Genomic DNA, 71,793 nt, shown 5'->3' with positions numbered 1-71,793 from the left:
TTTGATGCGCTGCCTTTGTCAAAACCATTATTTTGTGCATTGTTGAACATCAGTAAAACACTGCACAAAAAAAGAATCATAGAAACTGTGCGTGCACAATCCAATTCTGGAAATAATTGTAGCAATAACCCCAATTAAAGCAGAGTTGATGAGGAATTGAAGGTAAGGTAGAGCTAATTCTATTAAAAATAAAGAAAAACTAAGGAAATTCACTAATTTCTAATGTAACTAGAACTAGAGTAAATTTTCTCCCCCTCAGCTTCAAATTTATCTTTCCATAGGAAAAACCCCCAGCAAGTTCCTTTGAAAGTTCAGCAGCCTCAATTCACAGCTATGTTTAGTTGACTGTATTCAATAGTTCACATGCAACAGCATTGATTATTTGACCGTATTTTGATAGTTGGATTGCAACAGTATTCTGTATTTGGCAATGGTTGATAGCTGGCACACAAATATATTTAATCCCGACATGCACTGATGAGATCCAGCATGCTGTCATGGTTAAAGTGTCAGACCAAAATCAGGGAAACGCGGGTTCGAGTCCCCTCTCAGTCATGGATGTTTGCTGGGTGACCTCGGGGCCATTGTACATTCATCCTCGACCCTGGCAAGTATTTGAATGGGAGCCCTCCAAGGAATACTGCGGGTATGATGATGGACAGCGCCGTATCTGCCTAGGGACAAGGAGTACCCCTTGTCCCCGGGTGCCACTCTTCTGGTCACGTGGGGGGCACAAAATCAGCCCCACACATGACCAGGAAGTCCTGTTTTCTCGTCGTTTTTGCGTGCCTCGACCCTATCGGAGGCACGACAAGACAGCAGGACTTCCTGCTGCCTCCAAGTGCCCTCAACCCTGCCCTGGACTCCCCCCTCCCTTCCTTCCTCCCCTGCCAGCTGGGCTCCCAGCTGGCACCCTGCAGTCTCTTGTGACCTTCCCTCCGGGCAGGCCAGAAGAGACTGCAGTTCCAGCCTCAGAGACTTTCTTTTATAAGCACTGAGGCTGGGGGTGGGGCTTGGGGAGCAGGAAGTCCCACCCGGAGCCCAGCCAGCAGGGGGAGTCTGGGCGGGAGGTGGCACCCTAGACCTTGCCCACGTCCATGGTGACATGGGCGGGGTTGAGGGCAGTGGGGGGGCAGAGCCTGGGGGTGGGGTGGGGGGCAGAGCCTGGGGGGCGTCCTGGAGACAATTTGTCTCTGGGCGCCATTTACCCCTGGTACGCCTCTGATGATGGAGGCAGGTAATGGCAAACCACCTCTGAATGTCTCTTGCCTTGAAAACCCTACAGGGTTGCCATAACTAAGCTGTGCCTTCACCTCACTTCATATGCACATGTAACCTCTGCTTGTGGGTTCTGTGGGGCTGAACTTGGAACGAGTTTGCAACAACTAAATTTTAAACAAATTGGTTTACTTTTCCTTAACATGTGACACTTATCAAACATTAACATTTAACATAACACTTCAAGGTCCAGTTTCATTCCAGGTCCTTCTAATTATAGTCTGATAATGCCACATCCATTTCTTCCTGCTGGTGGTTGGCTCATGAAGATTCCAGAGGCTTGGTGAACTGGATTAAAGATGTTGAAAGTCCCCAGAAAAACTCTCACCTTTTACATACACAAAAAGTCCTTGAACAAGGTGTTAAGAGCTTATAATAATATATCCAGGTCCCAGCCTGGTAGCCTTGCTTCCTCCAACCTCATGAGTTCCGCAGCCTTCTGCTTCTTTTCAGACTCCACCCCATTCTGGGTCATCCCATTCTTAGCATAGAGGTTACACACACATGCACTGATATTTAGGATTCAGCAGTATTCTACCAATTTTATTTTTATTTTTTATTTTATTTGTTTTATTTGTTTAGTTTTATATAACTGCCCTACCCCCAGAGAGCTCTGGGCGGTGCACAACACAGTTCATCATAAAATTAGGCCCCCAAGAATACATGTGCAAATAAATGTGACTGCAACACATGTTCAGATAGTCCTTGTTAAACCTTGTAAGTCTGTTCCATTTACTGAACTCTGGCACTCTGCAGTTTTTTCAAAAATGAAGGGGAAAGAAGCTTTGTCGCCAAGTTTTCATCTTTAGGCTGACCGATGCTTTTATTTTATGGACTGATGCAGGGCAGTGACTTTTTAAAACAGGGAGCTATCCTAAAAAGCTCCAAGCGCAAGGCCATCGTTTTTCAAGGCAAGAGAGTCCTATTTTCAGGACTTTTATCATAGCAAATTTGTCTTTTGTGCCTTCAGGGACCCTAAATGGAACAGGTGTGCATTTGCTGCCTAGAGAGTCGCCGACGCAAGCTGTCTCCATGGACAATGGATATCATTGTTGCCGACCATTAATATTGCTCCAAAGGACTTGGATGTCTAGCAGAGGGAAGACACTTAACAAAAGCTCTCTGAGAAGTGGATTCTAGATGATAGATGGGGGGGAAAGAATGTCTTTTAGATGACAAAATAAAAAACAGGTTTTACAGCGGCTAATTTGCATTGCCATTAAAGCGTGGCGCGTCCTGACCCAGTGGTGATGGTCAAGTGGAACGGGAATAAGTGTCCTGATGGATCTTTGAGTGCAAGCCAGCTTTCATGCTCCTTTCAAAAATTCAATCTCTTTTCCTCTGCTATTAGAGAGCATATCTTTTGGCTTAAAGAGTGTTCCTCAGTTGCGCGTGTGCCGCTGTGCGACTGGAGACTCTTTGTCTATGAGATTATTATTATTAAACAAAACTGAAATGCTGATCAACAGCTCCCTGGCGAATCTCCTGCCAGCTCATCCCTTTGGACTCTTAGCTGACACGGACAGCTCCCTTCTGGGAGTAACAGAATATCTTCTGTTAAACAGCGGCTCTACCAAGTACCTAGTGGTACGGTGAAAATAAACGGTCTGCGCAGGTATTTTTGTGGACCTTTGCCCCGAATCAAGTGGAGAAGGAACATTCACGGAGCGGTGCTGTGAAACTGTAAATATCCTGGGCATGTGCGTGTATGTCACCATCTTTCCACCAAAAGTTTTTCTTCGTTTTTTAAAATTCTGACAGGTTCCAAGCTTTGTTTCTCGGGGCTGTTCCTCTCATTAAACAGAGGCAGGCTATTATAACTTCCCAGCCAATGTGCCTGCATGTTGCACAGAGGTACAATACCTATGTTTCCCAAATGTCATAAAGGGGTTCATCAGGAAAAGTGGCCCTCACTTCCTGTGTGGCTGGAAGTCCACTCAGTCTGAATCTGGTCTGGCGTCCCTTTGCAACTACTGAGTGACCTTGGCAAGCTGGTGTCTCTAGAGAAAGCGTGTGTGGTGGTGTGTAGGGTTGTCAAGGCAAGAGACATTCAGAGGTGGTTTGCTATTGCCTGCCTCGGTGTCCTTCCCTGATATTCCCTGGAGGTCTCCCATGTAAATACTAGCCTGGGTCAACGGGAAAGCCCATAACTCAGTGATAAAGCAGAACATGCCTACAGAAGATTCCAGGTTGAGTCCCCAGCGTGGTGGTGTAGTGGTTAAGAGCAGCTGGATTCTAATGTGGAGAACCGGGTTTGACTCCCCACTCTTCCACCTGAGTGGTAGAGGCTTATCTGGTGGGCCAGATGTGTTTTCACACTCCTACATTCCTGCTAGGCAACCTTGGGCTAGTCACAGTTCTTCGAAATTCTCTCAGTCCCACCTACCTCACAAGGTATCTGTTGGGAGAGGATGGGAAAGGAGCTTGTAAGCCACCTTGAGTCTCCTTACAGGAGACAATCCAAACTCCTCCTCCTCCTCCTCCTCCTTCTTCTTCTGTTAAAAATTGTCTTCAGATGTAAGGCTTGGGAAGACCAATTTCAGCCCCAGACTCTGGAGAGTTGATGCCAGCCACAGTACAGAGTATTTGGCTAGATGGACCAATGACCTTCCTTGGTATAGAGCAGCTTCGTGTATCACTCAGCCGATCCAGTAAAACTGTTGATCATTATTAAATTGTCAATAATATATGAATTATTCTGTGGTAGCTTCCTTTTTTACCCCAGTCATTGACTCAGGATTTTAAACAACACTTCTAATGCATACTTAATTATTATTATTAAAGGACACATATAAAATATTTAAGGCACGCTTGGGTGATGTACCTTAATTAATGTACCTTAATTAATGAACTTATAAGGAGATAGGCATCTTGAACCTCACATCTTTTAACTGTCTCCCGTCCTATAAAATCTGGGTTCCCACGGTTTCTTTTGAAAGAACTCATAAAACACCTAAAGTTACTAGAGGACTGGTGATACTTATCTCCTTGGTCAATTCCGCACTTGCGTGATCGACCTAAGTTCGAGCTGCGTTTGACCTAAGTGCTCCGCACAACCACTGGGATCGACGTGGTTTTGTACCAGCTTCGCCCCGTGTTAACGGTCAAATTTCCGACTCCAGTTGGGAATTACTACTTTTTCAGGGAACCACGCTCGAACTCAGCTCAATTCCAGTAAAGTGTGGAATCTCTGGTGCCAGGAGTCCCTCATTAAGCCAATCACAGCTGAGTGTTTCGGGCATGCGTACAGCTGGCTAATCAAAGAACGCCACCTTCGTCCCTCCATTCCTGTGGCAGTTTTTTTATAACGTGTGTGGGGATAGACGGAACATGGTCGTAGAACAGCAGCCAATCAGAACGGAGCAGCGAAGAGGCACAGGATGATTCCGCCCTCCGAGCTGGGATCAAGCTGGTTACAGTGGGGAACAACAATGGCTTCGGCCTCGATTAGTACCCTTCTCAGGGAACTGGGTCGAACCTATTTTACTCGTGTGCGGAATCGCCCCTTGTGTGTAGGGGGTATCTGCTTAAATTCTCCACTTAAAATGAAGGAAATAAATAAATGACAACCCCACCACCACCCACCACCCCACAGCTCTGCTTCACCAGGGTACACTCTGTGGACAATCATGCTAGTCTGTTTGCAGGATTCTCCACCCTCCAAAGTAGTCACTTTCTCCAGGGGAATTGTTTTTTGTGATCTGGAGTGTCCGGGGCCCAGGCCTCTGGATTTCCCCCACCACCCTAGCAAGCCCGCCCCTTGTCTGATGCACAAATCTCCTAAAATATTTGTAAAACGTTTTTAATACCCCTTTTGTTCTCACTCATCCCCCTTGAAATGATTCCTGGCATCCGTTTTATGATTTTTCCTGGGGGGGGGGGGGGATTCTGTGTTGAATCAATACTTCAATGCTGCATTCTATATATTCTACTATACTATAAATATTAACTAATTTTCATTAACTGGTTGAGCACTACATATCCATGTCAATGAATTCATGGTTCGTGCCTTGCAGCTGCCAAAGTACGTTATGAATTCTGGATCGTGTGTTTTTCTGGTTTATCTTTCCTGATTGCACTCTCTTGCCTTTGAAACCAACAGAGGATAGACCAGCGGTTCTCAACCTGTGGGTCGCGACCCCTTTCCTGATGAACTTTGGGGTTGAACGACCCTTTCACAGGGGTTGCCTAAGACCATCGGAAAACACATATTTCCGATGGTCTTAGGAACCGAGACACAAATAATTTTATGGTTCGGAGTCATGACAACATGAGGAACTGTATTAAAGGGTCGCGGCATTAGGAAGGTTGAGAGCCACTGGGATATACCTTTGCAGATATTGCAGATACTGAAGACATAACAGAGTCTTCAGCAAGGCGTTACTGTGGGTGGGATAGGGGGGCTCCATGCATGGTTCTCGCTATGAAGATGGGGCGTTACAGACACACCTGGGAATCGGAAAAAGGGAAGGCGACAAAAAACAGCAGCTATCCCTTGTAAATACACTAGAGTACTGTCTGCTTCACTTTGGTGACTAAGGTAAACCATTGTCTTAGCAATCATCTTCCTGGCTCTTTATTTTTACTTTTCACTCGGATAACGTGCGTCAGTTTTCCTCTAAACAGATCGCAGCTCCTATAGTTATTGGGAAAGCGGTTCAGATTCGATCCCCCAAAGTGACAGACTACAATGTCTGAGGTTAGGTCATTTGGTTCTTTCTCTTTTCCTCTCTTCCCCCCTTTCCAACCAGCCCCAACTTGCATGGGTGGTGACACACATCTGCTGACTGGCTGGATCGACACATTAAGCTCCAGGCTGACTGGTGGGCCATGCTTGAAAGACTTCTGGCATGTGCTGGTGCCTGCATTTTTCACCCGTGACTGAAAGCATATGCTCCGTACAATCGAGACAGTGTTAGAGTGTGGGTCTCGGGCAGATTCCTACACATCTGGCAGGGGCTTGCCCTCTTTCCAGGTGAATCATCTCCCCCCCCCCCTCCGAGGGTGGCTTGCAGGCCTGTGGCATCTGCAGAGTGGCAGGAAGTGTCTGGATTCATCGGAGAGCGATTTTTATCTACGCGTGCTTTCCCAATTTCGTCAAGGCCCCTTGTTCTGCATTCCAAGTGACATGATTAAACCTGCCAGAGAAAGAAGGGAAGACTGACAGATTTCTTTCTTTTTTTCCAAAAAGCCACCGCTGCCTTGACCCTTCTTCGCAATCTGTCATCTTGAGAGATTGGCAGTAATCAATTAGAAGCAATTAGTGCAAAGCAACGGGAAGCCCCTGACATTAATTCAAGGATGTGACTCTGCTAACATGCACAACTTGTTCCTTGTCAAATTGACTCAGAAGTAAGCTCCGCCACTGGAAAAGTGGTGTATTTGTTTTCAGTTGATCTGTATTCGGTCGGTAGTATCCCGCCTCATTTTGAGCACTGTGCATAATTTTTAGTTTGCATTGTGAAAAGCTTTTATGGCTGGAATCAGCTCGCTGTTGTGGGTTTTCTGAGTTGTGTGACCACGGTCTGGTAGGTCTGTGAGAAATGCATCTCACTCAGTGGTGGGATCCAAAAATTTTAGTAACAGGTTCCCTCGCCAGCCCCCCCTCAGCAAAGGGGGCAGAGGCGTACCTAGGCAAACCTGAGCCCTGGGCAAAACCTGAGTTGGATGCCCCCCCATGGGCAGCCATCCCACCACAACCCAAAAAAACTTTTTTGCACCAGGTCATTTCTGAATCATTATCACATTATAGAAAATGCCCCAGCTCACAAATCTGAACACAGCAATGGTGAAACACACAGGTTCTTTGATAGAGACTGGTGAGATAAAAGGTATGAAAGGCTGAAAATCAATGAATTGCAGTACCTGAAAGGGATTAACCCAGTTCAGGGAGTTACATTATTAGTCGCAATTGCTATATGGAACCTTCACGTTCAAAGGCAGTATGCCTCTCGGGGAGGCGAGGGCATGGAGATGGAAAAGCGGACCCAATTAGTAACCCCCTCTTGGCACACACAAATAATGAGTAACGCCCTCTCAGGAACTGGTGAGAACCTGCTGGATCCCACCTCTGATCTCACTGTGACATGCCACTGAAGATGCCAACCATAGATGCGAGCAGAACATTAGGAGCAAAAGCTACCAGACCATGACAACACAGTTTGGAAAACCCACAACAGCCCATTTTTATTTATTGGTTTACCGGTACTTCTTTAATGCCCTGCTTTCTCTCCATGGGACACAGAAAAGCATAAATAATTATCCTGTATTCTAGAGCTGTAGCAAGGGGGAACTGAACCCGGGGCATATGTGTGCCCTGTGCCCCGCCCCGGAACGCCCCCGGAACGCCCCCGGAATGCCTCCACACTGATGCATGCCTGGGGCAAGACGCCCCAATCCCCTGGGCATTACGCCACTGCTGTATTCTATTTTTTCCTCAAGGTGACACTGTGAGGTAGGTTAGGTAGCAATTATGTGATTGGCTGAAGGTCACCCTACAAGCTTCCTTGGCACAGTGGGGATTCGATCTTAGGTCTCCCAGGTCCTAGTCTAACACATTAACCATTACCCCACATGGCCCCTTCCTTCCACACATGCAGAATAATGCTAATTCAATCCGCTTTCATAATTGTCTGGAAGTGGATTTTGCTATTCTGCACAGTAAAATCCAGCTTCAAAGTGCATTGAAAGTGGATTGAAAGTGCATTATTGTGCATGTGCGGAAGAGGACTATGTATTCCATTCCATGTTAGTAAAGCACAAGGTGTGATAGACGTAATCTGTTCTTGGCAGCCTGAATTGTGAAATACTGAATGTAGTTCATCCCAGTATCCCATTCTCAAGATTTTGTTTTTACGATACATTTTGCATTTTTCTTCCCCCATTTGAAAATGGAGAATTCAAGTGTAGAATTCTGTCCCGAACCTACATGCTGTGTTTCAATATGAACTCATAATTTTCAAGGTGATGGTGCATTTTCTTTTGACATCTTTGCCTGTCCCACTCTGCCAGGTTTGGAAAGGTTGGACCAACACCCTACCTACTATATACATATGGGATCAAATGTCCCCGGGCTGAGGCCATTTAGTCGTGTGGGGGGCGGAAAATTCCTCCCCCCATGTACCCCTCCTCCTTTCCCCAGAATCCATACACTGACTTCAAGACAAGAGATGACCTGGTGCCCAAAAAGTTGTTTGTCATGGTGGGGGAGGGTGGCCACCCGTACGGGGGGGGGGGGGTGCAGAAAACTCAGATTTTGCACTGATCTACATTTTCCCTAGCTACGCCTCTGTACCTAACCATCCAGTATTCAAGCATTTGCGCTGACTGAAATTTAATTAAACCATTGTTTAGTTAGTTTGAACTGTGAACCAAGCTGTATTGTGTGTGTGTGTATTCATGGCTATTAACTTTAGTGAGCTGAAAATGGAACCTCCATATTCCATGGCAGAATACCTCTGCATCTCAAATGCCAGGGGAATGGCCATCTCATTGCCTTTGTGCACTTTTTTGGGTGAGGTTTCCCAAGGCCTTTGGACGGTTCCTATTAGAAAGAGACGGAACCTTGCTTTGATTTTCGAATGCTGCCCTATTGTTCTTTTCGTAATATCTGCAGCCCATCTGGTGGGCCTTAAAGGAGCAGCAGAGAGTTGGGTGTGTGTGTGTGAAAGAGAGAGAAGGGATGTGTCTCTGCACAAACTGGAGCCATTTGTTCATGGCACCTCCCCCCCCCCCCCTTCATTAGAGAGCTGCTGATAGAAGTTGTCATTTCAGCAGCTGGGAAGCCCACTGCTCTCAGGCCGGCCACCTGGAAAGGCTGGGCAATAGCTCACGTCCACCAACTTGGAGAAGAGAGGCAGGAGGAGGAGGCGGTTGGAGGACTGTAGGCGGCTGTCCAGGGCAACAATCAAGACCCAGCAGCACTAATGACACACCGTGATGAACCTGAGGAGAAGGCTGTGTGACATACAGGCCCTTGCCCAAACACGCTCACGTCCCCACCCAGATTGATACAATTGTTTTTGATTGCTTGGAGCTGTGCTAATAGCTCAGCATGCACAATGGTCTATGTTACACTTCTGGGTATACTTTGGAGGCATATGATACCACATCTTTGTGGAAGCAAAGGGGTATGGTCCATAGCAGCAGTGGCGTAGGAGGTTAAGAGCTCGTGTATCTAATCTGGAGGAACCAGGTTTGATTCCCAGCTCTGCCGCCTGAGCTGTGGAGGCTTATCTGGGGAATTCAGATTAGCCTGTACGCTCCCACACACGCCAGCTGGGTGACCTTGGGCTAGTCACAGCTTCTCTGAGCTCTCTCAGCCCCACCCACCTCACAGGGTGTTTGTTGTGAGGGGGGAAGGGCAAGGAGATTGTAAGCCCCTTTGAGTCTCCTACAGGAGAGAAAGGGGGGATATAAATCCAAACTCTTCTTCTTCTTCTTCTTCTTCTTCTTCTTCTTCTTCTTCTTCTTCTTCTTCTTCTTCTTCTTCTTCTTCTTCTTCTTTTTCTTCTTCTTCTTCTTCACAGTTGGACTGGAGAGCTCTTGATTTTAGGAGTGGGAAAATTATATAGTGCGTGTGTGAGTGGGGGGGGGTTGGGCTTTTCATAGCTTGTTAATTTTAATGTTTTTTTAATGTTGTTAAGACATGAGCGGCGGACTCTTATCTGGAGAACCAGATTTGTTTCCCCTCTCCTACCTTCCTGCTGGGTGACTTTGGGCTAATCACAGCTCTCTGACAACTCTCTCAGTCCCATCTGCCTCACAAGGTGTGGAGGGAGAAAGAGAAGGAATTGTAAGCCACTTTGAGATTCCTTACGGGACAGAAAGGTGGGGTACAAATCCAAACTCTTCTTCTTCTTCTTCCAATAAACAGCAGCATGGACGGCGCATTCTCCAGGTCTGGCAAAGAGTCCCCCTTTGGGCTAAAATCCATTTTGGCACCTTTTCCCCTTTTTCTTGCCTTTAACAGATAGATAGGACACAAGAATCTAGGGCAAACAACAGATACTATTAGTAATTACCATTCTTAACTAGTCCCTCCAGGTAATATGAGATCGCCGGAGCACTTCTGTTCTTCCTTCGAAGTCTCTGAATTCCCAATTTCATTCTCTGTCTTGTTTTTTCCCCCTTGTGTGAGGGAACGCTAAGCTTGGTTAAACGCAGTTTCATTATCAGGTACATTCCATTTAACAAGGAGGGGCTCCTTACATGTACCAGCTCCCCCCCCCCATGTCATTGAAACAGATGTTGCCAATTGCAAGAAACAGTGCCAAAGCATGTGAGAGAAATGGGATGTGTTCCAATGGGGACCAAGAAATGCTGCTCATACCTACAACCGTAATCTTATGCTATTCATTCACTTGAGGTCTGTCCCGCAGTGAGCGTACATTTCCTTCGGGTCAGATCCTTGGTTGCGCACATGCTTTCCCCCCCTCCTGAACTCACTGATGTTTTATTGTTGTGTTTAATTTGGTAAACCGCCCTCAGATCTCTGTATAGGGTGGAGTCCAAGTTCCAAAAATAAATAATAAATAGATACTTCAGACTACTTGTGTGGAAGCTGGCTGAGAATCATCATGCTGAGTATATATATTTAATATATACATTAAATAGGCAGGTTTTAAAAGTAACATATACAGCAGTTGTAAGGGTAGCACCCACCTGTCACAACTCCACCAAAGACTGTCCTGATTACAGACTATTTCTTTTTTCAAGTCAATCAAAGCAAGGCTAATGGCATATGGCAGTGGTGGCGAACCTATGGCACGGGTGCCAGAGGTGGCACTCAGAGCCCTCTCTGTGGGCATGCACAAACAGAGCCCCCCCCCACACACACACACACATCTAGGCTGGCCTGGGCCGCTGGGCTCGATTATTAGCATTAAACCTAAGACCTAGTTTTGGGGAGGCAGTGTAGGTAACCCTGTTAAGCACTGTTAAACCCCACTGATTTTCATGTGAAGAACTAAAGCCTGGGAGTAAGCTCGGTTGCACAGCAGCGTGGGGCTTGCTTCTGAGTAAACCCTCCTAGGGTCGTGATTCACCTGTTGGAAGAGTTGCACGGTTGCTTCAAAGCAAAGCCATCGACTACCACCAAGCTTACTCCCGAGTAACGCGCACCTCTGAGCCAACCGTTTTTTCTAAACTAAAACCTCAGTATTCAGGTTAAATTGCCGTGTTGGCACTGTGCGATAAATAAGTGGGTTTGGGGGTTGCAATTTGGGCACTCGGTCTCGAAAAGGTTCGCCATCACTGGCATACGGGAATCTGTAACCAAATGCAACTCCTACATGCCCTGGGCTTCATATAGGGAGGGCGTGCCATTAAAAAGCAGCCTCCTCTCCCAAAAGCGCCAAGGAAGGGAAGACTGGCAGCCCTTCAAACTTCCGTGAATTTCTGTGGGCCTCTGTTTGTCAGTGTCAATGTTACGCTGTTCTATTATTCTATTTATAGGCATGAACAAGGAAGTCTGCTGTTAAGCTTTCTGGCTCGTCACAAACATTTTTAATGAGAAATGGGTAATAATTAATAGCTTCGCACTTCGAAGGCACCTCCGTACCCTCCAAACTCAAAACAATTTGGGATTAATGGTCGCAACGCCTCCCCCTCCCGATGGGATGGGTTGTGGTGTTACTGCTATTATTATAAACTATTACCCATCCCTTCTATGGGAAAGGACTAATTCGTAGGTGGGGACAGTATGCCCGAAGCCTCATAAGTAAGAAATCTCTACCAAAGAAAACGACCTGCGGATACACTCTCTCCCTGTCTGTCTTATGACGAAGAATCCAAACAAAACGAAAACACTTCATATTCTGGAATAAGGAAAAGTTTACCCAACAGCTTGAATATGTCAGTTTCAAATGACGTGTTGGTTTCGCCATAACAGCACAACAGATATGTACAAAGAGCCGGGTCAGAGAATTTATTTCTAGCTTGCCTTTCCCTGGAGCACTCTGGGCTTCAGCTCATGGGTCAGCATCTTTTTTCCCCCTTTCCTTAGCTGCTAATGGGTTGTGGAGCAGCACCTGTTGGGTCTTGAGTCTCAGCTGAGTTGGGGTTTTTTGCTTGCTTTTGGAAAGACTTGCTACTAGTGTGTGCAAATGGAGATAAAACAAGGGTGTTATGTGTCCTGTCCTCTGCACATGCAGCAACAGGAGATAAAGTCACTGCATAGGGAAAATTCCTCCATGGCTCTAACACTGGGATTATTCCTTACTATGATGCACTTTCTGGTGCTCAGTTTTCCCATCTCCTGGTCTTTTGGTGTCATGATGTCATAACCTGGTCCCTTCTTCCTGTCATGTGAACTAATGTCACATTGCTTCTTGTCATGAGCTCTCAGTTCCATTTACAGTGGAACCTCGGTTTTTGTTGCCTTCGGTTTTCATCGGCTTCGGTTTTCATCGACTTTTTCAGTGAAAAATTTGTCTCGGTTTTCATCAATTTGCAGTAAGATGCAGGGGTTTGTGTAGAAAAATCACCTGGACAAAGCTATTGCTGGCCATGTCTGCAACTTGTTTAATGACAATGTCTTGCCCCATTTCAGACAAATCTTAACGAGGCGTCAGAAACAGACCTCTTTGGACAGCTTTCTGGTGCGACATTGGTCCACTGGCTCTGAAGCTGGTCCGAGTCTTATTGTTTGTTACTGTTTTCAGCATTAAACACTATGTTTATTCACCCCCCAAAATGTGTTTTTGATATGTTTTTTGGAGTGCCTAGAACGGATTGATTGAATTTACATTGATTCCTATGGAAAAGTTTGTCTCGGTTTTCATCGGTTTCGGTTTTCATCGATTGTTTTCGGACAGATTACCAACGAAAACCAAGGTTCCACTGTATACCATTCCCAGTGAGTTCTGGGTCTTAGAAAGGTTGAAGATCACCACTTCAGACAGAGGTGAAATGAAGTGTATCAAATGCACACAAGAACATATAATCTGGTTACACAAAATGCAGCTGCTTTCTACAAGCATTGAAATATCCAATGCCAAAAAAGCCCCAGTCTCGTCCACCAGCATCCTTATGACCGATCACAAATGCAACTGAAACACTCAACAACAAAAAATATTACTTTTGGCCTCTAATCACATTAGGTTCCATAAAGTTTCATGGAAGTTTAACAGCCAACTAGTTAGTATTTATTTATTTATTTGCTTGTTTATTAGATTTTTTTAGTAGCTGCTCACTCAGAGGATCTCATGGTGAGTTGCAATATGGGCAGCCCAATCTAGAGTCCTCAGGGCCGGCCGCAGCACCATTTTGGCACTGCCCCATCACCTGTAGGAGGGCTTCTTGGCACGGCAGGGAGATAAAAACATAAAAAGTCTCCGCGCTGCCAAGCACCTGTCCATTGGATTCTACGGGCTCATGTCAAGAGGGTGGCATCAGCCCAAACTCCCGATGGTGGCATCCCAATGGGTGAAGGCTGGGTGGAAGCTGACTACTGTTGGCTCCACCTCCAGCTACGCCAACCGAGGGCACGAAAGCGCCAACACAGCACTTTGCTCCATTGCCTGCCTGTCTGCCACCGAGGGTTGCAGCGGCTGCTCTCTGGTGGGCTTGACCCATCGACTGTTTCATCCAGAAGATGTCATAAGACACAAGGCAAGGGGGGAGGAGGAGGAGGAGGAGGAGGAGGAGGGGTTTGGATTTATATCTCCCCATTCTATTCTGTAAGGAGACTCAAAGGGATTTAGAAACTCCTTTCCTTCCTTCCCCACCCCAACAAACACCCTGTGAGGTGGGTGGGGCTGTGAGAGCTCTGATGAACTGTGACTAACCCAAGGTCATCCAGCTGGCATGTGTTGGAGTGCACAAGCTAATCTGGATCACCAGATAATCCTCCACAGTTCAAGTGGCAGAGCTGGGAATCAAACCCGGTTCCTCCAGATTAGAGTGCACCTAACAGTTAACTACCTGGCTGCTGAACAGCCATGCTTATCTCCTGCTTTGCAAAGGGGAGCTGCCTGGCTGGCATCCGTCTGCTCTCCTTAAATCCACCTCACCACCTGCAAAGGAAACTCTCTCCGTTCCTGCTCTGCGGCTGACATAATTTATAGTGGAGGCAGGCTGAGTCTGGGCATGTTTGCGATTGTAGCTGGCATTTCTGCCAGGGCTCACGCTGACTGCAAAGCCCGAGCCTCTCCTCCCATCCCAGGTGTCTGAACGCATTAGAGATGTTGCTGGGAGGGGGGGGGGGCTCTGTAGAAGTTGGCACGACGGGAGGGGGAGAAAAGCCAGGGGGCACACCACTGCCTGAACAGCAGGGCACGGTAAAGCAGGGAGGGAAGCTAGTCTGGGCTCAGGAAAGGAAAGAGGCAGCTGACTGGGGGTGGGTGGGATTTGCTAGTATAAACCAAGGAGGAGAAATGCTGGGGAGACATCCAACAAGAGTTAGATCAGAGACAACCTAAAGCGCTGCAGTGACTAACAGGGATTTGTTGCCCACAAAACCGTAGCATGTGGATCCATTCAGGCTTTTCGTAACAATTGGCAGATTCCCCCTTTTGAAATAAACAAAAATGGAAATCGCTGCAGCAGTGTGGATGTGGTGTCGTGTTGAAGGAAAATCGGGGGAGCGGGCAGGTCGAGACTTCTAAGGGAAGGCAACGGGAGCTGTGCACGGGGGAATCCCAGTCTCGGAGGTTTTCCTAAAGCCAACCATTTTGCATTCACTCGCTTGGAATTTCCCGTTGCTTCTGGAGAGGGGAGCAAATGCTGCTGTGTAGGATGTGATAACACAAGTTACCAGCTGTACTGATTGTAGAGGTAAAAAGCAAGCAGGTCGGTATGGGAATGTGAACTGATAGTCCTGACCTGCATGGATTCTCAATGAGCAAAGCAAACTGGATAATATAAATGAATGAAAAAATAAATACATTCAGGTTCAAAACCCAGCTCTGCCACTGAAGGTCACTGGGTGATAGGGGTACCTGAGGATCTGTTCACTTGGAGAAAACGGATGCTTTTGAGGGTTGGCTCTGTGGCATTGTACCCCACTTTTAAAAAATTAATTAATTTGTTTTTAAATTGACATGCCGCTCTCCCAAAATGGCTCAGGAGCAGCAGTGGCGTAGGAGGTTAAGAGCTCGTGTATCTAATCTGGAGGAACCAGGTTTGATCCCCACTCTGCCACCTGAGCTGTGGAGGCTTATCTGGGGAATTCAGATTAGCCTGTACACTCCCACACACGCCAGCTGGGTGACCTTGGGCTAGTCACAGTTTCTCGGAGCTCTCTCAGCCCCACCCACCTCACAGGGTGTTTGTTGTGAGGGGGGTAGGGCAAGGAGATTGTAAGCCCCTTTGAGTCTCCTGCAGGAGAGAAAGGGGGGATATAAATCCAAACTCTTCTTCTTCTTCTTCTTCTTCTTCTTCTTCTTCTTCTTCTTCTTCTTCTTCTTCTTCTTCTTCTTCTTCTTCTTCTCAGAGCGGCTCACAACAACCACACAAATATACGACACAGTCTAAAAACATTAAAACAAACTCAACAGATTCCTGATTATTAAACAACTAATAGTAATACACATACTGAAACAGACTAAAAAACATGCAACAACGGAAAAATTCTCACATGCTCCCACCCTCCTAGGAGTGTCTGGCACTAGTACAGATGACAAACTGAATCAAAATGGGGAGGCTGGTCTCTACTGAGTGCCCGGAGAAACGGTTCAGTTTTGCAGGGCCTGTTACAGATCCCACAGGGCCCTAATAGAAGATGGTAAAGTGTTCCACCAAATGGGGGCCAGAGCAGTACATTCCCTAGTTGAGGCTACATGTATCTCTAAGCAATCAGGGACCACCAAGAGGTTAGCCTCCGAAGAATGGGGGGTCCAGTTTGGGCAACACGGGGAGATGCGGTTCCTCAGGTTCCTTAGGCCTCTGTCCTCCTCAGGATTCATCCCCAAATCTCCAGAAGTTTCCCAACCTGGATCTGGACCCTCTAACCCAGAGGTGGGATCCAGCAGGTTCTCACAGGTTCCCAAGAGTAGGTTGCTAATTATTTGTGTGTGCCGAGAGGGGGTTACTAATTGGTGATTTTGCCACGTGATTTTTGCCCCTCCTCTCAGCAGTAGCACGCAGAACTTGAAGCAGTCTAGCAGGAGGTGCACCGGCGTGCGTGGCAGCCTGCACCTGCGTGCATTCGTTTCCCGCCCAAGGACCGGCGCAGTGGCTGCATCCTTACCACAGCCCCCCCCTCACCAATGCCCCGCCCCGGAATGCCTGGCCACACCCCCGTCGTGCCCCGCCCAGCCCCATTGGCGCTACGCCACAGTTTGAATCCCACCAACATGGGAACCTGTTACTAAAATTTTTGGATCCCACCACTGCTCTAACCCCCACCCCCCACCCCGCTGGTGGCTATGGGGGACCTGGAAACTCTACTGGGAACCCACTGGTGTGGGGAGGTCTCTCCAGGAGTGCAATGAAGTCACTTTTAGTGGCACTGGAAGCGATCTCATTGTGTCATTGGTCCTGCCATTCCCTGCCCATAAAGTTCACTCTGTGTGTGTGTGTTTAGATTATTATTCCTTTATGCTAAGTGGGTCTTTCTGAGATAAGTAGGGGAACGGGCTCCATTTTGACATCAAGCAGGTTTTTCTGTGTGGCTTGCAACTTCGGGCATCTCATCCTTTGTTGCACATTTTATCTGGAAGAACTGAAACAAAAATAAACAGCCGCAGCCAAAATCGGAACAGCTCTTAGAGCACTGAAGATGGGTGCTTTAAAAATGGTTACATGAAAATTATTATTGATTTGCCGTTCTGTAAAAGCTGCTTTGTGTGATTGGCTGTCATTTTAGTTGAGATTCGTGTTCTAAAAAATGCTTATTACAGGGCCTAAAAATCTGGTGTTTTGAGAACACCTCTGGAATAGCAGGGATGAATTCCTTCGTACCTTTGTTTTCAAAGGTTTGCTCCCCATCCCAAATTTTTGTCTCATCCTAAGCGCCTCCAACAACCTGGCCTCAAAGGGCATGCGATTTGATCCCGAGCAGTTCATGCAAAGGATGCGTTCACTCCAGGGCACAAATTGTCATATTAAATATATATATCTGTTTCTAACGTGATTTTTTTTAAAAAAAACAGTTCGCTATGCACTGTTTAAAGGATCCTTCCTCTCCTCTTTGGAGGCTCTTGCTAAAATCAACTGTTGTGTCTGCTCTTGTGTGACAGATTCCAGAACATCTGTATCTAGAGGCAAGCTGGGTCATCATTTTGCCTCTGTGACCCTTCCTAACCTGTACCAGCCAGCGGGCTAGCACTAATGTCAGGCTTGTTTACTTGGACAAGACTGATAGCATCCAGGTGGAATTTCCAGACCTTTCTCTTGCCTCCTTTTCGCCTGCAGAGTTGTGGAATTCGCCGGCCTAACCCTGAAGCCAAAACGCAAACCTCCTGAGGTGAAATAGACGGCATTGCACGCTGCTGTTTTTTAAGGTTTCCATCGCCTGCTACGCTTTGGGATGGTACCTATGCTTCCTGACTCTAGGATGTGCAGATATAAATGCCTACACAGGAACACGAACGTACACAAAGCCTGCTGTTTTCACACATTGCAGTTGAGGAGGCTTGTTTTGAACCACTTATAACTTACTCTGTGTAAGGTGCCAACCACCCTCTATGGGCTTGTGATGTTATCTATGAGAAGAAGGAGAAGGAGAAGAAGGAGAAGAGAAAAGGAGGTGGAGGAGGAGTTTGGATTTATGCCTCACCTTTCTCTCCTATAAGAAGACTCAAGGTGGCTTACAAGCTCCTTTCCCTTCCTCTCCCCACAACAGACACCTTGTGAGGGAGGTGGGGCTGAGAGAGTTCTGAAGAACTGTGACTAGCCCAAAGTCACCCAGCAGGAATGTAGGAGTGCAGAAGCACATCTGGTTCACCAGATAAGCCTCTGCCACTCAGGTGGAGGAGTGGGGAAATCAAACCCGATTCTCCATGTTAGAATCCTCCTGCTCTTAACCACCACACCACGCTGTAGCAATGGTTTGGAACAGAGCCCTTCTCCAGCCAGGACTGTCAACTTCTAGGTCATGGCTGGAAATCTGCTGTGACTACAACTGATCTCAGGAGGCAGAGATCAGCTCGCCTGGAGAAAACGGCTGCTTTGGAAGGTGGACTTTATGCCATTACACCCTATTGAAGTCCATCCCCTCCCCAAATCTTGCCCTCCCCAGAGCCTATCCCCCAAATCTCCAGGTATTCCCCAGCCCATCTCATCTGATAGGAGGATCCCAAAATCACATTCCAAGCCCATGAATGCCATGTGAATGGATTGCCTCTAAAAACACAAATATGGTGCTGCCTCCAGTGAGTGCCAATTTCCGTACTTCTATAGTTATTACACACACAGTAGCACAAAGCACTTCTCTGAGCATCAATGGCTGGAACAGACAGTTCACAGACATAGCAGCAAGGTACAAAGAGAGCCAAGGAGAGAAAGAACAGCTTCACCAAGTTTGATTTTGCAAACCTGGCAGCCGCATTTGGAGACTGGTGCCCGTCTTGGCTTCCTAGTTTCACCACTTTGTGTGTGAACTAAGCATAACTTAGCGTGTGAATTAAGCATAGCTTAGTTCACAGTGTGTAACAGACTTCTCTCTGTGATACACCTCTGAAGATGCCAGCCACAGATGCAGGCGAAACGTTAGGAACAAGATCCACCAGACCACGGCCACACAGCCCGGAAAACCCACCACAACCAGTAACCATAGCTTTATTCCTAGTGCTGTTCAGCTTGCAAAGGTCAGGGCTCTTATTAATAGCAGGGACTAGGCAATAAATAATATTGATAAGCAATGAGCATTTATGTAGGGGGGTGGGGATGTTGAAAAATAAAGGCCACCCTGCAAGCTCTTGGGCAGAAGTGAGATCTGTACCAGAGCTTTCCTGCGCAGCATGATGTTACCTTTTTAGAAGAAGAAGAAAAATTGGATTTATATCCCCCCTTTCTCTCCTGCAGGAGACCCAAAGGGGCTTACAAACTCCTTTCCCTTCCCCTCTCACAACAAACACCCTGTGAGGTTGGTGGGGCTCAGAGAGCTCCGTAGAGCTGTGATTAGCCCAAGGTCACCCAGCTGGCGTGTGTTGGAGTGTACAGGCTAATCTGAATTTCCCAGATAAGCCTTCACAGCTCAGGTGAAAGAGCGGGGAATCAAACCTGGTTCCTCCAGATTAGAGTACACCTGCTCTTAGCCACTACACCACTGCTGCTCCTTTTTAGAATTATCCAGCATTTCTTTCCACCTCTGGTAAAGGTTTGGGATAAGTTTGCTGAGAAAGTGTAGTTATGTATTCCCCAGCTTTAACGATTTAGCATTGCTAACTAAGCACCTCTTGTTCTGCCTATACCTGCTGATGGTCGTGAAAGGTGGACCCTGCTTTGTTTCCTTGGGTTCCTTCTCACATGCCCAGACAGGACTAGCCACAGTCTGGGACTAAATTATTGAGTGCAATAGATTGGCGGAGTTCGGCCATTCATTAAAAATACACAGCACTAGTAGCAAAGTATCTCTTAGCGATTTAAGTAAAATCTAGGTGTTTTGCAATATATGCAATAAACTCATGCTTTATGTTGTTTTTAGTGGCAAAGATGGATGAAATTTGCCACATGAAGACTGAATCAGACCATGGGACCAATTCTCCCGCTCCCAAAAATATTAGCTCTTAAAGGTATGCAACGTTGTTGATGAACAGCAAATTCAGGATTGGCAAAAGGAAATACTTATTTACACAATGAGCTATTGTAATGTGGAATTTGTCGCCACAGGACATACAGGCTACCAGCCATGGTTAAGAGCAGCAGACTCTAATCTGGAGAACCGGGTTCATTTACCCACTCATTTATATGAATGGGCTTTTCCGCAAATTCGTTTAAAACATTTTGAGGCAGGAAATAAAACGTTTCCTCTGTTCCAGAAAGGAGATTTTGCACCAGGCTACACTTTCCCTAGATACGTCTCTGGTTCACAGTATAACCTATGGTACACAGTATGATTCCGCCAAAACAGGCAACTCCATTGAATTCTCCTTATTTCTCTCAGTAGCATGTAGATTTGTGGTTGCAGCAGCATCGCTTGTGTGTTTCCCAGTAGCAGCTCCCTTCGAATCATATTGACAAACTACATTTTCCAGTCCTTGTGCAAGTAGAGAATTAACTTGAGCCTCTGGAAACAAAGGCTACTTAGTTGATTTTAAAGATTTCTGGCAGACTCCAGAGAGTGGCTTTTTAGGCCAAAAGGGCCAGGATTGCTGAGAGCATTAAAAGCACGTTGCTGAATTCTCTTCAAGAGAGCAAAAGGTACACTGCATGCAGGTACGAAGAGCAGGTGTTTACCTGCTTGCGGCACCTGACAGCTCTAAGGAAGCGAGGCAGCTGCTTCGGCACCTGGCCTTTTTCTTCAGGAGGCTGAGCAGGGAGGAAAATATGTCTTGTGCAGATGAACATGGCTCGGAAAACTGCCTTTTTCAAGGTCCGCACGACAAAGCTATCTCGCTTTGCGTGAAGATTATGTGGTTATCCTGCTGTTGACTCCCACTGCCGCCCTTTGTCTCCTCTACTGTACTGCCCCCGGTGCCTGGAACAGACTATCTCTCTCATTCAAGTTAATTCCTGCCCCCATTTTGAATACCTACTTCTTTTTTTTCACCCCCCTGCGTTCTGCATACTCTTGCATTCAGATTGCTGGTGGCGGCCGTGGTGGTGCAAATTTGGCTGAGTAGGCTGAGTATTCTTAGGCTGGATATTCTTAATGTGGCAGAAAGATGCTCCACGGGACTCTGGCTGAGCCGCCTGGATCCAAGGGAGGATCACAGCAGGCAGAAGGACCTGGAAAAAGGGAGAACTGGGAGCCTAGGAAAAGAGGATGCAGGAAGAAAAGAGGGAAGCAGGCTTGGGTTGAGCCAGGGCCGGGCTGGGAAGACCGGGGGAGCAGAGGAATATCTACCGTGCAGCCTCGTAAACAAGATATAGTCTTATATTAATTTTTGCTCCCAAAGATGCGCTATGTCTTATTTTCAGGGGATGTCTTATTTTTCCGCTCCACAGTTGCATGCTCTGGTGTTCTGTTCGACGGGCATGCTTCCAAACAAAAACTTTGCTACGTCTTACTTTCGGGGGATGCTTTATATTTAGCACTTCAGCAAAACTTCTACTACGTCTTATTCTCCGGGGATGTCTTATTTTCAGGGAAACAGGGTAGGGAAAATGTAGCCCAGTGCAAAATCTGAGTTTTCTGCCCCACCCTCCCCCACCACGACCAAACAACTTTTTTTGCACCAGGTCTTGACGTCAGTGTATGGACTCGGAGGGAAGGAGGAGGGGTGTGTGGGGCAATTTGCACCCCTCCAATGTGACTAAATGGACGCAGACCAGGGACATTTGACCCTATATGTCCCCCTGTGCGGTACGCCCCTGCTGGGGAGACTGTTCCAGAATTGCACTCCATCAGGAGCCACAGAAACTTTCAAAAATCTGATGGGTTTTTTTAACCAAAGGGGCTGCTAGCTTGCTCTTACCCCCGTGCAAAGGCCAAGCTTCTCTGTTCTCCATTTGTTTTGATTTTCTTCAGACGGTAAGCCATCTTCCAGGAAAAGGCCTCCCCACTGGGGCAGGCTACATACAGCTCCTTGCGTAGTGCTGGAGTGGAAGACATGGTGAATCATAGTGGCAGTTGTAGGAGAAGAAGATGAAACTGATAAAATATAACCTTTGCTCCCTCCAGCTTGGAATTCTTTGCCTCTCGACATCTGTCTGGTTCCTTCCATTGGTGCATTTTAAATGCCTTTTTGAGGACTCAATCTGGCGTTCTCAGACTTGAATATTTTTTCCTTCTTCTCTTCTGCTTCCCTTTCTGGTGTGTGTAGTCTCTTGGACAGAAAGCTTTAGAGCAGGGCCCAAGTATTTTCTCCCCATTATTTTGCTTCACGTCCTGCGCCTAATGACCATGGGTGTTTGTGTGAAAGCCAGCTGGTGCATGAGCTTCATCCCTTGTTCTTGCCAACAAAGAGTTATAAATTTATTCAACATGTTCTACACTCAGTCTTCAACCCAAGGGCCAGAATCTTCAGGTGGTTCACGAAGTCCCTCCGACTGGGTAGAAAACACCTAAAGAACAGCAATTTTGGCTGCTTTTCAGAAAGACTAGCTCCATAGGGAGCATGAGTCACATGAATCTTTGCATGCAAGTTGCGATAAGCAGCAAAATGGTGTGGCAAGGTCACTCAGGGGTGGAGATTTCTTCATGGTTCTGGCCACTGCCTTGTTCCTTGCTATGGTTCGCTTGCATTTCCAGACTACCTTTTTTGGTCTGCTGTCACTGTTGCTGGCCTTGACACCAGTGAGGTCATAGCTCTTAATCCCCTGCTTCCTGGCACATGATGATGATGTCATATGATCTCCTGTCTGTTACTTGCAGGTCAGTGGTTCCCACTGGAAACGTTGAAAACCACTATTCCTTCCAACAGCTGAAGGTGGCTATCTGTAAAGCCAGTGTGATGTTAGGTTCAGAGTGTTGGGCTAGGACCGTGGTGGCGAACCTTTGGCACTCCAGATGTTATGGACTACAATTCCCATCAGCCCCTGTCAGCATGGCCAATTGGGCATGCTGGCAGGGGCCGATGGGAATTGTAGTCCATAACATCTGGAGTGCCAAAGGTTCACCACCACTGGGCTAGGATTTTGGGAGACTCGGGTTCAAGTTTCCTGTCTGCCATGGAAACTTGCTAAGAGACCCTGGGCCAGCTGTACACTTTCAACCAACCTACTTCACAGTTGTGAGGATAAAATGGAGGAAAAGGGTACCATGTTAAGGAGAGAAAGGCAGGTATAAAAATAGATAATAAATACATTGAATTTTGCACAGCGATCCTTCCAGGTCAAAAATAAGCAGCCCAAAAACTACCTGCAACAATATGCAGTAATTAATATCCAGATGATCAGCAACATTCTCTTGCAAATGATAAAGGTTTGAGAGGTAATGAGCCAGTCGCACCACTTCTGTACTCTGTTCCACAGAAAGATGATAGTTTGGTCAGTTGAGGTGCAGCGGCTTAGACAGTTGTATGCTCCAACATGTATGTCTCAGTCGTAAGTCTTTGTAGCAGCTGGTAATAATTATATGTAATAGCAACTAAAACACTTCTGACAGCCACATGGAAGTTTTCCTGGAGCGAAACATTTGCCAGCTTCTCCTTCATCTACTATTGTCCTACACCCATTTCTACAGTGTCCTCATATCCCCTGTTGAAGAAGGAAATAAATTACTTTTTTAAAAATTAAGAGTGAAAAGGCAAAGAGCTACGCCACATATTAGAGTACAAAGAATGTTCAAGAGACCATTTTTGCTCAGTTGCCTTCTCACAATGTTCTCAGTTCACAAGAATAACCTTGTCTTGCTTTGTTGTCCCAACTGTTGGCTGTCTGCCTCACTCTTTCTGCCTCTGACCAGCATATGGGTTGCCAGCCTCCAGGAAAGGTCTCTAAGGTCGATTTCGCACTTGCGTTATTGACCTAAGTTCGAGCTGCGTTCGACCTAAGTGCTCCACACAACCACTGGGATCGACGTGGTTTTGTACCAGCTTCACCCCATGTAACGGTCAAATTTCCGACTCCAGTTGGGAACTACTACTTTTTCAGGGAACCACGCTCGAACTCAGCTCAAGCTGACCCAAGCAAGGGGTTTTCAAGGCAAGGGACAAGCAGAGGTGGTTTGCCATTGCCTTCCTTGATGGTCTTCCATCAAGGTTTCTGGTGACCCCAGCAAGGGGCGTTCAAGGCATATGATGAAGTGGATGTGGTTTACTGTTGCCTTCCTCTGCAAAGTCTTTGCTGTTATAAACAACTACTGCTGGTTACACCAAAAGTCTTCCTTGATGGTCTCTCTTCCAAATACAGACCCCACTTAGCTTCCAAGATCTGAAGAGATCAGACTATATACCATGCTGCCTTCCCTCCTACTAGGGTAACATACACAAGTTAGAAACCTTAACCTAATCGCATCAGTAGTCTCATGTGGCTTGTGGCCATGTCTGATAGGTTGCCTCCGTGGCAGACTTTCATAGAATCATAGAGTTGGAAGAGACCCCAAGGGCCATCAAGTCCAACCCCCTGCCATGCAGGAACACACAATCAAAGCACTCCCAACATATGTTCATCCAGCCACTGTTTTAAAACCTCCAAAGAAGGAGACTCCACCACTCTTCGAGGCAGTGAATTCCACTGTTGGGCAGCCCTGACGGTCAGGAAGTTCTTTCCAATGTTTAGGTGGGATCTCTTTTCCTGCACCTTGTTTAGGTGGAATGTTTATGCTCTTCTCATAGTATGGGAAATTGGACAGGGATGACTTCTCAATCTTTGCAGCAGCGTGTAAGGATTCAGACAGAGAACCTTGCTGATCAAGCATAGACTTACACTGAGTTACCAAAAGTTACGGGCTCAGTAATGAATTCCAGGCAGTCTTGGCTGCGGAATTGAGCACAATGAATGACCCAGAATCATTTGGGGGTAACGAGTCACTTCAGTGGGGCATTTTATTTACTTACTTATGCCTCACCTCTGTAACCATTTGCAAGTGTGGCCGTTACCAATGAAGAGGTTTAAGTTAAACAACGTATGGCTAAAAAGCAGGAAAATCAGCCCTTCCAAAGCCTGCATTACTTTCAGCTTTTCTAAAGTCTGCAAACTAAACCTGGCTTAGATCTTATCTGCAGCTGCTGGAATTTGGAATTAGCTGCTCTAATTCAGAAGACCCAGCAGCAAAATGTTCTTGAAGCTGTCAAGTTTAACTACCTTAGATTTACACCTCTGGCTTATCGACCAAAAGAAACCCTGTTCCAAGTACACCGGTGCCCTGCCAAATTATGCCATCTCGGACTTAGTGATAATGACGCCAGTTGGCGCTGCCATGAAGCTACCGCCAGTTTGCTTTACGTGGTTCGGGAGTGCCCTGGAGCACTACAGTCCTGGCAGATGTGGGAGGTAGGATTAATCTTATTTTGTCTTCTTTCCTGATCCTTGTTTTTAATACCTTGATTCTGGGATGTCTACTTGTTCTTTTGGGTGCTCCCTAGACATCAGGTGTTTTGAAATCGTGTAGCTGCTTTGGTGGGCCAAAAGGATCTTCTTGCAAGACTGGAAGTCCCGTGTTCTTCCTTTCGGTGCCCCTTTAAGCGCAAAAGTTGCCTGTGCCAGACCCTGGACCATCAAGTATTGCCTACTCTGACTGGCAGCAGCTCAGCAGAGGTTCAGGTAGAGGTCTTTCACATCACCTGTTGCATCACTTTGAAACTGGAAGTGCCAGGGATTGAGTCTGGAACCTTCAATGTGCAAAGCTGCCATTCTGCCACAGAGCCACAGCCCCACTCCTTTGGCCTAGCATTAAGCAGGATTATGCCAGGTTGGGGAGGAGAATCACAATTCTAATCTGGGGAACCAGGTTTGATTCTCCACTCCTCCACCTGAGTGGCGGAGGCTTATCTGGTGAGCCAGATGTGTTTCCACACTCCTACATTCCTCCTGGGTGTATGGTTCTCCAGTTGCACAGTGGCAGATAGGAAGGCGCTCCAAAGGGTGATCACTACTGCACAGAGGATTATCGGCTGCCCTTTCCCCTCCTTGGAAGAACTCTATAATTCCCGAAGCCTAAAGAAAGCCCAAAATATTCTGAGAGATCCGTCTCATCCAGCACACTCTCTTTTTGAACTGTTACCATCTGGCAGACGATACAGGTCTATCAAAACTAGGACAAAGAGGCTTAGAGACAGCTTCTACTCTAGAGCTGTGGCTATGCTGAACTTTGCAGGTTGATGTAGTTTGTGAACATAAGCCAGCTGTGTAGGGATGGGTGGAGGAAGGGGAAAGTGAGGATGGGGTATGAGTCTGAAATTGTGTGCATCGAGGAATGCTGCTGTAAATTTCGTTGTGCGTGCACAATGACAATAAAATGCTTATGCTTAGCCCCACCTACCTCACAAGGTGTCTGTTGCAGGTAGAGGAAGGGAAAGGAGCTTGTCAGCTACCTTGAGTCTCGTTACAGGACAGAAAGGTGGGATATAAATCCAAACAACAACAACAACAACAACAACAACTTCTTCTTCTTCTTCTTCTTCTTCTTCTTCTTCTTCTTCTTCTTCTTCTTCTTCTTCTTCTTCTTCTTCTACTACTACTACTACTACTACTACTACTACTACTACTACTACTACTACTACTACTACTACTACTACTACTACTACTACTACTACTACTACTACAGCAATATTTTCCTTTACCTATTCAACATGTGTTGCCTCCAGAATTAAGCTACCGCCAAACTATCTTTTCCTATCTCCTCCTCCCCATTTTCTAGTCTTCTATCACATTCAGGTTTCTTATTTTGCCTTTCATTTTAAAGCTGTTTTGGTTTTCCCTTCACTTGGTGAGTTGCAGCAGATGGGTCATGGATAATCTCTGTTGTTATCTGATTTTACTAAAATGAATAAATAAATATCTTAATAAGGAAAAAGAATCCGTAACCACTTGGGGCCAAAATAAAACGTTTTGTGGCAGGAAATAAAACGTTTCTTCCAAGAAGTTCTGCATTGTTCTCCCCAAAAACGTTTTGTTTCCAGCCTCAAAACATTTTCAATGAATCCTCTATTTTAGCGATTTTTGAAATGTTTTCAAAACGTTTTGACTTGTTGTGCATATTTCTTTAAAATGTTTCTCACAACTCTCTGCAGTCCCAAGAATTCCTCCTCGGCGCCATTTCTAAGCTAGCTTTGTTGGCTCACCTGCTTATTTTCACTATTGTAAAAAAAATATATTTGGGGAAGTCAGATCTTTGACGCTTCATGTACACAACCTAGGAGAATCACAGCACAAGGCTGTGAAGCAATGTAGCATCAAATCCAAAGAGAATTTTTTAAAAATGGAAAGATCACAAAATGGTGGCCAGGAATCATTTCAAGGGGGTTAGTGCAGACAAACTGGGGGGGGGGGGGGGTTTGAAAATGTTTGCAAAACATTTCCAGGGGCTTGTGTGGAATGGACCTGTGTCTACTAATGCCTCTGTGAAGATACAGTGATTTCACAAGCTGTCAGCAATCGGGTAGATAATTCTTTCTCCTTCTTCTTTTTTGGCCTTTTATTACTGATGTTTGCCTGTGTCTGAGATTACTGTTATTTTAGTGCCTCGTTGAGTTTTCGAGCCCATTTCAAAGCCAGCTTAGCATTTGCAGCCTGTAATAGATTGTCCAAGGGCCACTTGGTAATTTGAAAGTCCTGAATGCGATTGCCAGTAACTTAAGAGGGATGGAGATCCCTCCTGATAAATACCTGTTGCATCCCAAACTATGCTTAGTTGCTACTGATGTCATCCGGGACTCATGCTGGCTACACTAGGGGTTTTTTTTTCCTAATTGTGACTGGCTAGTCATGATGTAAATATCTTAATTGGTATGTAAAGCAAGCTGCGTGTCCCACTGCAAACAACTCCACTGACCACGGTAGTTGCTAATTAGATCAAAGCAAGGCCAAATAACAACATTTTCATCGGCAAGGCTGCACAGTTGCTTATTTACATCACAACAAAATTGAGTTGTGCGAAGGCACCTTTTGCCGATCCCATCAAACACCGAAGGAGCAATAATCAACTGTGAACAAAATAAACTAGTTTGCAAAAAAGGAGACGCATCTTGATTTTTAAAAAACAAAACAAAATTCAATCATATGTAGACTTCAGTTTTGAAAGAGGGGGGATTTGTTTGTCAGCAAATGTATTTCAAGAGAACCACTTGCTGTCTAACAGTGGAACTGAGTACAAATAAGCGCTTCCCCCCCCCCCTTTGAGGAACGCTATTGCAATTCAGTTCCACAAAGAAGAAAAATAAATGTGCATAAAGATAGAATCATAGAATCGGAATCATAGAGTTGGAAGAGACCTGAAGGGCCATCAAGTCCAACCCCCTGCAATGCAGTCCAGTTTTTTTATCCAGTAACTCCTGTTGATCCCCAGTGTTGCTTACGTTAGGTCTGTAGAGTTTGTGAACATATGAAACTGTCTTATAAGGAGTCAGGCCATTGGCCTGCTTGTCTCAGTATTGTCGATTCTGATTGGCTCACCAGAGTCTTAGACAGAGAGCCTTCCCAGACCTTCTCAGAGGATCTGACCACTTCACGCACTCAGCAAGGCAAGCCCAGGTCTGCCCTCATGTCAACTAAGCTGAGGTCTTTATTCAGTGTACTGGTGCGATTCCAGGTTTCCCAGGTCCTAGTCTTACACCTTAACCACTACACAACACTGTACTATAGGCGAACTGGCAGGGGCTGATGGGAATTGTAGTCCATGAACATCTGGAGTGTCATAGGTTCGCCACCACAGCTATAGACTGTACCATGAACGGTACCATTCAAGAATGTGGCGGAAGGAAAGAGCATTCAGTCTTTCAAAGCTCCCCTATATTTACTGTTTCTGGGAAATGGAAAATCAGCACAGCATGTAAAGACTAAAGCTTGGACTTGTTGATTTCTGTTTTGGTTTGAATTTTTACATAGGCCCCTTCCACACATGCACTTTCAATCCACTTTCAATTCATTTTGCAGCTGTGCGGAATAGAAAAATTCACTTGCAAATAATTGTGGAAGTGGATTGAAAGTGCATTATTCTGCATGTGCGGAAGGGGCCACAGAGTTGCATTAATAATGTGAATCTCTCCACCTGAAGATCTGATGCAGGTCATTCGACCATCTTTTTCTACTGCATTTCCAGACTTGACAGGAATGGCAAAGAGTCTAGTTGTGTTTGGCTTGACTGGGGTGCAACTGAAAACTGTACATCCCATCATACTTGGACTTTTTTACTCTCAGTACTGGCTCTAAGAGAGTCTCTGCTAGTGATCGTGATTTTTAAAGGACACTCTTCTTCATAAACTGGAGGTGAGGAATGCAAAGAATGCAGAATGGCTAATGCTGTCAGGTCAAAACTTAAAAAAAACCCTTGTGCTTTATCTCTTAATTTTAATTGTGTTTGGGATCAGCTGGACACTGTCCAGAAACCAAATTGGGCCCAAGGGATCTAAAATAGTATAGATAGTCCTCTTCTTATATCAGAGCAAAAGAGAGTGGGTGTAAACACAACGTTCATGTACTGGTGAAGTGATTTTTTTATCTGGTAGCATCTTGCATCTTCTTCTGGGAAAAAAAAGGTGGTTTCAAAATAGGGTCCTGTGATAAATCAGATTCTTTAGTCTTGAATAGTCATAGTAGGAAATCAATCCAGTGCTTCTGGGTGTAGCTTCCTCGCCAATTGGTATGAAATTCTCTGGGATTTTAACCCCTGCTTCTCACCCAAGGGATCTTCCCTTCAAGCAAGTTAACCAAATTAGAGAAAGTGTACCCCATTCCATAAGAAAATTAAATTCTGTCTGCAGAGTGAGCATAGGAAGATGTGAATTACGATATATGCAAATGAACATGGTTTGAGTCAGAATTTAACAACTTAATTCCTAGCCGAGTATCCTAAAGAACATAAAACAGCCCTGATGGATCAGACCAGTGTTCTATCTTGTCCAACTAGGTGGACAACATTTATATTCCTTATCTGGCCTTTCCCTCTTTCGCCCATTTTGCTTGGCTTATTTCAATGAGGTGTAAAATAAGAGTGGTCCTCTTGGTATCGAATAGCTAATTCATGTGGTTCACCTGATGAGTACCATTTCAAATTGCAGGGGAGGGCTCTTATCACGGAAAAACACCCCTTGTGTAGAATACTAGCAGGTCAGGGAGAGAAACACAATGCTGTGCACGAAAGTAAAACGGGGGTTGAGAGCCAGCTTAGAATTTCCTAACTGGAGCAAATTGTAATCAAACAATAATGTAATTGAACAATGTTGTAAGAGAACAAAAGTAGTGACTCAGATCCAATTTAAAAGGAAGGGTTGGTTTTGGTTGTCTCTCTCTGCAAATGTGGACTTTTCGTCCCTAGATAAATCTGGAGTTGTCAAGGAATTGTTCCTGTTTCAGAATGCCTAGCTAAATTATTTTTAGTGTGAGTTTCAAGAGCTGTTCTCCAAAATTCAACTTCTTTCCATGGATTATCTAGAAGTAAAATCTCACCATGGGAAGAAGATGCACCATCTATCATTTTGGTGTTTGTACATGAGCACTAGGGCAAATGTGTCACCTTTTCTGTTTGTGCTGTTGTCACAACATCATAGTTACTCACTTCAAGCTTCAACGTACTAAAGATATGACGCAGCCAACCCACGCTTGCTGCTACATACCACATTGTTCCGAAGATTTCGAAGTGGAACAAGAATCAGAGTTTTCTTTTCCTATCTGCTATGTCATAATTCATGAGGCTTCTGTCTTTTGTAAACTCGCTCTGGATCAGCAAGCAGCATGAGAGGAGTTGGTACAACAGTAATAAGAAAACCAAGGAAATTCTGCACCAGAAAGGCTGAAAGTACCAAAGTACTATGTATTAAATTCTTATGAACAAATGATCTATTAATTGCTTTCAACACAACACACATAGGAAAATTTTCTCCTTATATAAATCAAATTAGAGAATCTAATACAAGGCATTGAATCTGCGAAGATACAATATATGATACCGTGTTTCCCCGAAAATAAGACAGTGTCATATATTAATTTTTGCTCCCAAAGATGCGCTATGTCTTATTTTCAGGGGATGTCTTATTTTTCTGTGTTCTGTTTGTCGGACATGCTTCCAAACAAAAACTTTGCTACGTCTTACTTTTGGGGGATGCCTTATATTTCGTACTTCAGCAAAACCTCTACAACGTCTTATTTTCCGGGAATGTCTTATATTCGGGGAAACAGGGTATCATTTAGCCAAATAGGCTCAAACCTCAGTCATACAAACAGCCCAAAGTCAGGGCTAATTACCACGACTCAATATATGAGTGCGATCTCTTTAAGTGTTTTTTGTACCTTCGCAGTTATGACGCCTTGTATTAGATTCTCTAATTTGATTTAGATAATGAGAAAATTATCCCATGTGTGTTGTGCTGAAAGAGATTTGTTTATAGATGATTTGTTTATAAGAGTTTAATACACAGTACTTTAGTACTTCCAGTCTTTTTGGTGCAAAACTTCCTTGGTTTTCTTATTACTGGACCAATAAGTGGCAGCCCTCTGGCCAAATTTGGCTGTCCCTTGCCACCAACGTCACAGGACAGTGGAGCAATGAGTTTCAAATGTGGCAAAAGGGAAGCATCAGGCAGGGGACTTTCCTCTGCCACATCTGCTCCAGCAAGCCTATTAGCTCTATGCTGATAAAGCACCAGGAAGCCATTCTGCAAACCAAGACCATATTTGGGATAGAACCAATCAATGCACCATCCAGTGTGGTGTAGTAGTTAAGAGCAGGTGGATTCTAATCTGGAGAACTGGGTTTGATTCCCCACTCCCCCACCAGAGTGGCAGAGACTTATCTGGGGAACCAGATGTGTTTCAGCACTCCTACATTCCTGCTGGGTGACCTTGGGCTAGTCACAATTCTCTGAACTCTCTCAGCCCCACCTACTTCACAAGGTGTCTGTTGTGGGGAGAGGAAAGGAGTTTGTAAGCCACCTTGAGTCTCCTTACAGGAGAGAAAGGTGGGATATAAATTCAAACTCTTCTTCTTCTTCTTCTTCTTCTTCTTCTTCTTCTTCTTCTTCTTCTTCTTCTTCTTCTTCTTCTTCTTCTTCTTCTTCATCCTGCCTGGAGCACTAATTTGCCCCAACCAAAGCATTGCGGGAGGGGGTAAACCAGTTTTTCCGTTTGAGAATTTCCAAAGGAAGCACAAGACCTTGTTAGGATATGAATTTTTCTGGTTAAATAATTTATCAGTGGATGCTGAATCTCCTTTCTGCCCCCTAAGAGGCAGCGCTCCAAGCTCACCCAGGGATGGATCATTTTGTTTTGTTTTTAATTTTCACCATCACCCTTGTTGCGCTTAAACCATTCACAACAGAAGTCATCTTTAGCTACAGTGACTGCAGACATGGAAGGTGCTTGAGTGTATTAAACGGGTCCCTTGAGAAAGTTTTTACCTACATATTTAAGGGAAACTGGTGAAGATTCTGTAAGGAAGTAGAAATGTTCTGACTCGTTTGATAAGTTGCTGATGCTGTCATTTCACAGACATTTTGGACTTGGTGCCAAGATTTACAGACATTTCTGTGGGCTGTAGGTTGTTTATTGAGTCACTTAGTCACTTGCTTCATATCCTGCCTTCCTCCCCAAGGGGGACACAGTGCGGCTAATGTTGTCCTTCTTGCTTCCATTTCATTCTCACGACAGTCCTGAAAGGGAGGTTAGGCTGAGACTGCGAGATTGGAACGAGGTCCCCAGCATGCTTCCACAGTGGCATTTGAACCTGGTTCTCCCAGATCCTTCCAGTTAGTCACAGATTTGTGTCTCTGAATGGGTTACCTGGAAACCTGATACTCCATTCCTGTTAGGATACCTGCCGCACCTCAGCTGTTGGCCCAATACTTAGCTGCATTGTACCGATGTACAGCACAATGTACAATACAGAACAATACACCGTACAGTACAATGTATGGTGCAAAAATACCATGTATGATGTTCAGTACAATGGATCGATGTACGGTTGTATCGTTGCTGGCCTCCCTACCCAGAGGTGGGATCCAGCAGGTTCTCACAGGTTCCCGAGAGTAGGTTACTAATTATTTGTGTGTGCCGAGAGGGGGTTACTAATTGGTGATTTTGCCACGTGATTTTTGCCTTAGTTACGTCCCTCCTCTCAGCAGTAGCGCGCAGAACTTGAAGCAGTCTAGCAGGAGGTGCACCAAGGTAAGTAAGGTGGCTCATGCTTCTGCGTGCATCTGCTTCTCACTTCAGGACTGGCGCAGTGGCTGCATCCTTGCCATAGCCCTGCCCAGGAATGCCCCACCCCTGGAATGCCCGGCCACGCCCCCGGAATGCCCCACCCAGCCCCAATGGCGCTACGCCACAATTTGAATCCCACCACCATGGGAACCTGTTACTAAAATTTTTGGATCCCACCACTGTCCCTACCCCTTTCTTATCATTATTTGCATTTTATTCATCTTTATTCCTTTTAATTTACTGTCTTTCTTTTATACATTGGTTGTTTTTCTTCAGTTCCCCTTGTTCACCCAGCTAGCGCAATGAATTGAAATTGGGCACTGTTGGCCATTTTATTTATTTATATTTATTTATGTATTTATATATCAGATTTAATATGCCGCCCCATCCCCAACGGGCTCTGGGAGGTATACAACCAATAAAACCATCACATTAAATCATGATCACTAAAACAACATTTTCTGTTAAACGCAATTAACAATCAGCTTCAACCTCCATCTCACAATCAGATGATGACATAAACAATGGACTCAATTGGGCGGTCGGCATAATATGGACAAGTCCCCAAGGTGGGCGCAGGGGACAGCACCTTCAACCGCCGACCTCCCCAAAGGCTGTTTATTTTCACTGTTTATTGTTGTGAGTTTAGCCGCCGTGAGCCTAACCGTGGTTGGGAAAGGGTGATATAAAAATAAATAATAAACAGCAAATTGGAATTAATGGGACCGGCTTTCAAGTGAACGTGCTCAGATTGGGGGCACATTTAACTACTGCAGCTCAGACCATGTATGTCACATGGAAAGTAATTTTTGTGAGTGCATCCTAGAAGGAAAACACTTAACAGGGTTTTATGTTATGGAAAAGCTTTCAGGCGAGTAGAGTGCTCTGGTTTTATATGTATCAGCTGGCCAACCACACACATTTAGTCACTTGGTGTAATGGTCTTAAACACTCCCTCCGAAACAAAGGAAAAATTGTCACCTTCTCGAAGGGATGAGGTATTACTCATCCAGTTATTATGCCACCAGGATGAAATGCGTTCCAGACCACGAAAGTGCATTAAAAAGCATGATAGTTCTGGAGAGATGCCGTGGGATACGAAAATGAATATGAAACTTTTTGTTACTCCTGGCAAAGCATCTGGTATCTTAATAATACAGTTGGACTTCTGCCAATTGGCTATATGGCACTGAAACATTGTCATGCTGGCAATGTGATCGCTGATTGGCTAGAATAGTAATGCCAAAAGGAAGCCAAAAAAATGGGATAGGGAGCAACAAACTGGCACAGAAATATGTAGGATTTTGTAGAGGACTGGGAAGTTTTTGGGGTAACCTAAAAAAGTTCAAGTACCAAAGATTAAGTGAGGCCCTAATGACATTTGCTGTTGATCTTAAAACAGTTTTAGGGAACCAGTTGGAAAATGACCAAAGATTGTATACTGAATATTCACAAGGAAGTCAGAGAAGTGTGATTGGCAGAACTCCACTTTGACAAGAAAATGAAACAGGGAACATTTGCTTTCCTTGAAATACAAGGAGTGCTCACTTAATTAAAATTGAATGTGGCACACTTAAACAAAAGGAAAAAAATCATTTTCCAGAGTCTCTCTGTTAATCTGTGTCTCTCTGTCATCGGTTAAACAAGCTTGGATGAATATGTTGATAAATACTAGCCAAATTGTTATGAGAAATTACCCTAATTTTCAGTGAGCAACTAAGTTCCAATTGGCAGGGTTCAGGAACAAATTATAAGTATGTATAGATTGAATGAAATGTGGCAGGTATCAAAGTGTTATATGAACTTTGGGAGGAGCTGTTGCTCATTGGTAGACCGTACGCTTGGCATCAGAAGGTCCCAGGTTCGATTCCTGGCATGTCCAATTAAATATTGGATAGCAGGTAACATGAGAGACCTTGGCCCCATACCCTGCCAATCTTAGTAGACAATGCAGACATTGATGGACCAATGGTTTGATTTAGTATAAAGCCGGTTCGTGTGTTCATATAAGGTGCTATCTGGGTGAACCAGTTTTCAGGAATACTTTGTAAGGAAAATGTAAAGTAGTTTTAAAAAAAAAAACACAGGAGATTGACAAAATTAAGAGAAGAGTTCTGTCGTTTTATAGGGTCTTATTCAGGGCTGGAGCAAGGAGGAATTGCGCCTGGGGCATGCATGCACCCTGTGCTCTTGCCACACCCTGGAACGTCCCCGCCACGTCCTCGCACTGTTACACGCCTGGTGCATTGTGCGCACACACACACCCCGCCCCTTCGGCACTATGCCACTGGCCTTATTAGGTCTGCAGTAGCAAATGTCAGATAGGGGCAAACCCTGTTGTTCTGTTCCAGATATGTATCAAGTCTTCAGAAACCCTTTCTCTTGAAGACACCCATCAAAACATCTTGGATTTTTGAAAATCACAAATACAGATTTCGGCCAGCATGTCAAGGAGGTGAACTCAAAAGAACCTTGTAATCTCCTGTGGGATGAACCAATTGGTCGGCCAGAAGACTGAGAAAATCCAAATTGCTGCAACGAATGCACAGCCCGGTATCCAGAAGGCAGGGGGCTTCATCAACTCCTGGGGAAAAGAGGATGAAATTCCAGCACTGTGTTGCCAGATTATCATATCACTTTGGAATCTCCAGATTCTCCTCTTGTATCCTCCTGTATTTCTGGCCCCTTCCACACATGCAGAATAATGCACTTTCAATTCACTTTCAATGCACTTTGCAGCTGGATTTTACTGTGCATAATAGCAAAAACACCTTGCAAACAATTGTGAAAGTGGACTGAAAGTGCATTCTTCTGCATGTGCGGAAGGGACCTCTGAGAAAGCAGCCCTGTGAGCTAGGTTAGGCTGAGAGAGTGTGACTGACCCAAGGTCACCCAGTGAACTTCCACTGCATAAGTGAGGATTCGAACCTGGGTCTCTCATAGACCAGTCCAACCCTCTTAATCGCTTCAACAATTACTTATTTTTCTTTTTTGCCTGGGACCCCCCCCCCCCTCGCCCGATGAACATACACTGCCTGTTCTTGGCTGGTTTTCCTTCTTCTAAAGAGTTTTCTTTCTTGCAAATAAAGTGTTCAACATGATACTACAATGAACAATACTGACCCTTCCACCTGGTTAGGCATTTATGGCTTTTGTTGTGATTGATTTTATATATTTATATGTGCTTTTGATCTTCTTTTAATGCTTTCATTGTTTGCTTCGGAGAGTAGCTTAAAAATGTGTTAAATAAAATTGGATAAGGCTGATGTCGAAGGGTTACCTGCGGTGATTTGGCCCATGCTGAAATGGCTGTTGCGGGTTATTTGCTCTTGATTATGTTGTGTGGTTTTGAAATTTTATTCTATTATTCTTTTGTGCTTTAAGCCGCTTAAAATTGTGCTGTCAAACAGCACAGGGATATCTGTCCCACCCATGACAGCAGTAGTCCATGGAAAGAAGTCCAAGTAAGAGATCTCACTGGGTAATGAAGGTACTAGATGAAAGACAGGAGAGGACTCAGGCCCCTTCCATACATGCAGAATAATGCACTTTCTTTTTAGCTGGATTTTATTGTGCGGAATAGCAAAATCCACTTGCAAACAATTGTGAAAGTGGATTGAAAGTGCATTATTGAAAGTGCATTATTATTACCTGGTGGGCCACTGCGAGTAGCTGAGAGCTGGACTAGATGGACTCTGGTCTGATCCAGCTGGCTTGTTCTTATGTTCTTATTATTGTGCATGTGCGAAGGGGCCTAGGAGATGGAACTATACAGCTGTGGTCCCTTCTGCACGTGCAGAATAATGCACTTTCAATGCACTTTCAATGTACTTTGCAGCTGGATTTTACTGTGCGGAATAGCAAAATCCACTTGCAAACAATTGTGAAAGTGGACTGAAAGTGCATTAATTTGCAAGTGCGGAAGGGGCCTCATCCTATCCAGTTCTGGCTTTAGAAATGTATTGTCTCAATGGATATTGTTTTAAAGTGTAAGGCATTTAGGGGATTATATCAATAATATTCCTTAGTTGAATCTACCTATTTATAACGCACCATAATTAGCAAAAAAAGGATTGTATTGCATACAACAGGGTGAGGAGAGAGTTATCTCTCTGCAATTGAAGTTTCTTTGATGCCGTCTTTTCCAACTTTCTTTCTCCTTATTTGGTTCTTTGAAATTATAACTGTCTTTACTGTCCACTCTTGCCCTGAGGTGCTCATTGAAAATTCTCGTTGTGTACAGTAGGAGTTCTCCATCTGAATCTTAGGGCAGCATTTGGCCCCAAGGTAAAAAGATGATTTATATAGAAAGGGGAGGGGCTGAGAATCACTGATCATCTCTTTGTTCCTTGTTTCCTCAAATTATTTAAGGTTGACTTTTAGTACAACTTTCTTCACAAGTATTTCGGGCCAAGATGCATAAATTCGTTTTACAGTGTTGCTCCTGGCTTAGAGTACTGGTTAAACCACAGACTTTACAGCAATTCCTAGACCAGACCAACATCGCTTCTGGGTTTCCCCCCCAGAAGTCACAGCATGACGTCACCAACAGCATTCCTTTCCCCATTATTTTTCTCCAGCTGGGAGACTTGTAGCCCCGGCATGTGAGAGCGTTGTATTTTAACCTATCTTTGGAGACACCGAGCTCTCCAGGTGGTTTAAATTTATTTATCCAATTATTTATAACTTGCTTTTCAACACAAGAGTTCTTCACATGAGTTTAATACAAAGAGAGGTTTTAAAAACCCTACAAAACCCCCTGTACATTGAAACTCTATCAATAAGATGGTAAGAGATGTGCAAATTAAAACTTTTGAGGATCAATAAGCACAGGCTGATGCAGAGTTATATCAATGGGCTTAGAAGAGTTTAACTCTGTTTAGGATTGTACTGTAAAGCTTGAGGTCTATTTTATGGAAAAACTAACCTGTCAGAGATTAGGTTTAGTTATACACAAACCAGAGGCATGAATCTTTGTAGGTGTTGCAGGTAGACCAGAGTCACACATATCATGAAGCCTTCTAGTTATTGCTTATTTTGCATTTGTTGATGCCCGACAAATTTCTAATACCCTTGTTGTTATTAGGATGTTGTTATTTCTATATCTCTCTGTATAAAAACTTGTTAGTTACTGGGTCTGTCTTTTTAGAAACCTGTTCCCCATCACACACTCACAACTTCTTCCTGTTAATTATTGTTGCTCTTTCTTTTGCTGGGCATAATTTTGTCTTATGTCTGGATTGATCTGCTGTTCTTAAAGTATGACTAAGAAATTCTGTGTGGGGGGGGGAGCAATCCCTTCTGTCAATAAATAAAACAGACACAACTAATGCTAGAAAGATGAAAAAGATCGCAGCAGGAAACCAACGGCAGTTCGTTAAGTACTCCTGTGAGTTCATGTTGTCAGAAAGTATAATGCTGTCTGAACTCTGTGTACACAGTACCCAGTCCAGCACTGCGTAAAAGCTGAAGGGTTTTAGGTAGGCTGTAGAATGCAGTGGGAATGCACACCCATCAGCTAACTGTATGTTTTAGCTTGCCTCGTGTTGTTTATTCAGATATTTAGTTATTTCTGATCTGGAAGAGAGAGTAGAGAAGAGGCATTTGTAATGCAAATGAACATTTTGACCAGTGCAGGGTGTACATTTGTGTTACAAACGCATCTGTTGTGTCTTACTGCAATTTTCAGCAGTATGCCTTATGCTACTCTGTTTCTTGCCCATACTACCGCCTTCAAGCAGCTTTACGGCATTTGGAGCACTGAATTGTCAGCAATATATACATTCCTTTTGGGCAGGTTGCTGGTTTTTGTTGTTCAAAGGACTCGGGAATATACCAGGCCCAAAGCCAAAGCTGGAGAAAGCTGTTGTTATGTGACGATAAAGATTAAAAACCCGCTCCAGATTTTCCAGATAGACTTTGAGAATAAATAACGCTCTTGTTAAGCACGGAGCCGGCTCTCATTTTGTTTCGTGTTCTCACTGCATAATAGCATCTCCCAGGTGCCATCTCATTTGACCTTAAGTGCAGTTAATAGAGGCAGATTCTCCATCCTCATGACTCGTTCCAACCTGTTTGGTTTGTCCTATAGAGCAACTAAGCCGGCCCAATCTGCATAGCCCTACCCTTTCATCTGCATGAGCCTGCCGGGATTTCATTTCAAGACCACAGCCGAGTGCAGCAAAGAAAACCGACTGTATTTCCCCAGAGGGATGCTTGCAGTTATAATGAGGTTTATTTACTTCCAGTCCTCCACTGTCCAGAGTCCACCAGAGTTCTCTGATGGGCATGAAGGAATTCTATAGCAACACTGTATTTTAAATGTGGGTCCTCACATTTTTATCTGTGTGATTTTTTTTGTTCCACCTTTCTTTCAGGTTGCTCAGGATGGTTTTCCTTGCCTCTGTTTTTCATTCTTACAACAACCCTGTGAGGTAGGTTAGGCTGACAGAGAATGACTGGCCCAAGGTCACCCAGTCAGTTTCAAGACAAATGAGGATTTGAACCCGAGACTCTTGGTTTGATACTTTACCCACAACACTGAATCAATATGGATCCAGTTGGCTGGACAGAAGCTCACCAACTTAGTAGGAAATACTTTTAAGCCCTCAGATTTGTATTCATGGCCTGTATCAGTTCACCTATTTGATCCAAATCTCACTCAAATTTTGCCTTCTGTTTTCTCCCTTCAATTGTTTTCAGAGAAACAGAAAATGACTTTATATTGGTTCTTACAAAAAAAAAAACACCCTTTACTACTGGATTTAACATTTGGAAATCTTATTACAAATTGGACAAGCAGGCCTCAATTAGGCTCTTCTTTCTTTTTTTCCTCCACCTACTAAAAAAAACTATTTTATCTGCAGATACTGGTGCACGTTTTTGGGAAGGGGGGGAAGGAATTGGTAATACGGGCCTTGGGTTAGCAGCCGCATTGATTTAATGCCATAGTTCAGCCGGCTGGAGCAGAGGTGGAATCTGCTCGCACTGCATCCGAGGAGCCTCAGGTCGCTGAGAGGGTCCTTTTGATCAGGCCAGGGTGAAAGATGAGTGTCGTGCCCTCTCCGAGTCAGCCTTGAGGGGGTCTGCCCTGTGACTGCAGGGGCATGCCGAAACACTCCCCTCCGGACTGGGAGCGTCCCAAAGAGGTGAGCGGGAAAGGCAGCATCAACTTGGGACTGTAGGTTCTGCAGGAGATCAACCGAAGGGGAGGGATCTGATTTCACTCCCCTGTGCTCAGTGTAAGCGCACTTCAGACCTGGAGGTGCTCCGCTTCAGACAAGGCTAAAAAGACTGAGGCGTGTGTGATGCATCTGCCTTCCTTACTTGTACAGACAGGAATGTTTCTCGCTTTCTTCTTTGTACAACTCACAGCGGAGGGGATGGGAAACTGTTCTGTAGCTCTTGGAACACATGCACCGTAAGAATGTCAGAGGTAAGGGGACTTCTTTGTAGTTGTGCGTAAATTTGGGTTTGATTCTTTGCCTCTGCAAGCTCTTGATGTTTTATTTCCAGTTTGGGTTTTTGTTTTTTTTTAAGAACCCTGTAATTGTTTGATGTGTTGTGGATTAGGAAGCAATAACATTTCGCAGGGATCTCGGTGCTGGCGTGCTTAATTTCTTACCTAACTGGAATTACTGTTTCGGGTTAACAGCCCTTTCCTAACCATGTTTACTCAGAAAAGCAGCCCGGTTGACTTTAAACTAAATATACATCCAGTTAAACATGTTTCTTTGCAAAATGCTGGCCTTCAAGCCAAACTGCATGCTAAAACTACATATTCCCTGCCTTTTGCCCCTAAGTTGTGGATAATAAATACAGTTCAGCGGAATCGTGCTTCCAATAATTCTCTCCCCTGTCGAAGCAGCAGCAACATCTGTAAATCATAATGACTTGACAATGTTTAATTGTGCAGGTCTGGGATGTACATTAATAGTAATAAAATCCATGATTTGTGACTTCTACATATTCAGAGTCAAGTGCTCTAAGCAAATACATTCTCATTATCATGACGTACAAAATGCACAGGAGACCAGGCAATGTAATTTTTTTGCTAAGGAAGTTCTTTGGAAATTAGCTTTGGAGTGGTGTGTGCCCTTTTGCCTGTGCCGTTCACCGCTGGCTAGTCTGTGTCCTGGAAAACAGGCAGAAACTCTTGGGAGAGTCCTGGCAGTGTGTGGATTAAGAGGCTTGTTGTATGTGTTTTAAAACGATAGCTAAAAAGTACCTCAGGACAGCCAAGACTTCTGTTTCTTCTGAGTTTGTGTTCATCCCATGAAAACATGATTTCAAAATGTCAGTCAATCTTGTTGGCTTGGTTAGAAAAACACAACTAATTTTACTTTCCTGCTCATTTAACAGATCAAGTGCTTTCTCTCCCCCCTCCCTCCACATTCTCCTTCCCTTCTCCCAATTTTTAAAAAAACTATCTTTATGGTGGTGGTGTTTTTTTAAAAAGGGAAATGATAGATAGAAGGCTTGCTTGATAGCCTGCCTTGTTTATAAATGTTACAAATATAAATGTTACAAACCCCCATGTTTTCTCAAAAATATGTCTCAGACCAATTAACTTGTGATGTTAGGGTTTTTTTTCCCTCTTTGGGGGGGTTGGGAGGAGAGAAAGCACTTGATCTGTTAAACATTGTTTCTAGCGAGGGGGAAAGAGAAAACTAAAAGTATTCTTGTTCAGTGGCACTGAAATTTAGTATACAAGATGCAACGATGATTTCCGCAGGATTTTAAAATTGAATCCACTGTTTTTGAGCGCGCGTTCTCGGGGGAGCTGTTTTGGGGTCAGCTTGCTGCTGAATACGTTTAGAAACCCTTTCTTTTTAAAATATATTTTTTTAAATCATGCAATTCCTCAGCTCCTTGAACCTTGAGAAGTGATTGTTTGTCTTATCTTCTGGTGAGCGAACTCTCTGCACTGTGTTGCAAAACCTCGAGGCGCGTTGCGCTCCTTTCGGTGTGCCGGGAAGGCAGCAACTGAAGTCAGCTTCATTAGTTTCACTGATGGCACAACAGTGCGCGGCTGGTGTTGCTGCTTCCTTCCAGCGAGTCCCCGAGCATGACTGAGGCTGCCTCAGTTTGGATAAGCTTGTAAGGATATGTCAGCCAGATGTGACAAGATTGTCAAGAGGCAGGGAAAGGAGGAGATCTGATATTAATCAGTGCATAGCTCGGAGCCAAACTTTCTCAAATACAGTGTAGTAACATGTTCTTCTCATTTACTGGCTCCTCTTTTGTGGCTAGAGATCTGCCACTGTGCGCTTTTGACGGTTAAAGGGAATGCCAGTTAATCACCTTTAATTGTCAAGATGAAGATAGTGGGTGGGGTGGAGAAAATGAGTGCACGTTGCTGTCCATTAACTTTTTAAACTTTAAACAAAAACAAAAATGCAGCACGAAAGCTGTTGACACAAACACTCCGCCGAGAGCGAAAGTTCCGAAATCTGTGTTGTGTCGAAAGAAAGGGGCTGGCAGAGCAATCCTAAACAGTTACACACTTTTAAGTGCGTTGAAGTCAAGCGGGTGAGGAAGGTGCAACTTTGTTTAGGATTACCCTGTGGGAGTCCCTTTATCTTTTTGATAACTTTGGGTTTGCAACACAGACTGCAGGAAGTGCATTAAATGTTCATTTATTCAATTTTGTGTGTGTGTGAGTGCCGTCAAGTTGCTTTCAACTCATGGCAACCCTATGAATCAATGTCCCCCCAAAGTCCTGTCATTAACAGCCTTGCCCAGGTCTTGCAAACTGAGGGTTGTGGCTTCCTGTATAGAGTTGCTCCATCTCATATAAGACCACAGAGGAAAACACATCTTACCGTGACATGCCTCTGAAGATGCCAGACATAGACGTGGGCAAAATGTTAGGAGATAAAACTACCAGACCATGGCCGCGCCGCTGGGAAAACCCACAACAGCCAGTTGATTCTGGCCATGAAAGCCTTCCACAATACTTCTCATTTGGGGCCTTCCACTTTTCCTAGCATTATTGTCTTTTCCAGGGATTCTTGTCTTTTTATAATGTGACCAAAGTACAATAGCCTCAAGAGGTGTTCAGTGTATTGTCGAAGACAATACACAGTGTGTAACAGACTTCCTTTGTGATACACCTCTGAAGATACCAGCCACAGATGCAGGCAAAACGTTAGCAACAAGATCCACCAGACCACGGCCACACAGCCCGGAAAACCCACCACAACCAGTACAATAGTCTCAGTTTAATCATGTTCGCTTCTAGGGACAATTCCAGCTTGTTTGATTTAGAACTTACTTATTTGTATTTTTGATGGTCCATGCGATCTGTAAAACTCCAACATCATATTTCAAAGGAATCAACTTTCTCAGATGCATGGGCAGTCCAGTTGCAGAACATTCCTGAGGGCAGTTACATCTAATTCCATTGACTTCAGTGGTTCTCCAGTACAAAATCTAGACTTTTTGAATTAGAACATCAGCAATGGATGGCTCATGCAAAAAAGTTCTGCTCTCCCTCTCCCTTGGCATCCCATGCGGTCGCCTAGATGTGGCCAGATTTGCTCTTTTCAATCCGCAGATTTGCTCTTTTCAATCCGCAGCACCGCCGTGCCATCACTCTGGCCAGATGCAATGTGCTTCCTTGTGCTCTGAGGGATGGAAGAGGCTCCAATACACCTCACAGTGAACATTTTTGCATCTGCACGTTGAAAACAGCAGAAACTGTACTCCATGTTCTGTATTATTGCCTCCTTCGTAGCAGGGCCAGAACAAAGTTTCTCTCAACCTTATTGATGGGTTCAGAGTGTTGGACAGATCCGCAGAAGACTGTTTATCTGTTAAACAACAAATCCAGGGATGCTCTAGAGCAGGGGTAGGGAACCTGCGGCTCTCCAGATGTTCAGGAACTACAATTCCCATCAGCCCCTTCCTGCATGGCCAATTGGCCATTCAGGAGAGACTGATGGTCCTGAGCAGCTCTGAAGGTCCCTACTCTAGAAACAAACGGCCAGGTTTTTATGCACGGTCATAAAAAAGCGATCTTAATTTTGCTTTGTACTTTATCGTTTAATTTTTGTATTCTAGTTTAACTTCTGTAACTTATGCCATTAAAGGTTATCTGTATCTATCCATCAATAGACTGAGGCTCATTCTGCACATGCAGAATAATGCACTTTCAAACTGCTTTCAGTGCTCTTTGAAGCTGTGCGGAATAGCAAAATCCACTTGCAAACAGTTGTGAGAGTGGTTTGAAAATGCATTATTTTGCGTGTGCGGAAGGAGCTTAGAAGGGTGTAACTCTGCTGAAGGGTGCACTGTTGAAAAACTGATGAAGGTCGCTCCCTTTAAGTATGTTTTCATTTTTATTGTGGTGTCATGATTAGAATGCTGGACCAGGATCCAGGAGGCCGGGGGTTCAATTCCCCACTGTTGCATGAAGCTTCCTAGATGAGCATCATGGGTCAGTCGCCACCTTTCAGCCGTATTCCTCCCACAGGATTGCAAAAAGAAAATGGGAGAGGGGCAAATAATGTTTGCTATTCTGAGTTTTTTTGGAGGAAGAGGGGAATTAAAATGTCCAGAACACATACAAAAATTTCTGTCACAAGCCCTACTCCTCAAAATGGGAATTTCTGTTTGATTTCCTTGAGAATCTGCTGCTACAATATTTGTCGTCATCATATTTCATGATTAATTGGGCTAATAGAGAAAATATCTGTAACTCTGGTATTTTTGTTATGGCATGCTTCCCCCAGTGTATTAACACACTGGAGAATCCTAAGCACCAGTACTTAATTTCCATGGGACTGAAATCAGAAGACAGGTCTACCTATAGTTGGAGGAAAGGTCTATCAACAGAGTATAGGTCTATGTATATCCCTGAAGAAAGTCAGGCTATAAATATTGTAATGTGTGTGAAAGTGCCACCTAGTCACAGCTAACTTGTGGCAACTCAGTAGAGCAGGGGTCTGCAACCTGCTGCTCTCCAGATGTTCGTGGACTACAATTCCCATCCCAATTGGCCAGACTGGCAGGGGCCAATGAGAATTGTAGTCCATGAATATCTGGAGAGCCGCAGGTTGCAAACCCCTGCAGTAGGGTTTTCAAGGTAAGAGACTAACAGTGGGGGTTTGCTATTGCCTCCTCTGTGTAGTGACCTTGGTATCTCTTGGTTGACTCCCATCCCAGGACTGCCCCGCTTAGTTTCTGAGATCGGAGGAGACCAGGCTAGGTTGGGCCACCCAGGTCAGGGCCAATATTGTAACGCACGCACACCATAAATGAGAGCTCATTTGGAACCTCTAGCTTCAGGGAGAGTGCACATTTCTTGATGCAAGTGATATACAAGGGGAGATGACTCAGCTTGGCATCTTGCAGAGGCAGAGGCTAGTCACAGTTGGAGACAATACTGATCTGCAGAAATCCTTGTTGATCCTGCAAGGCGACCACTTTAGAGTAAACAGCCACAAATGATCACCACATTTCTGTTTCAGTTTTGTTTTTATGAAGCTTTCAAACACCACAGATGTTCCTTCTGGAGTTTGAGCCAAATAGAATAATAGAATCATAGAGCTGGAAGAGACCCCAAGGGCCATCAAGTCCAACCCCCTGCAATGCAGGAACACACAATCAAAGCACTCCTGACAGATGGCCACTCAGCCAAAACTCCAAAGAAGGAGACTCCACCACAAAACCTCCAAAGAAGGAAACTCTGAGGTAGTGCATTCCACTGTCGAAAAGCCCCTACTGTCAGGACGTTTTTCCTTTTGTTTAGGTGGAATCTCTTTTCCTTCACCTTGAACCCATTACTCCTGGTCCTAGTCTCTGGTGCCACAGAAAACCAGCTTGCTCCCTCACCAACATGACATCCCTCCAAATATCTAAGCATGGCTATCATGTCACCTCTTAACCTTTCATTCTCCAAACTAAACATCCCCAGCTCCCAAAGTCTCTCCTCATAGGGCATGAATACATTGTCCACAGCAAAGAAAACGTCACCCAATGTCTGCAGGATTAGACCACAAACACCCAGGATAACTGAGCTGGCTGAATTGCCAGCTTTCACTGCCAACCAGCGAGCGGATACATTCTCTGACTGCTTCCTTCCAAGTAGACCCATTGACTTTGGCAGACTGCAGAAAACAGACTGCAGAAAACATCAAGAATGACTTACCTGTCGTTAGATTTTCTTGTCACATCTCGTATATTACGATGAATTATGAAATTGGGAAGATGTCAGCATTACCTAGCAAATGTTGGGAAAGTCCTAAAACACATCTGAGGTGCACTAATAAAAGTGTAATTCTCAACATTCGTTTGGAGGGAAATAAATACTGTGCAATCGCAAGAATTGTCAGGGGTTGTCAGCATTTTCAGATGTGTCAACAGGCACCAAATCTAGGGCATTTGTTTTTAATATGTGCCATATTCTAACATGTAGTTGTTTCTATGTCTGGCATATTCAGAGGCATGTCACAGCAAGAAGCTGTAGCACCGTCTTTCCCTCTGCTGGTCCAAGCTATGTCTGGATTCATGGTGTGGCCAAGTCAAACATTTGCCAGACGTCAAGGCCCAGGGAAGGGTCCACTAGCCTGTGATGCCCGTTAGAATTTCTGGGTAGGGAAATTTGGAGGCGGAGCCTGGAGAGGGTGGAATTTGGGGGAGGAGCTATCTGAGCAAGGTATAATGCCATGAAGTTCACCTTCCAATGCAGCCATTTTCTATAGGGGAACTCATCTCTATAGTCTGGAGATGAGTTATAATTCCGGGACATCTCTAGGCTTCATCTAGAGGGTGGGAACTCTGTGTCAACTGGGAGGAGTCCCAAGCAGGGCAGGGCGACCTAAGATAGTCTTTGGTACCTCCATATAACCTTCCGGGGTTACAGGATTAAAGGTGCCTTGGGCAGAAGTCCTCACAATTCCAGAAGTAGCTCTCATCTTTGTCTCCTCCGATTTAGCTCCCTATAATCATGTACTCTGCAATGTGACTTAGGACTGAAACGTTATTGAGACCACAGATTAATGACTATATTTAAGCTGCATGATGACTTAATTTCCTTTGAGTTCTCAGAAGCAGGATTAAGGCTGCTGTTTTAAATGATTCTCATGTTCTTTCAATGGCACTAAATTAGGTAGAACATAGAAACCATAGAGCAGGGCCTAGAAGGGAACTCAAGGGACATCTTAGTCCAACCTCCAACATAATCCAGGAAATTTTCAACTGCCCCCCCCCACTTCCTCCAGTGACCCCTGATCTATGTCCAGAAAGACATAGAGGGGGGGACCTCCAGAATCCCTGGCCAATCTGACTTTGAAGAAAATTCATCCGTGACCCCAAAACTGAGCACTGATTCATCCCTTTTTGCCCTCCCTCTCATGATCTGCCAAGGTTCACAGAATCAGCCTTCCTGGCAGGTGGCCATCTAGCGTCTGCTTAAAAACCTGGATGGGAGAGATTCAGAGGTAGTTTTAGTACAAGCAGAGCTGTAGCAAGGGGGAACTGTGCCTGCCATGACCCTGCCCGCTCCTCCACACCCAGGAACGCTCCTGGAATGCCCCCACACCAGCGCTCGCCCAGTGCATCACGCCCTTCCTTCCTGCCCCCTTGGTGCTACACCACTGAGTACAAGCGATTCCCCTCTTCCTCTGAATTTGACTGCTCATAACTAGCTCAAAGTTAGCTTCCCCAAGCCTAGAAATGTATGTGCGTTTATCATCCTTGAACTTTCAATGGGCACAAAAATAAGGTCTGAGCTATTCCACAATTAGTTCTAGGTTAGGTAGGGAGGTATTCTCTTAGCACAAGCTGTCCACTGCCTTGAGGTCCATAACTGGGTTGAAAGATGGGATGGAAATGTTTAAAATAAAATAAATAAATAACATTAAAAAGCAAACAGAGAATTTAGTTCCAATGGCTATGATACAAACTCCTTGTTGTTCATAAGAAGGCTAATCTTTTTTTTTAATTGGAAAGAATAGTTTTTGAAGAAGGTAGCAGTCATTGAGGAATCTTAACTGCGTACTTGAAAAGCATCATGACATTTCATCACGACAGATAATTAAAGAACAAAAAAAACCATCCTCCAGAGAAATATTTTTCTCCTTTTTTAAATTGTGTAATTGCCTTTGGTGGTATGAAATTGCGAAAAACATTGTGCAAGTCTCTAACCCTGTAGATCATATCTGGTGTATATCTCCCACGTAGGTTGTGTTTAAAAATGTATAAGAGTAGTGCAAACTACAGCAAGTAGAGCTATACAAATTATCTCAGATTTCTGAGATTAGGATTTCCTTTCTTCTGTTGTTTAGAGGAAAGCGTAACAATACAATAATATTAATACAGTAGTTTATCTGAAAAATTCGGCACTTCACAGAAACATAGGCTCGTTCCGCACATGCAGTATAATGCACTTTGAAACTGCTTTCAGTGCTCTTTGAAACTGTGCAGAATGGCGAAATCCACTTGCAAACAGTTGTGAAAGTGGTTTGAAAACGCATTATTTTGCGTGTGCGGAAGGGGCCATAGGGAGCATCTGAGCTTCCCCAATGAAGGTAAAGATCTCAATGTGTCTTTCTTCCTTTCATCAGTACAAAGATGCCCTTCATGTTTGGAAATGAATGGGAAAGCTGTCTGTATACCAACAAATGCACATGAAAATCTGGATCAGAATGGCCCTTTTTGTATTCTGCGCATGTATACCAATAATTTTGTGATCCAGTCTTTGTATTTATTTATCTATTTATGGTCATAGGCCAGTGCCACTGAATTTCCAGTCTGTAAAAACTGTGTTGTAAAAAAAACATACACAGCGTGAGGATGTTACCGTTGAGTGTCACGCTATTTCATTTCTTACCTTTAGCTACTTAAACATAGTAATAAAACATCAAAACTCTAATTTGTCAGATTCTATTAGTCGTTCTAATTTCTAGTACTGAGTATCCGCACGATTTTGCCTTTTTTAATATATTTACATTTCAGAATGGATTACTTTACTTTCATTTCATACTATGCATGATATCAAACAACATTACGCTTCTTTGTCTTTTACCAATTGTTCTAATTCAATCCAGCACCTATAGCGTAAAACTTGAAAGAATATTCGGTTGTACAGCACCCTATTGCAATTTGGTATGAGAAACAGTTGGCATTGCCATCCCAAGGAATATACCAGAATAGCATTTTCTGTTAATACATATTGCTAAAAGGAATATATGTAGACAAGCTACAATTTAAGGAACAGTGGTATATAGCATTAAAAAGATGGTGTTTTGTTTCCCCGGCAATTATCGTTCCATCTTATTTTGTATAACTCCTTTAGTTGCACTTGCGTTCAACACATCATCCATCTTGAACATCTGCAAAGGTTAGAGAAGTGACCTTCCCAACAAATGCCTTTTTTATTTCAAATCACAGTTTTTTGAAACGTTGCTGCCGGTTTCCAGGTTAGCCCTTAAAGAGGTAATACTTGAGGTCAAATGTTGAGAGATGTTGTTTTTGTATGTTTATTTTGTAGGGTGCCTAACCGGCATCTAACCAAGGAGCACCCTAGATCTGTTAGTAGACCCAGTTCAATATGGCTCTCTTGGGATGTGGGGAGAGAGGGACTAGAAATTGTGTTGTAACAGGCAGCAATCTTGTGAAATGGGCAGAGAGTGGGAGAAGAAAAGGAATTTCAAAACCTGAAGGGAACCAATGTTTTGGAGTAATCTAAATGACTGATGGCACTCGAAAAGCTAGGTTTGAAGAGTAAAAAAACCCCCTTGTTTACATCTCAGCCAGGACTGAACTCAGCAGTGTGTTAGCACAAGCTGTAAATCACTCTCTTTCCATCATGTACAGAGAGCTGAAAATTTAACATTTCAGTGTTCTAATGACCTAAAGTGCTCCCAGTAAAGAATCTCTACCTTTGTCCAAAAGATGGTGATGTCTGATCGCTGCCTGTTTTCCACTGCAGCCCCACAAATCCGGCATCTCTCCTTTTGGTCAGCTTGACACAGGAGCAGGTCTACCTTTACTTTTTGGAATCTGTGGGAAAACATAAAATTAAGTGACTTAAGAAGCCCCCCCGGCCCACCCCAGATTCTATTACAGAGAGAAAATGCTAAGAGGTAAATAGTTGTACTTTCGGGATGTGACAACATCCTTAAGGGACAAAGTTGTTGAGCACACTCAACGTGTGCTGTCAAAAGAATGCAAGCAGGGTAGAATTTTTCACCACTGGCAAAAATCTATAAAATTCCAAGGTTTGTTTTATGCCCGAAGTTATTTTCTATTTATGGAAATGAAAGTGGTAAGTGGCTTTATTATGGGTATGCCGTTTGCTATTGTACAGATTGTCATATTGCAAAAGGACAAAGTTACGGCATTATTTTATACGCATTCTGCCAAACAAGTGCAATGAAAGTGGGGGGAAAAAACCCAAACACAGATTACTTCCAAAAGGTATGTTAAATTCCAGGCTGTCTTTGTTTAAATTGCACCTGAAGATAGACAGCATGAAGAGGCATCTACTATCAAGTGCTTAGAGTTGTAATCTAGCTAAACCAGGACTCTTCTAGTTCAAACCTCAGCTTTGCCAGATACTCATTTGATGGCGCTAGACAAGCTGTAGACTCTCAGCCTCCTCATGTAATAACAGGATAATAGTATAGGCCCGTGGTGGCGAACCTTTGGCACTCCAGAGGTTATGGACTACAATTCCCATCAGCCCCTGCCAGCATGGCCAATTGAGGGGCTGATGGTCCCCCCACCCCCCCCCCCCCCCACCCCCCCCCCCCCCCACCCCCCCCCCCCCCCACCCCCCCCCCCCCCCACCCCCCCCCCCCCCCACCCCCCCCCCCCCCCACCCCCCCCCCCCCCCACCCCCCCCCCCCCCCACCCCCCCCCCCCCCCACCCCCCCCCCCCCCCACCCCCCCCCCCCCCCACCCCCCCCCCCCCCCACCCCCCCCCCCCCCCACCCCCCCCCCCCCCCACCCCCCCCCCCCCCCACCCCCCCCCCCCCCCACCCCCCCCCCCCCCCACCCCCCCCCCCCCCCACCCCCCCCCCCCCCCACCCCCCCCCCCCCCCACCCCCCCCCCCCCCCACCCCCCCCCCCCCCCACCCCCCCCCCCCCCCACCCCCCCCCCCCCCCACCCCCCCCCCCCCCCACCCCCCCCCCCCCCCACCCCCCCCCCCCCCCACCCCCCCCCCCCCCCACCCCCCCCCCCCCCCACCCCCCCCCCCCCCCACCCCCCCCCCCCCCCACCCCCCCCCCCCCCCACCCCCCCCCCCCCCCACCCCCCCCCCCCCCCACCCCCCCCCCCCCCCACCCCCCCCCCCCCCCACCCCCCCCCCCCCCCACCCCCCCCCCCCCCCACCCCCCCCCCCCCCCACCCCCCCCCCCCCCCACCCCCCCCCCCCCCCACCCCCCCCCCCCCCCACCCCCCCCCCCCCCCACCCCCCCCCCCCCCCACCCCCCCCCCCCCCCACCCCCCCCCCCCCCCACCCCCCCCCCCCCCCACCCCCCCCCCCCCCCACCCCCCCCCCCCCCCACCCCCCCCCCCCCCCACCCCCCCCCCCCCCCACCCCCCCCCCCCCCCACCCCCCCCCCCCCCCACCCCCCCCCCCCCCCACCCCCCCCCCCCCCCACCCCCCCCCCCCCCCACCCCCCCCCCCCCCCACCCCCCCCCCCCCCCACCCCCCCCCCCCCCCACCCCCCCCCCCCCCCACCCCCCCCCCCCCCCACCCCCCCCCCCCCCCACCCCCCCCCCCCCCCACCCCCCCCCCCCCCCACCCCCCCCCCCCCCCACCCCCCCCCCCCCCCACCCCCCCCCCCCCCCACCCCCCCCCCCCCCCACCCCCCCCCCCCCCCACCCCCCCCCCCCCCCACCCCCCCCCCCCCCCACCCCCCCCCCCCCCCACCCCCCCCCCCCCCCACCCCCCCCCCCCCCCACCCCCCCCCCCCCCCACCCCCCCCCCCCCCCACCCCCCCCCCCCCCCACCCCCCCCCCCCCCCACCCCCCCCCCCCCCCACCCCCCCCCCCCCCCACCCCCCCCCCCCCCCACCCCCCCCCCCCCCCACCCCCCCCCCCCCCCACCCCCCCCCCCCCCCACCCCCCCCCCCCCCCACCCCCCCCCCCCCCCACCCCCCCCCCCCCCCACCCCCCCCCCCCCCCACCCCCCCCCCCCCCCACCCCCCCCCCCCCCCACCCCCCCCCCCCCCCACCCCCCCCCCCCCCCACCCCCCCCCCCCCCCACCCCCCCCCCCCCCCACCCCCCCCCCCCCCCACCCCCCCCCCCCCCCACCCCCCCCCCCCCCCACCCCCCCCCCCCCCCACCCCCCCCCCCCCCCACCCCCCCCCCCCCCCACCCCCCCCCCCCCCCACCCCCCCCCCCCCCCACCCCCCCCCCCCCCCACCCCCCCCCCCCCCCACCCCCCCCCCCCCCCACCCCCCCCCCCCCCCACCCCCCCCCCCCCCCACCCCCCCCCCCCCCCACCCCCCCCCCCCCCCACCCCCCCCCCCCCCCACCCCCCCCCCCCCCCACCCCCCCCCCCCCCCACCCCCCCCCCCCCCCACCCCCCCCCCCCCCCACCCCCCCCCCCCCCCACCCCCCCCCCCCCCCACCCCCCCCCCCCCCCACCCCCCCCCCCCCCCACCCCCCCCCCCCCCCACCCCCCCCCCCCCCCACCCCCCCCCCCCCCCACCCCCCCCCCCCCCCACCCCCCCCCCCCCCCACCCCCCCCCCCCCCCACCCCCCCCCCCCCCCACCCCCCCCCCCCCCCACCCCCCCCCCCCCCCACCCCCCCCCCCCCCCACCCCCCCCCCCCCCCACCCCCCCCCCCCCCCACCCCCCCCCCCCCCCACCCCCCCCCCCCCCCACCCCCCCCCCCCCCCACCCCCCCCCCCCCCCACCCCCCCCCCCCCCCACCCCCCCCCCCCCCCACCCCCCCCCCCCCCCACCCCCCCCCCCCCCCACCCCCCCCCCCCCCCACCCCCCCCCCCCCCCACCCCCCCCCCCCCCCACCCCCCCCCCCCCCCACCCCCCCCCCCCCCCACCCCCCCCCCCCCCCACCCCCCCCCCCCCCCACCCCCCCCCCCCCCCACCCCCCCCCCCCCCCACCCCCCCCCCCCCCCACCCCCCCCCCCCCCCACCCCCCCCCCCCCCCACCCCCCCCCCCCCCCACCCCCCCCCCCCCCCACCCCCCCCCCCCCCCACCCCCCCCCCCCCCCACCCCCCCCCCCCCCCACCCCCCCCCCCCCCCACCCCCCCCCCCCCCCACCCCCCCCCCCCCCCACCCCCCCCCCCCCCCACCCCCCCCCCCCCCCACCCCCCCCCCCCCCCACCCCCCCCCCCCCCCACCCCCCCCCCCCCCCACCCCCCCCCCCCCCCACCCCCCCCCCCCCCCACCCCCCCCCCCCCCCACCCCCCCCCCCCCCCACCCCCCCCCCCCCCCACCCCCCCCCCCCCCCACCCCCCCCCCCCCCCACCCCCCCCCCCCCCCACCCCCCCCCCCCCCCACCCCCCCCCCCCCCCACCCCCCCCCCCCCCCACCCCCCCCCCCCCCCACCCCCCCCCCCCCCCACCCCCCCCCCCCCCCACCCCCCCCCCCCCCCACCCCCCCCCCCCCCCACCCCCCCCCCCCCCCACCCCCCCCCCCCCCCACCCCCCCCCCCCCCCACCCCCCCCCCCCCCCACCCCCCCCCCCCCCCACCCCCCCCCCCCCCCACCCCCCCCCCCCCCCACCCCCCCCCCCCCCCACCCCCCCCCCCCCCCACCCCCCCCCCCCCCCACCCCCCCCCCCCCCCACCCCCCCCCCCCCCCACCCCCCCCCCCCCCCACCCCCCCCCCCCCCCACCCCCCCCCCCCCCCACCCCCCCCCCCCCCCACCCCCCCCCCCCCCCACCCCCCCCCCCCCCCACCCCCCCCCCCCCCCACCCCCCCCCCCCCCCACCCCCCCCCCCCCCCACCCCCCCCCCCCCCCACCCCCCCCCCCCCCCACCCCCCCCCCCCCCCACCCCCCCCCCCCCCCACCCCCCCCCCCCCCCACCCCCCCCCCCCCCCACCCCCCCCCCCCCCCACCCCCCCCCCCCCCCACCCCCCCCCCCCCCCACCCCCCCCCCCCCCCACCCCCCCCCCCCCCCACCCCCCCCCCCCCCCACCCCCCCCCCCCCCCACCCCCCCCCCCCCCCACCCCCCCCCCCCCCCACCCCCCCCCCCCCCCACCCCCCCCCCCCCCCACCCCCCCCCCCCCCCACCCCCCCCCCCCCCCACCCCCCCCCCCCCCCACCCCCCCCCCCCCCCACCCCCCCCCCCCCCCACCCCCCCCCCCCCCCACCCCCCCCCCCCCCCACCCCCCCCCCCCCCCACCCCCCCCCCCCCCCACCCCCCCCCCCCCCCACCCCCCCCCCCCCCCACCCCCCCCCCCCCCCACCCCCCCCCCCCCCCACCCCCCCCCCCCCCCACCCCCCCCCCCCCCCACCCCCCCCCCCCCCCACCCCCCCCCCCCCCCACCCCCCCCCCCCCCCACCCCCCCCCCCCCCCACCCCCCCCCCCCCCCACCCCCCCCCCCCCCCACCCCCCCCCCCCCCCACCCCCCCCCCCCCCCACCCCCCCCCCCCCCCACCCCCCCCCCCCCCCACCCCCCCCCCCCCCCACCCCCCCCCCCCCCCACCCCCCCCCCCCCCCACCCCCCCCCCCCCCCACCCCCCCCCCCCCCCACCCCCCCCCCCCCCCACCCCCCCCCCCCCCCACCCCCCCCCCCCCCCACCCCCCCCCCCCCCCACCCCCCCCCCCCCCCACCCCCCCCCCCCCCCACCCCCCCCCCCCCCCACCCCCCCCCCCCCCCACCCCCCCCCCCCCCCACCCCCCCCCCCCCCCACCCCCCCCCCCCCCCACCCCCCCCCCCCCCCACCCCCCCCCCCCCCCACCCCCCCCCCCCCCCACCCCCCCCCCCCCCCACCCCCCCCCCCCCCCACCCCCCCCCCCCCCCACCCCCCCCCCCCCCCACCCCCCCCCCCCCCCACCCCCCCCCCCCCCCACCCCCCCCCCCCCCCACCCCCCCCCCCCCCCACCCCCCCCCCCCCCCACCCCCCCCCCCCCCCACCCCCCCCCCCCCCCACCCCCCCCCCCCCCCACCCCCCCCCCCCCCCACCCCCCCCCCCCCCCACCCCCCCCCCCCCCCACCCCCCCCCCCCCCCACCCCCCCCCCCCCCCACCCCCCCCCCCCCCCACCCCCCCCCCCCCCCACCCCCCCCCCCCCCCACCCCCCCCCCCCCCCACCCCCCCCCCCCCCCACCCCCCCCCCCCCCCACCCCCCCCCCCCCCCACCCCCCCCCCCCCCCACCCCCCCCCCCCCCCACCCCCCCCCCCCCCCACCCCCCCCCCCCCCCACCCCCCCCCCCCCCCACCCCCCCCCCCCCCCACCCCCCCCCCCCCCCACCCCCCCCCCCCCCCACCCCCCCCCCCCCCCACCCCCCCCCCCCCCCACCCCCCCCCCCCCCCACCCCCCCCCCCCCCCACCCCCCCCCCCCCCCACCCCCCCCCCCCCCCACCCCCCCCCCCCCCCACCCCCCCCCCCCCCCACCCCCCCCCCCCCCCACCCCCCCCCCCCCCCACCCCCCCCCCCCCCCACCCCCCCCCCCCCCCACCCCCCCCCCCCCCCACCCCCCCCCCCCCCCACCCCCCCCCCCCCCCACCCCCCCCCCCCCCCACCCCCCCCCCCCCCCACCCCCCCCCCCCCCCACCCCCCCCCCCCCCCACCCCCCCCCCCCCCCACCCCCCCCCCCCCCCACCCCCCCCCCCCCCCACCCCCCCCCCCCCCCACCCCCCCCCCCCCCCACCCCCCCCCCCCCCCACCCCCCCCCCCCCCCACCCCCCCCCCCCCCCACCCCCCCCCCCCCCCACCCCCCCCCCCCCCCACCCCCCCCCCCCCCCACCCCCCCCCCCCCCCACCCCCCCCCCCCCCCACCCCCCCCCCCCCCCACCCCCCCCCCCCCCCACCCCCCCCCCCCCCCACCCCCCCCCCCCCCCACCCCCCCCCCCCCCCACCCCCCCCCCCCCCCACCCCCCCCCCCCCCCACCCCCCCCCCCCCCCACCCCCCCCCCCCCCCACCCCCCCCCCCCCCCACCCCCCCCCCCCCCCACCCCCCCCCCCCCCCACCCCCCCCCCCCCCCACCCCCCCCCCCCCCCACCCCCCCCCCCCCCCACCCCCCCCCCCCCCCACCCCCCCCCCCCCCCACCCCCCCCCCCCCCCACCCCCCCCCCCCCCCACCCCCCCCCCCCCCCACCCCCCCCCCCCCCCACCCCCCCCCCCCCCCACCCCCCCCCCCCCCCACCCCCCCCCCCCCCCACCCCCCCCCCCCCCCACCCCCCCCCCCCCCCACCCCCCCCCCCCCCCACCCCCCCCCCCCCCCACCCCCCCCCCCCCCCACCCCCCCCCCCCCCCACCCCCCCCCCCCCCCACCCCCCCCCCCCCCCACCCCCCCCCCCCCCCACCCCCCCCCCCCCCCACCCCCCCCCCCCCCCACCCCCCCCCCCCCCCACCCCCCCCCCCCCCCACCCCCCCCCCCCCCCACCCCCCCCCCCCCCCACCCCCCCCCCCCCCCACCCCCCCCCCCCCCCACCCCCCCCCCCCCCCACCCCCCCCCCCCCCCACCCCCCCCCCCCCCCACCCCCCCCCCCCCCCACCCCCCCCCCCCCCCACCCCCCCCCCCCCCCACCCCCCCCCCCCCCCACCCCCCCCCCCCCCCACCCCCCCCCCCCCCCACCCCCCCCCCCCCCCACCCCCCCCCCCCCCCACCCCCCCCCCCCCCCACCCCCCCCCCCCCCCACCCCCCCCCCCCCCCACCCCCCCCCCCCCCCACCCCCCCCCCCCCCCACCCCCCCCCCCCCCCACCCCCCCCCCCCCCCACCCCCCCCCCCCCCCACCCCCCCCCCCCCCCACCCCCCCCCCCCCCCACCCCCCCCCCCCCCCACCCCCCCCCCCCCCCACCCCCCCCCCCCCCCACCCCCCCCCCCCCCCACCCCCCCCCCCCCCCACCCCCCCCCCCCCCCACCCCCCCCCCCCCCCACCCCCCCCCCCCCCCACCCCCCCCCCCCCCCACCCCCCCCCCCCCCCACCCCCCCCCCCCCCCACCCCCCCCCCCCCCCACCCCCCCCCCCCCCCACCCCCCCCCCCCCCCACCCCCCCCCCCCCCCACCCCCCCCCCCCCCCACCCCCCCCCCCCCCCACCCCCCCCCCCCCCCACCCCCCCCCCCCCCCACCCCCCCCCCCCCCCACCCCCCCCCCCCCCCACCCCCCCCCCCCCCCACCCCCCCCCCCCCCCACCCCCCCCCCCCCCCACCCCCCCCCCCCCCCACCCCCCCCCCCCCCCACCCCCCCCCCCCCCCACCCCCCCCCCCCCCCACCCCCCCCCCCCCCCACCCCCCCCCCCCCCCACCCCCCCCCCCCCCCACCCCCCCCCCCCCCCACCCCCCCCCCCCCCCACCCCCCCCCCCCCCCACCCCCCCCCCCCCCCACCCCCCCCCCCCCCCACCCCCCCCCCCCCCCACCCCCCCCCCCCCCCACCCCCCCCCCCCCCCACCCCCCCCCCCCCCCACCCCCCCCCCCCCCCACCCCCCCCCCCCCCCACCCCCCCCCCCCCCCACCCCCCCCCCCCCCCACCCCCCCCCCCCCCCACCCCCCCCCCCCCCCACCCCCCCCCCCCCCCACCCCCCCCCCCCCCCACCCCCCCCCCCCCCCACCCCCCCCCCCCCCCACCCCCCCCCCCCCCCACCCCCCCCCCCCCCCACCCCCCCCCCCCCCCACCCCCCCCCCCCCCCACCCCCCCCCCCCCCCACCCCCCCCCCCCCCCACCCCCCCCCCCCCCCACCCCCCCCCCCCCCCACCCCCCCCCCCCCCCACCCCCCCCCCCCCCCACCCCCCCCCCCCCCCACCCCCCCCCCCCCCCACCCCCCCCCCCCCCCACCCCCCCCCCCCCCCACCCCCCCCCCCCCCCACCCCCCCCCCCCCCCACCCCCCCCCCCCCCCACCCCCCCCCCCCCCCACCCCCCCCCCCCCCCACCCCCCCCCCCCCCCACCCCCCCCCCCCCCCACCCCCCCCCCCCCCCACCCCCCCCCCCCCCCACCCCCCCCCCCCCCCACCCCCCCCCCCCCCCACCCCCCCCCCCCCCCACCCCCCCCCCCCCCCACCCCCCCCCCCCCCCACCCCCCCCCCCCCCCACCCCCCCCCCCCCCCACCCCCCCCCCCCCCCACCCCCCCCCCCCCCCACCCCCCCCCCCCCCCACCCCCCCCCCCCCCCACCCCCCCCCCCCCCCACCCCCCCCCCCCCCCACCCCCCCCCCCCCCCACCCCCCCCCCCCCCCACCCCCCCCCCCCCCCACCCCCCCCCCCCCCCACCCCCCCCCCCCCCCACCCCCCCCCCCCCCCACCCCCCCCCCCCCCCACCCCCCCCCCCCCCCACCCCCCCCCCCCCCCACCCCCCCCCCCCCCCACCCCCCCCCCCCCCCACCCCCCCCCCCCCCCACCCCCCCCCCCCCCCACCCCCCCCCCCCCCCACCCCCCCCCCCCCCCACCCCCCCCCCCCCCCACCCCCCCCCCCCCCCACCCCCCCCCCCCCCCACCCCCCCCCCCCCCCACCCCCCCCCCCCCCCACCCCCCCCCCCCCCCACCCCCCCCCCCCCCCACCCCCCCCCCCCCCCACCCCCCCCCCCCCCCACCCCCCCCCCCCCCCACCCCCCCCCCCCCCCACCCCCCCCCCCCCCCACCCCCCCCCCCCCCCACCCCCCCCCCCCCCCACCCCCCCCCCCCCCCACCCCCCCCCCCCCCCACCCCCCCCCCCCCCCACCCCCCCCCCCCCCCACCCCCCCCCCCCCCCACCCCCCCCCCCCCCCACCCCCCCCCCCCCCCACCCCCCCCCCCCCCCACCCCCCCCCCCCCCCACCCCCCCCCCCCCCCACCCCCCCCCCCCCCCACCCCCCCCCCCCCCCACCCCCCCCCCCCCCCACCCCCCCCCCCCCCCACCCCCCCCCCCCCCCACCCCCCCCCCCCCCCACCCCCCCCCCCCCCCACCCCCCCCCCCCCCCACCCCCCCCCCCCCCCACCCCCCCCCCCCCCCACCCCCCCCCCCCCCCACCCCCCCCCCCCCCCACCCCCCCCCCCCCCCACCCCCCCCCCCCCCCACCCCCCCCCCCCCCCACCCCCCCCCCCCCCCACCCCCCCCCCCCCCCACCCCCCCCCCCCCCCACCCCCCCCCCCCCCCACCCCCCCCCCCCCCCACCCCCCCCCCCCCCCACCCCCCCCCCCCCCCACCCCCCCCCCCCCCCACCCCCCCCCCCCCCCACCCCCCCCCCCCCCCACCCCCCCCCCCCCCCACCCCCCCCCCCCCCCACCCCCCCCCCCCCCCACCCCCCCCCCCCCCCACCCCCCCCCCCCCCCACCCCCCCCCCCCCCCACCCCCCCCCCCCCCCACCCCCCCCCCCCCCCACCCCCCCCCCCCCCCACCCCCCCCCCCCCCCACCCCCCCCCCCCCCCACCCCCCCCCCCCCCCACCCCCCCCCCCCCCCACCCCCCCCCCCCCCCACCCCCCCCCCCCCCCACCCCCCCCCCCCCCCACCCCCCCCCCCCCCCACCCCCCCCCCCCCCCACCCCCCCCCCCCCCCACCCCCCCCCCCCCCCACCCCCCCCCCCCCCCACCCCCCCCCCCCCCCACCCCCCCCCCCCCCCACCCCCCCCCCCCCCCACCCCCCCCCCCCCCCACCCCCCCCCCCCCCCACCCCCCCCCCCCCCCACCCCCCCCCCCCCCCACCCCCCCCCCCCCCCACCCCCCCCCCCCCCCACCCCCCCCCCCCCCCACCCCCCCCCCCCCCCACCCCCCCCCCCCCCCACCCCCCCCCCCCCCCACCCCCCCCCCCCCCCACCCCCCCCCCCCCCCACCCCCCCCCCCCCCCACCCCCCCCCCCCCCCACCCCCCCCCCCCCCCACCCCCCCCCCCCCCCACCCCCCCCCCCCCCCACCCCCCCCCCCCCCCACCCCCCCCCCCCCCCACCCCCCCCCCCCCCCACCCCCCCCCCCCCCCACCCCCCCCCCCCCCCACCCCCCCCCCCCCCCACCCCCCCCCCCCCCCACCCCCCCCCCCCCCCACCCCCCCCCCCCCCCACCCCCCCCCCCCCCCACCCCCCCCCCCCCCCACCCCCCCCCCCCCCCACCCCCCCCCCCCCCCACCCCCCCCCCCCCCCACCCCCCCCCCCCCCCACCCCCCCCCCCCCCCACCCCCCCCCCCCCCCACCCCCCCCCCCCCCCACCCCCCCCCCCCCCCACCCCCCCCCCCCCCCACCCCCCCCCCCCCCCACCCCCCCCCCCCCCCACCCCCCCCCCCCCCCACCCCCCCCCCCCCCCACCCCCCCCCCCCCCCACCCCCCCCCCCCCCCACCCCCCCCCCCCCCCACCCCCCCCCCCCCCCACCCCCCCCCCCCCCCACCCCCCCCCCCCCCCACCCCCCCCCCCCCCCACCCCCCCCCCCCCCCACCCCCCCCCCCCCCCACCCCCCCCCCCCCCCACCCCCCCCCCCCCCCACCCCCCCCCCCCCCCACCCCCCCCCCCCCCCACCCCCCCCCCCCCCCACCCCCCCCCCCCCCCACCCCCCCCCCCCCCCACCCCCCCCCCCCCCCACCCCCCCCCCCCCCCACCCCCCCCCCCCCCCACCCCCCCCCCCCCCCACCCCCCCCCCCCCCCACCCCCCCCCCCCCCCACCCCCCCCATTTGCTGGGGGTGATTTGTGAGAGATTTACATGCTTAATACCCACTTTCACTGGCTTGGAGTTGTTTCTCAGGCTAACAACCTACCTCATAGGATTGTTGTGATTAGGAAAAGAGTTGGTGGGGAGAGAGCCATGTATGTTTTGATGGGAGTGGGAGGTGTTTTGTGAGCGGGTACAAAAAATCATTGTTTAGTCATGGTGGGGGAGGGTGGCCGCCCATATGCCGGGCGGGGGGGGGGCGGCGCCAAACTCAGGTTTTGTCCCCAGGCGCCAGTTTACCTAGGTACGCCCCTGATACTGTGCCCCTTCAGTCTAGGCAACCCAAAGTGATAACTGCCAAATAAGGTTGTAACTTTGCAAGTCCTTTATGATTCCCACTAAAGCTGCTATCACAAATGTTGAATAATGCCCTTTTAATGCACTTTAGCAATCATTTGCAACTAGATTTTCCTGGGAGAAACAGAAAAATCCAGTTGCAAATTATTGCTGAAGTGCATTAAAAGTGCGTTACCCAGATTGCAGATGCAGACATTCAGACTGAAATGTAGACTTTTTCAGGTGCTTGTGTTAATCTCTTTTTTTAAAAAAAATATGCTCTGTATATGTTTGTTTTTCTCCTCTTCTTTTGAAAGGATGCTTCAGGAAAGGTGCTGGATCACTGGAGTATCATGACCAGTGAAGAAGAACTGGCTACGTTGCAGCAGTTTCTTCGTTTCGGTGAAACCAAGTCCATCGTGGAACTGATGGCGATTCAGGAGAAAGAAGGGCAATCCATTGTGATTCCTACAGCAGCCCCCAATCTGGACATTAGAGCGTTTATAGAAAGTTACCATCAGAGGAGTCCAAACCTTCCTTCTTCCAAGATAAACCCCATCAACGTTCATCACTTTGAAAGCGTTGTCAATAACATGGCCTTCATGCTGCCTTTTCAGTTTTTCAGTCCCGTGCCTCCACCCCTGATAGGTTCGTTGCCAGAAAGGCTTTTGATGGATCAAGCTCAGGACCAGAGCAATGAACTTAAGCAAGATCCCCCAGTGCTCTTCTCCGAAAGCAGCTTCTTAAATTCCAGTTCTTCATTTCAAGCCGAAAAGGAAGAAGCCACAAAAAGCCCTGAGGTCACTTCAGATCCAGAGGACAGTATTCTGCCAAGTGAAGCTAGTTCCCGAAATATGGTCACAAAGCTTGAAATGAGCCGGGGATCTCCAGAGAACAGGATGAAATCTGCTGACAAAAATGGAACCGGCACGAGGAAAGGGCGCGTGTATTGTACAGCGTGCGAGAAGACGTTTTATGATAAGGGGACCCTCAAGATCCACTATAATGCTGTCCATCTGAAAATCAAGCACAAATGTACTATTGAAGGTTGCAACATGGTGTTCAGCTCTCTGAGGAGTCGTAACCGTCACAGCGCCAACCCCAACCCAAGACTGCACATGCCGATGAACAGAAACAACCGAGATAAAGACCTGAGAAATGGACTGACCGTTGCCGGATTGGAAGACAACAAACGGACTGACTTTGCCATTTTACCTCCAGACACCAGATCCATTTCAAGCTATGCGAACTCTTGTACTGATTTGAAAGTACAGCCGAATTTTCACAGTACAGGCCAAAATGGTATTCTGTTTCCAAACCTCAAGACCGTCCAACCAGTTCTCCCATTTTATCGCAGCCCAGTCACACCAGCTGAACTTGCAAACACACCAGGTACTCTTCCATCTCTACCTCTGGTTTCCTCATCAGTACCTGAACCATTGAATTCTAATGAGTCGGCCTTTGATTCGCTACCCAAGAAGAAATCTCGGAAATCTAGCATGCCCATCAAGATAGAGAAAGAAGCTGTTGAAACGACTAGTACTACCAATGAGACTGCCAGCTCAGAAGATGACATGTCTCCACCAGTGGTAAGTGCTGGGCATGTTGAGATGTGCTTATCTAGGATAGAAACAGACAAGGATCACCCAGAGGAAAAGCAATTCCATTCAGGTAACTTAAGGAAATCCATTTCTGAGGTTGGAGAGCCAAAATATTTTGAATCAATCAAGCCGAATGACACAGGCAGTAACATGGACAGATCACACCGCCCCGAAAAAGAGGAGAAGCCAGAACAAAGCCAAGTATTAAAATTGGTTTCTCATCAAAAGGTATATGAAGATCACAACCAACACAGTGATATGATCAAAGCACTGACTGAATCACAGGTCTATTTTAAAGAGCAGTTGAATTACAAGCTCCCTATAAATGACTGCGCTGGATTGCAACACCAATTGCTGATTGGGGCGGGTTTCAACACGTTGGCCAAACAGGGTGTTGCCATTTCTGATTTTGAAGACTTTAAAACTATGGATCCTGTCAGTCAACAGGCATTAGGGATCCAGAAGGAAGACAGTCGCTTCCATTGTGACATCTGTCAGAAGACCTTTAAAAACCCGTACAGTGTAAAAATGCATTTTAAAAACGTACATCTGAAAGAAATGCATATTTGCACAGTGGAGGGGTGTAATGCTGCTTTTCCATCTCGTAGAAGTCGAGACAGGTAAGAAAATGGTGAATGGAATTGTTAATTATTTTTTTACAATTGTCCAATGGAGCCTAGTTTGAAATGCAAATGTGTTTTGAAGAATGCTATGGATTTTTCTCTGGCCTGCTCCATATCTTATCAGAACATTGCTGTAATGAAAATGCATTGAACAAAGCTTAGCTTTCTCTGAGAGACCAAAGCAGAAAATTTCATTGCTGTCTGCTTTTGCTTTTGAAAAAAGGAGGCATGGCCTTATATTTGATATGTATTTTCATATCTTTTAACATATTGGAATTCAAAATACACAGCACCATATTTTGCACACAAGCACACATTCACAGACACATAAAAATGCCTATGTCAAACAAATATTCCATTGACTTTGAAAGGAAGGGTACTTAACCCAGAGATCCTGGTAAATACAAGTGGTTTGCTCTAGGGCGCCACTGGTATAGCTGGCCAGATAGTGGTACTGCAGCATCTAGTTCAACAGTCATCAGCAGTGGTGGGATCCAAAAATTTTAGTAACACGTTCCCATGGTGGTGGGATTCAAACTGTGGCATAGCGCCAATGGGGCAGGGCACGATGGAGGCGTGGCCGGGCATTCCGGGGGTGGGGCATTCCTGGGCGGGGCTGTGGCAAGGACGCAGTTGCTGTGCCGGTCCTTGGGCAGGAAACGAATGCATGCAGGCGCAGGCTGCCACGCACGCCGGTGCACCTCCTGCTAGACTGCTTCAAGTTCTGCGCGCTACTGCTGAGAGGAGGGGCGTAACTAAGGCAAAAATCACGTGGCAAAATCACCAATTAGCAACCCCCTCTCAGCACACACAAATAATTAGTAACCTACTCTCGGGAACCTGTGAGAACCTGCTGGATCCGACTTCTGGTCATCAGGTAATACAATAGCGGACAATATAGCTCTGCTTAGACCTATGAAGTTCAGAGTCTGTCTTGGTTCGCCAGTCTAGAAACTGGCCAGTAGTGGCTAGAATGGTTATTGATTTCAAGATCTGAAATTCCCTATCCAGACTGCTGCTCCTGCTCAAAAACTACTGCACAAAAAGCCTGCTGTCCTAAACCTCATGGTTGAAATATCCTCTTCCCCCACCAAGTGCATCATGATGTTGCTGTGATAAGCTGCAGACATAGAGTTAACAAGAAACTACAACTACAAGAAACTACAACTGTCTGGCTTGCTGCCCGCTCCAAGCCTCTGAAATCACTAAAGAAATATATTCATTGGCTGAATGCTAAAGCCCTATTGATATCTTGCCTTAAAACTGTATGTCATTAGCGGGATATCCAGTAGGAACAGCTGGATTAATCAATTAAAACATTTGGATGAACTAGAGTGCTACCCCCAATTAGCACATTAACAAAATTAATGCATGTAGCTATAAATACTGCACATGGTGTGACATGTTAAGAATTTCCCCACCAATGGGAGAGGATGAATAATTCCTCTTCTAAGATAGCTCTTACTGTACATGATCTAATAACCAAGTATATCTGTTCATCTTTATTATGGGCTTCAAGCCATACAGAAGCTAAACAAACCTTGTTAATTACACCTACTGTTATATCTGTGCATATCATTCCTACTAATCTGGCAATCTAGAGGGTTTGAGGTTATCAGAGAAGATTACACGCAAGGCATTGCCCTAGCCCATATTTTCATGCCAGAAGGCAGAAACGTAGCCACTTACCCAGCATATGTTTTCCTATAGAACACTTTTTCTTACATACAGATTTAATCAATTGCTTAAGTATTGAACTATAATCATTAATTTTAGTCAACTAATTCAGAGCACTGTGACTTGACAAAATAAATCTTAGCTGATTAATATCAACTAAGACCCCTTCTACACGTGCAGAATAATGCACTTTCAATCCACTTTGCAGCTGTGCAGAATAGCAAAATCCCCTTGCAAACAACTGTGAAAGTGGAGTGAAAGTGCATTATTCTGCATGTGCGGAAGTGGCCTAAGAGTGCTTGAACCAGAGGCATTCCTCCCATTGGGCAAAGTGGGCAGTTGCCCTGGGCACCGCCTTGTGGGGGGCGCAAAAACTGCAAGTTCATTTGTGGGATTTTTAATATTTTCAGTGTTTTTCTGTTTTTGGCCTGAAGAGGGCGCAGTTTTTAGGACAGCAGCACCAAAATTTCAGGGATTTTTCGGGAGACTGTCCTGATGATATCCCCCAGGTTTGGTGAGGTTTGGTTTAGGGAGTCCAAAGTTATGGACTCCCAAAGGGAGTGCCCCCATCCCCCATTGTTTCCAATGGGAGCTAATAGGAGATGAGGGCTACACCTTTGAGGGTCCATAACTTTGGACCCCCTGAACCAAACTTCACCAAACCTGGGTGGTATCATCAGTAGGGTCTCATGAAGATACTCTGAAATTGTGGTGCTGCTATCTTAATAATTGCACCCCTGACAGCAGGCACCCCCTGACAGCAGGCATTTCCCCAGATTTTCCTTTTAAATCCACCCCCTTCCTGCCAATGCCTGTTTTCTTTCTTTCTCAGGTTTTGCCCAGGGCTCCAGTTTGCCTAGGTAAGCCACTGGCTTGAACTGGCTGATAGCACTCTTAATGCTAACAGTTAACACACAGCTGTTTAAAAGCCAACTGTTTGCCAACAAATGTTGATTAGTTGATAGTTCCATGGGAATGTCCACTCAATGCATGGCAGCTGTGAAAAAGGCAAACTCTATGCTGGGGATCATTAGGAAAGGAGTTGATAATAAAACTGCAAGGATTGTCATGCCCTTATATAAAGCCGTGGTGCGACCGCACTTGGAGTACTGTGTTCAGTTCTGGTCGCCACATCTCAAAAAGGATATTGAAGAGATAGAAAAAAGTACAGAGAGAACGGCAACTACGATGATTGAGGGGCTCGAGCACCCTCCCTATGAGTAGAGGCTTCAGCGTCTCGGATTCTTTAGTTTGGAGACAAGACGTCTGCCGGGAGCTATGCTTGAAGTCTATCACATTACGCATTGGATAGAAAAATGTTGACAGAGAGAAATTTTTCTCTCTTTCTCACAATACTAGAACCAGAGGGCATTCATTGAAAATGCTGGGGGGAAGAATTAGGACTAATAAAAGGAAACACTTCTTCACGCAACGCGTGATTGGTGTTTGGAATATGCTGCCACAGGAGGTGGTGATGGCCACTAACCTGGATAGCTTTAAAAAGGGCTTGGACAGATTTATGGAGGAGAAGTCGATCTATGGCTACCAATCTTGATTCGCCTTGATCTGAGATTGCAAATGCCTTAGCAGACCAGGTGCTCGGGAGCAGCAGCAGCAGAAGGCCATTGCTTTCACCTCCTGCATGTGAGCTCCCAAAGGCACCTGGTGGGCCACTGCGAGTAGCAGAGTGCTGGACTAGATGGACTCTGGTCTGATCCAGCAGGCTAGTTCTTATGTTCTTATGTTCTTATGATTTCCTCCTGTGAGGCTGATCTCCTTTCTCTTTTCTTAAGACATAGCTCAAACCTGAACCTTCACCACAAGCTTTTGACCAAAGATCCTTTGGAAATCAAGAACAACCATTTCAATGCAGCGTACCTCTTGAAGGACACGGCTAAAGAACTTTGCCCAGACGACTCTTTGAGAGGTCACCCAGGACAACAGACTTCGGTCATATTTAAAGGCATGAACAGGACCGGCAGCCTTGTTTTCCCTATGAGCAAGACTGTAGAGGCTTATCCGGAGCTGGAGAGCTACAGGTATCATCCAGAGAACGATGGAGCCGTCCTGGATTTAAGCACAACGTCTAGCGTCAAGTCAGAAAGCAGCACTCACTCCTCTTGGGATTCTGACGGCAACAACGATGAAGGCTTTGGACCTTTGGAAGACAGTGACAGTAGCGAAAGTGCAGGTTTTGCGCCAAATGAAGAGCTCTATCAGGACTGTATTCTAACGGATAAGTCTAACCCAAATATACCTTCCAGTTTGTCAATCACTTGTCATCTATGCCAAAAAAGTTACAGTAATAAAGGAACCTTCAGGGCCCATTACAAAACTGTGCATCTCCGACAACTACACAAATGCAAAGTCCCCGGGTGCAATACGATGTTTTCGTCAGTTCGCAGCCGAAACAGACACAGCCAAAACCCTAATCTACACAAGAGCATAGTCAGATCGACAAATAGCCCCAAGTAGCGTCTCACTGGTCTGTAGCGATTTATGTTCTATCTTAATCATTTCAGCTTTAAAAGTGTGTTCGAATAAGATACCTTTTTGCTTTGCTTTAACATGGAATCCGCTGAAAACTCAAGGCCAGATTCTGATTTTGCTGACCTAGGCTGTTCTTCACTGAACACAGGCAGGACCAATGTTCCTCCCCCCTCTCAAAATTCTCAAACACACAGTTGCTTAGAAAGAACACGGGAATATTCAAATGTGGACGATGGCATTACACACTAAATGTTGTTCTTCATGTTTTGTAACACGTGACATAGTGAAGATGCTGTTCTGACATTTTGTTTACATGTTAAATGGGAGGAGGATCAATCCGGTAAAAAAAACTTCTAAAAAACTTCTGGATGTTATCTACTAGTTGAGCTGAGTTTAAAGTGCCATCATTTCATTCAGTATCATAGCACAAAGGCAGAACCACATGTTACAAGAAACACTAATCTGCCGTTGAAAAGGGCATCCCCGTCTTTTCCCTCCCATCTCTCCCCCCCCCCCACCCCATAAAGTGGTAAAACATCCTTTGTGTCCTGGCATCATTATGTTGTCCATTTCCTATCCCAGGCAGCCAATTATGTGAAGGAGGAGGAGACTGAAGAACTGGACGCAAAGATGCCATTTTCAGCGGCAGCCACAAGTTCCTCATAACATATAACCCTGCCCTTAAGGCTGACTTAACAGTATTAAATACATGTGATGTTTTCAGATTAATTTATTGTTTAATGCCAAAAGCCAAAAATACAGACTGGGAATAATGTAGCATTTGATCTTGGAGCCCCTTACTCCTTGATGGCAGTAGAAATTTTACTTGAAGAAAGCAGGGATTGGTTCCACTGTGGGGTTGGTCATTATTTTTGCATTTGAAAAATGCAGAGCCCAGCTTCTAACAAGTCATGTAAACGTCTTGTCTAAAAGAATAATGTTGCCGGCTTCAAGACGGATCTGTCAACTGCAGGACGCCAGAAGCCATTCGGCAGTTCACGGATCTGTCTTGGAACTTGCTTCCGAGCCACCTTGTATCTTTAATAATAGGAGCAGCAGCCCAGGAGCAGTCTAAAAATAATAGAAAGCATTCCTTTTTTTTAGAAGTGTCTCCATTTTCTTTGGAAACCTCTGAAAGGTACCAGTAATTTTAGACTAACAAATCATACTATGCTTCCAAAGATTTTTGAACCACAGTAAATGTATGTGGGAGATGTTAAAAATACAGTGTATATTTTTATTGCACTTTTTGATCGCTACATTAAAAATACAACGTGCTAAAAATATTATTCAGCATTTTTTCAGTGCTTTACAGGAGGAAATATTAGACCTGGCAGATATGAATAAATTGATATGTATTATTTTTGTTATTGAAATTGTTGTTCCTCGTAGAGAGGAAATGCTGGTATTTACATCGTTACGAAGAGTCATCCTTTTGATTTAATGAACACACTCTTTTACATTAGAACATTGCTTGGTATAAATATGATAACACTGTTCAATATTCTTGTCATTTTTCGTACCAGTATTCTATGTTATGTTCTATGCACTTAAAGAGATTGATCTTACGTTGTATTTAAAAACATTGTTATAATATTTAATTTGTAGCTACGTCATTACCATGGCTGTGTTTATGTAAGTAGTGTGCTGGTGTCTTTGATGAAAAAAAAATGTTTTTTGAAATAGTTCCAACAAAACCACTCTTTATTTTCAGGTGACTAAACTTTTTGATTTCTTCTCATCAGATTTTGAACATTTGTGGTACCCAAGGATGACGGTTATTGCACATTTTGTACATACGATGCCAAAACGGTTAGAGTGATTTGTGCTTTGTATGACTGTTCTGGATTTTTTTGATGTTGATGAATTTTCACCTTGATAACCTTTGTTTCGTTTTGTAACTGCTAACATTAGATAGAAATGTTGGACTTGGCAGGTAGCGTGAGTACGAAAAGCTAGTTGCATGGATCTTTCATTTATTCTAGATCAACGCTGCAATGTTTGTTAAAAAAAACCCCGTACTAAGAGGCAGATTGAAATAATTTGAACGTGCAACGCTGTTATGTGAAGAAGTTGATGATCACCACCTTTGATGTGCTGGAATTTGGGGTGAGATAAACCTGAATTGGTTTTTACGCATGTTAAACCGGTTATCTCATTTACAGCAGATTTTGATTTACAGCTGATTCACAACAGAAGATTCTACCATATGTTGAAATCAGCAGGCAGCCCATAATTCTGAACTCCGTCTCATTTTATGGACTGGCTAGTTGTCTGGACATGCTTGGGAACCATTTGGATGCCAGGTGACCATATGGGCAAGGAGATGTGTTGATTTTTTAAACTGGATTCCACCACATCAAAGTGGTCATGCTCTGGTTTTCTGAATCAAAGGCTGATTCCACATGGGCCAAAAACAGCAGTGTGAAAATGGTGTGAAAATGGTGTAAAGGAGTTTAAAACAGTGTAAAAGGGTTTATACTGTTTTCACACCATTTTCACACTGTTGTTTTTGGCCCGTGCGGTATCAGCCAAAGTGAGAAAGAGGGATCCACCCTGTGGGATGTCAGAATCCACTGAATCCTTGTATCTCCTTGGGTGAGTTGGTTGCCAACTCTTACATGATTGGGTGTCTGTATCCTCTCTAGCAGTGTCTAATATTTATGCAAGATATCAATGTCAGGAGGGGATAGGACAAGCATGCAGAGACACAACAGAGACAAAAAGAGACTTGTGACTATCATGTGGCTTCCTTTTTTTGAAGCCCAATAGATGTCATTGTTTCAACAGAAATTGTGTGTCTGTAAACTCCAAATCTTTTTATACAAAACAAGAAAGAGGAGAAACGTACAATCTCCAAGAAAGACATGCTGATCAAAGCCTTGGAGTATGGCATAAACACAGGGTGTTTCAGAAAGATCATGCCGTTACTGAGGCAAAACCACACTCACTTTCTAAATTCTCCAGGCCATACCCTGTTTATTGGCATACAGCTATCTTTCAACAACAACTTACAACTAAAAAAAAATCCCCCCTTGTGTTCCTGGCTGCACAATTGGATCTAAGAAGAAGTCCCAGCACAAGCTAGAGCAACTGACTTGGAGACTGTGTAAAGGAAGTGTGTTTCTAATGCTAAGATTAAATTGTAACTTGTAATACACCAAGAAGAACACAGCCCACCTTTCACTTATGACAGTCCACTGGGGGCTGAATAAATGTATTTGCCCATCACCACAAAAACTGGGGCAGGTACAACATATAGCTCACAGTTGGACGTCAGCTTGATGGACCACACAAGCTGTGTGGATGGACAACTGTTTCAGCAGTGATTCAGCACTTGCCCCATCCCTGGAAATCCATGGCTCTGAACAGCCATGGGATCTTGTGCATTGGTCCAAAAAGAGATCAGAGGAGTACATGAAAAATGGCAGAACTGAAAACCACAGTTTAAAATGATGGTGAGAGGATTGCTTGGGGGGAAATTGTGTTTAGAGCTATTTTATCAGAGAAACATAAATGTTTTTCATTTGCAGATGAATTTACTTTTCATGTCAGAACTCCAATCTGGCCATAGTTTTGGAATTCAGGATCGCTGGGATGGTCACATGCTTTGTCATTGGCTGGTTAAAGGAAAAGGGTTCCATTTATTTCAAGCTTTTTTTTTTCATTTTGTATAAATGTGCTTGCTTAATCTTTAAAGATTTTTTAAATGACAAGAAATGTGTGTTGTAAACACAAGCTGTATTTCCCAATTTTTTTGTTTGTTTTTTCACTATTCCTCCCAAAGTAATACCATTTTGTATTTCTTCAGAATTTTCTATGTGTTAATAAAAATATGCAGTTATGTCTTTGAGTTAATCCAAAGCCAGCTACGTTCAGAAACAGAATTACCGGTGAGATGCTACTGGTTTGAGGCTCAGTGGTGGAACTGCTCCACACTGGATCAGATCAAAGTTCCATCTAAATCAGCATTCTGGTGTAAGTGTAAGCCAGCCAAATGTTTTTGGAAGCTCATAAGCTGGGCATCAAGTTTTCCATTGTTGTTTGATTGCTACCCAAAAGATACTATCTCCTGCAAACGGAGGTCCATTTATCTATCTATCATGGCCAAAACCTGTGGATAAACTCCCTAATCAGCTTTGTTTGAAGTTGTTAAAGTTTAGGAGTGTCCCGCCCCACTTGGAATGCAAAAATATTATGAGATTTATGTTCATGCATAATTTGGTATGGACGTGGATGAGGA

At 51.0% G+C, this 71,793-nt stretch overlaps 1 protein-coding gene across 1 annotated transcript; it reads left to right on the top strand.

Annotated features, from left to right (window-relative positions):
- The first annotated feature begins 13,686 nt into the window (after positions 1-13,686).
- BNC1 (basonuclin 1) lies at positions 13,687-71,403 on the top strand. Its single transcript, XM_048519759.1, has 3 exons — positions 13,687-13,890; positions 61,477-63,380; positions 66,854-71,403. Exons 1-3 carry the CDS (start codon positions 13,687-13,689, stop codon positions 67,533-67,535), a joined length of 2,790 nt encoding a protein of 929 aa, XP_048375716.1. The 3' UTR covers positions 67,536-71,403.
- Positions 71,404-71,793: the final 390 nt, after the last annotated feature.

This window comes from Sphaerodactylus townsendi, linkage group LG17 (genome assembly GCF_021028975.2).
Source record: "Sphaerodactylus townsendi isolate TG3544 linkage group LG17, MPM_Stown_v2.3, whole genome shotgun sequence".
Taxonomy (NCBI): domain Eukaryota; kingdom Metazoa; phylum Chordata; class Lepidosauria; order Squamata; family Sphaerodactylidae; genus Sphaerodactylus; species Sphaerodactylus townsendi.
This window is presented reverse-complemented; position numbering and strand designations above follow the sequence as displayed.

Excerpts from the sequence above, each read along its gene's own strand:
- BNC1 (XM_048519759.1), top strand. The coding sequence starts at position 13,687 with ATGGTGGCATCCCAATGGGTGAAGGCTGGGTGGAAGCTGACTACTGTT. Across the intron at positions 13,891-61,476 it reads AAGATGTCATAAGACACAAG|GATGCTTCAGGAAAGGTGCT; the intron begins GCAAGGGGGGAG and ends TTCTTTTGAAAG. Across the intron at positions 63,381-66,853 it reads TCTCGTAGAAGTCGAGACAG|ACATAGCTCAAACCTGAACC; the intron begins GTAAGAAAATGG and ends TCTTTTCTTAAG.